Source organism: Physella acuta, unplaced genomic scaffold, assembly GCF_028476545.2.
Source record: "Physella acuta isolate Inbredline_101_S28 unplaced genomic scaffold, ASM2847654v3 ptg001119l, whole genome shotgun sequence".
Taxonomy (NCBI): Eukaryota; Metazoa; Mollusca; class Gastropoda; family Physidae; genus Physella; species Physella acuta.
In genome coordinates this window covers 125572-197660 of record NW_026732636.1, presented here as the reverse complement: position 1 = coordinate 197660, position 72089 = coordinate 125572, and the positions used below count along the sequence as shown (strand labels likewise).

Below are 72089 nucleotides of genomic sequence, written 5' to 3'. Positions count from 1 at the left end.
TTATAGTACACTAACATCTCCGCTATTTAGGCACCTTATAAAATCCAGAGAATGAAAGACGTATTTTAAAATCGTAACTAATGCGAATATGCCTATTCTTTCAAATTAATTTTTTTATCCCAAATTAGCCAGTTCCAAACAAAGATTTTGTATAAATAAATGTTATGAGTTTAGGCCGGAAAAATTGTATTGTATACATTTCATAGTGTACGTAGATCTAAATCAAATTTGAATGAAATAGTTCATTTCTTTTTTTATTCTAAACACAGCAGATGACGTCATTAGTAAGCAATAGTGTCGTCACAGTTTTATGCGTTCTTTTACACATCTATTAATGCTTTTCCGGTTGCATAAATAATACTGTTTCTCTACATTCGAATACGCCTTTATTTTATATTTTTCTTCGTTAAATAAAATTGTGGTTATACATTTAAAACATCTAACATATTATTTTCAACAAAAGTCCGTATAAAGTTCTCCATATATCGCTGCCGTTTCTGACGTGATGTCCGGCGAAAATTTTTTGCGGACAGAGAGAGAGAGAGAGATGTGCGAACGTGGCCCATTATAGATTTAGATTATGGTCATATTATAAAGCTTTTCCCCTTACCAGATGAAGTGATGGAACCTTCCGGCGTTTGACTTTGAGTGGGGGATGTTTTAGCAGACGATTTACACGCAGCAGTGAAGTGATTGACCTTGCCGCATTTGCTGCAAGTTTGACCAAGAGCTGGACATTGTCGACGTTGATGACTGGTGCCACAACAATAGCAAACAGTGCTCCGGATACAGGTTTCACTCTGCGATCTTAAGAGGGGCTGTTCAGTTGTATTTCCTCTGGCAATAGCTAGCAGAATAAAGATGATCGACTTTAATATCGCATGTCGTATTGTATTAAATAAACTATGTTCCTAAACTTTTACATATTTGATTTTTACTAACATAGTACGTATGTTTACAATGTTTTATTAAAACCTAAATACCGTGTAGGCCTACTCATAATTATGCTATTTGTTTTTGCTTATACCCGTGCTTAGCTGCGGTAAAAAAAATTGGCGCAATGCTCTCATTGTAAGCCGTGGTGTGGTGGTAAGCCTCGCATTGGTGTGGGTGTGGAAACTCCACACAATCGGCTTATTAATTTTATAGATTTCAACCAACAACTCAGTCTTTCATAAAACAACTCATGACATTGATTCAGTCATTTAAACGAAGTAAACGTGTTACATTTATTTGAACACATTATAGCAAACTAGATCCACATATAATTAGGTACACATGATTGGGATACTAAATAAATTAACTACTAAACTTTGAAAGAAATTAGTTCGGTAGAATGTACAAAATAGATGGCAGGATTCTACCTACACATACTGGAGGAACAACAAGGAGTCAAGTTTAAAAAAAAGCTTTCAAATGTTTCCTCACCTGATACACTGCCTGATCTCTGAACTGTCACCTCAACTGGGCTACCCCCAGCTGTTGCCAAGGTTACTCTACACACAGATGTCAGGTGGTTCATCTTCCCACAGTTGCCACAAGTTTGACCGTAAGCTGGACAAGACCTCGGCAGATGACACGTGCCACAACAGCGACACTTGGGACGTCGGTTTCCTGGACCTGGTGCTAGGTTTCCTGCCACTTCCGGGGTCAATGACCTGTTAGATGCTAGAGTTTGTTTAAACTCTGTTTCTTCCGCTTCAACGCTCGTGTCTTCATTTGTATTGAAGTTTAGGTCAAACTCGCAACAATAATTTGTCCCGAAAAGATTATCTTTGATGGCATTATTTCTTATTTGAGATGAGCCTAAAAATAGAAGGAGTCCTAGAATAGTTACATCGTAATCAGTGGACCTCTCTGCAAACTGTTATAAAATCTGATTCGTCGTGGACGGTTATATAATGTATTAATCAAAAGAATAAATTTAGAAATTTAGTACTTGTCATTGATTTCTCATAGTTTATAGTAACATAGCATTTAAATTTTTAGTTCAATTGTGTTAATCTAAAAGAATGATGATCAGTATAGATATTATACTGGAAGTTATAACAGACGAGAAAAAATATCGCGAATATAGCCATATAGGCTATTTATATACATATATATTATATTCTATTTAAACATGTGGACGCAAACTCATATTTTTTAAATAAAATTATATAATATTGCGTGTATGTATCTGTGTTTGTGTGTGTATATATATTCTTGTTTGTGTTTGTGTGTGTATTTATTACGAATCGCTTTTTTTTTTCAGAATAAACTCAGTCGTGTACACACAACAATCCCTCTCATTGAATAATATAACACAGTGTCATTTAAATGATAAAGTTAAATTAGCATCCTCTTCGCCGTGTCATGTGTTTGTAACTGAGCAGATTTTCCTAGTTTGGAAATAAGAGAAGAGTTCCAGTAATTATATTTTGCTTTTTATTTTTATATTACAAAGGTGTCTGGTCACAATAAATTAAAATTGTCTTAACATTTATTTGAACCGAAAAACAAATTAATTCAAAATATATTGTAAAGCTTATAGTAAACCATATGATTCAAACTTCAAACGCCTGATATAATCATATATAGCTCTTCTCGAGTTACTGTAGGCAGAGGCGTAGCGAGGGGGGTGGACACATGTCCCCGGGTGCCGACCTTAGGGGGCGCCAAAATCATAGCTTTTGAAACAGATAAAACTCTGTGAATATTGTTTCTGCAATTACCAATAAAGAGGTGTGTGAGCAATACAGTGATCTAACCCAGGAGTGCAACTCGAAAGTTTGAGGGAGGGTTGGAAATCGAAATCTCGAGGGGGGAGGGGCTAATCGAAAGTTTGATTGGGGTGGGGTGCAAATCAAAATCTTGAAGGAGGATGCAAATCGAAAGTTTGTCCCCGGGCGCCGCGAAGGGTCGCTACGCCTCTGACTGTAGGCTGAGTACAAAGTGTGAATGTTGATAACTGATAATATCTTATAGTAAATTTAAGTCAACAATTAACTTTGATGAAAACTATTTGGTAAACTATTTTGGTAAGGACAACTTTTTACAAGTATTATAAGAACATGCACCATAATGTACACAAATATTTCCTTACGTGGTGTAGCATAACAAGCAGCCTGTAGACCTACAGTCCCACCATCGTTTTCTCGATACTGTGAGCAATCCCCAGCTGTTGCCAAGGTTACCCAACACACAGATGTCAGGTGGTTCTTCTTCCCACAGTTCTCACAAGTTTGACCGTAAGCTGGACAAGACCTCGGCAGATGACACGTGTCACAACAGCGACACATTGGAAGTCTGTGTCTTGGACCTGGTGCTAGGTTTCCTGCCACTTCCGGGGTCAACGACCTGTCAGATGCTAGAGTTTGTTTAAACTCGGTTTCTTCCGCTCCAACGCTCGTGTCTTCATTTGTATTAAAGGTTAGGTCAAACTCGCAACGATAATTTGTGCCGAAGAGATCATCGTTGATGGCATTATTTCTTATTTGAGATGAGCCTAAAAAAATAGAAGAAGTCCTAGAATTGTTACATCGTAATCAGTAGACCTCTCTGCAAACTGTTATAAAATCTGATATCGTCGTGGATAGTTATATAATGCATTAATTAAAAGAATATATTTACAAATTTAGAACTTGTCATTGATTTTTCATAGTTTATAGTAACATAGCATTTAAAATGTTAGTTAAATTGTGTTAATCTAAAAGAATGATAATCAGTATAGATATTTTACTGGAAAAATTATAACAGACGAGAAAAAATATCGCGAATATAGGCTATTTATATACACATATATTATATTCTATTTACACATGTGGACGCAAACTCATATTTGTTTAAATAAAATTACATAATATTGCGTGTATGTATGTGTGTTTGTGTGTGTATATATATTCTTGTTTGTGTGTGTATTTATTAGGAGTCACTTTTTTCAGAATAAACTCAGTCGTGTACACACAACAATCCCTTTCATTGAATAATTTAACACATTGTCATTTAAACGATAAAGTTAAATTAGCATCCTCTTCTTCGCCGTGTCACGAGTTTGTAGTTGAGCAGATTTTCCTAGTTTGGAAATAAGAGGGGAATTCCAGTAATTATGTATTTGATTTTTATTTGTATTTCGCAGTTTTTTTTTATCACAATAAATTAAAATTGTCTTAAAAGTTGAAGCGAAAAAAAAACATTATTCAAAATAAATTCAAAATATACTGTAAAACTTATAGTAAAACATTTGATTTAAACTTCCAACGCCTGATGTAATCATATATAGCTCTTCTCGAGTTACTGTAGACTGATTACAAAGTATAAATGTTGATAACTGATATATCTTATAGTAAATTTAAGTCAACAATTAACTTTGATGAAAACTACTTGGTAAACTATTTTGGTAAGGATAAGTCTTTACAAGTATTATAAGAACATGCACCATGATAAATATTTCCTTACGTGGTGTAGCATTACAAGCAGCCTGTAGGATTACAGTCCCACCATCGTTTGCTCGATATTGTGAGCTAGCCCGAGCTGTTGCCAAGGTTACCCAACACACAGATGTCAGGTGGTTCTTCTTCCCACAGTTCTCACAAGTTTGACCGTAAGCTGGACATGACCTCGGCAGATGACACGTGCCACAACAGCGACACATTGGAAGTCTGTGTCCTGGACCTGGTGCTAGGTTTCCTGCCACTTCCGGGGTCAACGACCTGTCAGATGCCACAGTTTGTTTAAACTCTGTTTCTTCTGCCCCAACGCTGTTGTCTTCATTTGTGTTTAAGCTTAGGTCAGCGTGTTGTGCACTAAGCTGGGATAGTATATCTCCTTCGCAAATGGTATTTGGTATGTTCTGTTGACAGTTTACCTTAATAAAACATATAGCACCTATATATATATATATATATATATATATATATATATATATATATATATATATATGTATATATATATATATATATATATATATATATATATATATATATATATATATATATATATATATATATATATACATTTGGTAATATATATATATATATATATATATATATATATATATATATTTGGTAATGTAGCAACTTAACATTTCATGTGATTTACAGTATTGTTAACGGTTTAAATTTATTAGTGATTCTTGCAATATACACAAAAACAATGACAACCGTTTCACACTAGTTAATATAAACATTACAATTTCGCAATGTAAAACGAGATAAATGAATAGACAAAGACATTTTTATCCTGGACGAAAAGTTTACAAACACAAAACATGATTTGCACTTACTGCATGTACCATCCTGCCCACCGGATTGGTTTGTCCTACATTTGTAGCTTCAACAGATAAATCCGTAGACGAGGGGCTATGATAAGTTTTTAGAACTCTAATGATGTTGTCATATTTGAGTTTTGAAGCTAACTTCTCTGCCGTGTAGCCTTGATTGTTTACTGCATTAATATCAGCTCCACTTTCAACTAACATCTGAACGGTTGCTACATGTCCAGATTTAGCCGCCAGCATTAAGGCATTACATCCATCAGCATCAACAGCGTTAACACCACCTCCACATTGTATCAAAAGTTGTACAGTTGCTGCATGTCCGTAATTAGAAGCTAGCATAAGGGCATTCCATCCATTATTTTTGACAACATTCACATCAATCCCACATTGAACTAAAACTTCTACCGTATCGTCATGTCCATTTTTAGAAGCAAGCATTAATGCATTGCTTCCATTATTGTTAATGGTTGTTGCATCAGCACCACTTAAAATTAAAAGTTCTACCACTTCCCTATGTCCATTTTCAGAGGCTAACATTAGTGCATTATTTCCAGATGTATTCAACGTGTTAACATCAGCCCCATTATTAATTAAAAGTTCTACCGTTCTTGTATGTCCGTTATTAGATGCAAACATTAAAGCGTTCCACCCTTCAATGTTAACTGTATGAAGTTCAGTTTTATTTTGAATTAAAATATCGGCAGTCGTTTCAAATCCCCTTTCAGCAGCTAGCATTAATGCACTGCAGCCATTGTTTTTAACAGCGTTCACATCACAACCACATTGGATTAAATGTTCCACAGATTCATCACGTCCATATTTTGAGGCTATCATTAATGCATCCCATCCTTTGTTATTTTTAACATTAACATCTATACCACTTTTAATTAAAAGCTGTATAATTTGTAAATGCCCATTTTTAGATGCCAACATTAACGCATTGGATCCATTACTTTTAACAGCGTGAATATGACACCCATCATTAATTAAATGTTCTAATTTTGTACAGTCACCAGTTTTAGCTGCTAGAAGAAATTCTTTTGTTTTGGCCCCTCTCACTTCACACTGAGCAAAGTGGCCCAGAGAAAGATCGTGTTGGTTTAAAGAAGCCATTTGTTAATCTCATCCACAACTCTCAGATGCTAATATCATCTTGGCGTCCAACCGAATTTACAATATATTTTCCACATTTTCAAGTCAATATTACAAAAATAATTGCTTTTATAAAGTACTTTTGTATCATTTTGGACTTCTCCTAAAAGATATTTCCCATTATACGTGTATTGGTTCACTTTTCGTGTAAGGCTATTAGAGGTTAGGTTACTCGTACTTGCAGCTTTTCAATACGACATCTTTCTCATTATAAATTAGCTAATTTTATCAATATCTTTTGCCATGTATTACTTTAAATTTTATCATTAAAAATTAATAAATCACATCAAGATTGCTTAGTGCTTAGTGAGAATAGCATCCAACATTTTTGCTACTACTGTGTCAATTCTCCATCTTCTTATTTAGTCAGATTAGCTTGCCTATATTTATTTAAAAAACCATCAGCTATCCATAACAAGTCATTCACTTTAATGACGACATTAATTTCTCTGCTCACCTGTGTTTTATAAAACAATATATTAAATAACCTAATGGCGGATAAAGAAATAGTTGACGAATTTAAACCAAGTAACTCTACGAACTATTTTAGCTCTGCGTGTAGATATTATTTGAACAAAACCAATCAATTTCAGCTGTGTATGTAGATATTATTTGAACAAAAACAAACTATTTCAGCTCTGTATGTAGATATTATTTGAACAAAAACAAACTATTTTAGCTCTGTATGTAGATATTATTTGAACAAAACCAAATTATTTCAGCTCTGTGTGTAGATATTATTTGAACAAAACCAATCAATTTCAGCTCTGTATGTAGATATTATTTGAACAAAAACAAATTATTTCAGCTCTGTATGTAAATATTAGTTGAACAAAACCAATCAATTTCAGCCCTGTATGTAGATATTATTTGAACAAAAACAAACTATTTCAGCTCTGTGTGTAGATATTATTTGAACAAAACTAAACTATTTTAGCTCTGTGTGTAGATATTATTTGAACAAAACCAAACTATTTCAGCTGTGTATGTAGATATTATTTGAACAAAACAAACTATTTCAGCTCAGTGTGTAGATATTATTTGAACAAAAACAATTGCAGCTGTGTATGTAGATATTATTTGAACAAAAACAAACTATTTCAGCTGTGTGTGTAGATATTATTTGAACAAAAACAATTTCAGCTCTGTATGTAGATATTATTTGAACAAAACCAAACTATTTCAGCTGTGTATGTAGATATTATTTGAACAAAACAAACTATTTCAGCTCTGTGTGTAGATATTATTTGAACAAAAACAATTTCAGCTCTGTATGTAGATATTATTTGAACAAAAACAAACTATTTCAGCTGTGTGTGTAGATATTATTTGAACAAAAACAAACTATTTCAGCTCAGTGTGTAGATATTATTTGAACAAAACCAAACTATTTCAGCTGTGTATGTAGATATTATTTGAACAAAAACAAACTATTTCAGCTATGTATGTAGATATCATTTGAACAAAAACAAACTATTTCAGCTCTGTATGTAGATATCATTTGAACAAAAACAAACTATTTCAGCTCTGTATGTAGATATTATTTGAACAAAAACAAATTATTTCAGCTCTGTGTGTAGATATTATTTGAACAAAACCAATCAATTTCAGCTCTGTATGTAGATATTATTTGAACAAAAACAAATTATTTCAGCTCTGTATGTAAATATTAGTTGAACAAAACCAATCAATTTCAGCCCTGTATGTAGATATTATTTGAACAAAAACAAACTATTTCAGCTCTGTGTGTAGATATTATTTGAACAAAACTAAACTATTTCAGCTGTGTATGTAGATATTATTTGAACAAAAACAAACTATTTCAGCTGTGTGTGTAGATATTATTTGAACAAAAACAATTTCAGCTCTGTATGTAGATATTATTTGAACAAAACCAAACTATTTCAGCTGTGTATGTAGATATTATTTGAACAAAACAAACTATTTCAGCTCTGTGTGTAGATATTATTTGAACAAAAACAATTTCAGCTCTGTATGTAGATATTATTTGAACAAAAACAAACTATTTCAGCTGTGTGTGTAGATATTATTTGAACAAAAACAAACTATTTCAGCTCAGTGTGTAGATATTATTTGAACAAAACCAAACTATTTCAGCTGTGTATGTAGATATTATTTGAACAAAAACAAACTATTTCAGCTCTGTATGTAGATATCATTTGAACAAAAACAAACTATTTCAGCTCTATATGTAGATATCATTTGAACAAAACAAACTATTTCAGCTCAGTGTGTAGATATTATTTGAACAAAACCAAACTATTTCAGCTGTGTATGTAGATATTATTTGAACAAAAACAAACTATTTCAGCTGTGTGTGTAGATATTATTTGAACAAAAACAATTTCAGCTCTGTATGTAGATATTATTTGAACAAAACCAAACTATTTCAGCTGTGTATGTAGATATTATTTGAACAAAACAAACTATTTCAGCTCTGTGTGTAGATATTATTTGAACAAAAACAATTTCAGCTCTGTATGTAGATATTATTTGAACAAAAACAAACTATTTCAGCTGTGTGTGTAGATATTATTTGAACAAAAACAAACTATTTCAGCTCAGTGTGTAGATATTATTTGAACAAAACCAAACTATTTCAGCTGTGTATGTAGATATTATTTGAACAAAAACAAACTATTTCAGCTCTGTATGTAGATATCATTTGAACAAAAACAAACTATTTCAGCTCTGTATGTAGATATCATTTGAACAAAAACAAACTATTTCAGCTCTGTATGTAGATATTATTTGAACAAAAACAAACTATCGACACTGGGTTTAATGAATAACTCCTGGTGCATCCGTATTTCTGTATACATAGTAGTCAGATAATCAATATATCTGTAGTTTTGTAAACAGTTACGTAGCTTATTAAGAAAATTAAAACTATTTTGGAAATCTACTCAAAAAAGAAAACCTGGGCTTTAAAATTTGTATTAGTACTATTGATTTCCTTTACTATTTGTAATCCCTTGTAGTTTAAATCCTAATCTTAGTTGTTCGTTTTAGCACAAATGTATCATAAAACATTATAGAATACGGTTTCAATGTAACCTTTCTGTAAATTTTTGTATAACAAGAACAAGAAAGAGAATAAAAAACACATTTAGGTCGCTTAAAAAAATAGGCTTGCCTGGCAACTAAAGGTGCCCCATTACACACACGGAATAACATTCTAAAATATGTCAGCCTCTAGCTGGTGTGTTCATGTATTGTAATCTAACACGGCAGTGTGTACAAGAAACTAATGTTTGTATAACTATTTGTTCAATCAATTAACTGATTATAACACACCATTTCTCAATGTTTGAGGCTATAAAAACATCAGTATATGCCACAAAATGTCGGAAATAAATAAATAATCCTATCCGAGTGGAATTCCCGTGTTTCGTTTTCGATAACATTCAACGCTGACTAGGTCAAACGTGTGCAACAAAATAGCTTGTAACGTTAGCACATTCTATTCATTGATTTAATCCAAGGGTTCTAAATGTGTACAAGATTAAATTCGTTTCTTTAATCCAAGGGTTCTAAATGTGTACAAGATTAAATTCGTTTCTTTAATCCAAGGGTTCTAAATGCGTACAAGATTAAATTCGTTTCTTTAATCCAAGGCTACTAAATGTGTACAAGATTCTATCCGTTGCTTTAATCCAGGGCTTCTAAATGTGTAAAAAAATAAGAGCCAAACTAGCTGTTTATATTTTCAACACATGTCCGATCTACTATTTTTAAGTTAGTCGACTTGACCATTTGGATCTGTTTCAAGCTGGAAATTAGGCTTAGCACAATACAACAGGGTAGCTGCATTTCGTTAACTTTCGACATTTGCTTCATATAAAGTCGGATAAAACTAAAATTCTCTCACAAGAGAATAAACTAAATATGGTACATATTACAAAATATAAATTAAGCACCGTTTAGCCATTTCGTTGTGCTTGAAAGAAAAGATGTACGTGTATGTACGTGTATTTTCTTGATTTATCAGTCACGTGATAGGAACCGGTGTTGTGTGTTGACTCTGTAGAGCAAGCCTTTATCAAGGTGACACGTGACCGTGTGTCACGCCTGAGTGGTTTTGACAGGTAAACCAGGTGTCGTGTTAAAGTCCTAGTCACACGTTAGTCAATGATTGGCACTTGAGCTTAGGGTCCTGGAACTGATCAGCCGACACACATGTTTGATGTTCGGAATATACTGGGTAGGTATTGTGTGTTAAGTATCAGGGAGGTATAGTGGATCCGACTGATTGAATAAATTACATCAACATTGATGGGACCATTAAAATCTCCTACACACTTCACTCCCCCTTCTTGTTGGTGTCATTCGTGAATTGAGAGGTGTTTACTTGATAAGTGGTGGTTGGTGTGTGGTGGCGAGGGTGGCTATGTGTTACGGTCTGTGACTATGTGTGACGGTTTGTGTCTTTGTTATGACGGTCTGTGGCTATGTGTGACGACATGTGGCTATGTGTGACTTTGTTTGACAATGTGTGACTGTCTTGATTTATGTGTGAACGGGTACAACCAGTAGCGTAGCGAGGGGGGGGGGGTGACATATGTCCCCGGGCGCCGACCTTAGGGGGCGCCAAAATGGGTTGGAAAAATAAATTGAAAGGTTGAGGGGGGTGCAAATCGAAAGTTTGAGGGGGGTGCAAATCGAAATCTCGAGGGGGGTGCAAATCGAAAGTTTGAGGGGGGTGCAAATCGAAATCTAGAGGGGGGGTGCAAATCGAAAGTTTGAGGGGGGGGGGGTGCAAATCGAAATCTCGAGCGGGGGGGTGCAAATCGAAAAGTTTGTCCCAGGGCGCCGGGAAGGGTCGCTACGCCTCTGGGTACAATTAAGTGTGACTCTTTAGTTCCGTATTACCCGAACTGGGTGGTGTTTCTTTCACAATTTTTTCTCCGGAGGGGGTGGGACGTTTGATAATTTTCGACAGGGTGGACATAGGTAAAAGAATATATTTTCTATATAAATTCTATATATAATTTTTTATTTCAACTGGGGAGATGGACGGTGCTGGACGTTGGGGTACGAGTTTACCCTGTGTTCAGTGGGGTGGAAGATAAGCCTGGTGAGAGCCAAAGGACAAAAGGGACTGATACACGGTAATCAAATATAAATGGTAATCAGGTAATCCAACCGAAATCCCTTGCTAATGAGATACACTTCCTGGTGTCCAGAAAGAAAGAAAATACAAATAAAACAATTTAAATTATTTAAAAACACGATTCAAAAAAAAGTAGTATACACATTTTAATATTCTTTCTGAGACAAATATAACAACATATATTACTACAAATTTTACTTAAAATTCAACAAAATAATACGATGTTTAAAGCTAGCTAAGGATAATTATTGGTATTTTACTTTTATTTTTTATACTGGTAAGTTTTAATTAATGAAATAGTAATCAAATAGGCCTATGTATCAGAGTTATAAAGATGTTCCGAACATTGTGTATACGAACGAAATCGTAATTTTCATTTTAATATAACTTTCAAACACTAATATAGGCATTTTTACTTTCTCGTAAATACGATACGGAAAAACATAATTTTGCAATCTTGTCCGTATGTCTGTGTGTCTGTGTGTGTGTGTGTGTGTGTCTGTCTGTCTGTGTGTAAACACGATAACTTGAGTACCGTTACAGCTAGGTTGATGAAATTTCATATATAAGTATTTTATCAAAATCGTAAATCCGTATCAACTTTTGAGCGATTTCCGATAACCGGAAGAGGTACTTTTTCTACTTTGAATTTTTCAAAAGCCTATAACTTGAGTATTATTTCAGAAAGAAAAATGAAATTTCACATGTAAGTAAAAGATCTAATTCTCTACCTTCTGTCAAATTTTGAGTAATTTCCGTTTGACAGGAAGTACTAATTTACGCTATTTCCGATTTCTCAAAAAAACGCATGTAAATTTATAAAGTACTAATAATATTGCGCACTATTATGCACATTTTGTTTTGGCGTTTGCTTGGTGCGCAATTCTTTTTTCTATGAGATTCTATTCTATCTTTAAAAGTTCAAGTAATTAAAAATCATGTCCATATTCCAAGTTATATAAGAATATTCGAAAAAAATTTTGGGAAGATCACTCCCGGTTTATTTATTTAGAAGAAGGTAATTTTCAAAAATAAATTTTAAATTCCTATTTTGTGTGTGCCTGTTTATTCTTATATAACACTCAATTAGACCACCAAATATAACTACTCAAGGTCCTAGGACCTTTGACCACAGGTGCTTTGACCATAGGGGGTTTGACCATAGGGGGTTTGACCACAGCGGAGCTTTGACCATAGGAGCTTTGACCATAGGGCGTTTGACCACAGCGGGCCTTTGACCATAGCGGTGCTTTGACCATAGGGGGTTTGATCATAGGGGGTTTGACCATAGGGGGTTTGACCACAGGTGTTTTCTCAGCAGAGGTTCTTTGATCACAGGTGGTCTATTAACTGGTCCGGCTTTGATCATAGGTGTTTTGTCCACATAGGGTCTTTGATCTCAGGTGGTTTGTCCAATGCTGTCCATATATGGTAAGGATTTATTTTAAAAGTTGCTAAATTATATTTTAAATTTCGACATGCAAGCTACCCAGCTGAGAAGCGATACAAGACGCTGCACGAAAAAGTACAACGTACTGTCCAGACATATGGTCAAACAGATGTACTGACATATTTGCGTGTTATAGCACATCTGTCGTTTAGTTAACCATTTTATGTATTACATCTTTGACCATATTGTTGGCAAGTTTTGTATCATGTTTTATCCTTTTATCCTTTATATATGCTATGTATTTTCAAGTACATCTACATTATTTATTTGTGAAACGTGTTATATGTCGCATTATTTGTGTTTCATTTATACTTAAAATAAATCTATGAGGCCTAGCACCAGCCTTTATGAGAAGACTAAAATATAGTTCTTGGCTTTTTTTTAAATACATGTTAATTTCTATTAACGTACTTTCAGGAAACATGTATAAAATCGTGTTAATTGTATCACACCAATGATCAAAGCCGGACACAGCGCTTGTGATCAAACACCAGTTAATAGACCACCTGTGATCAAAGACCCTCTGCTAAGAAAACACATGTGGTCAAACCCCCTATGGTCAAACCCCCTATGATCAAACCCCCTATGGTCAAAGCACCGCTATGGTCAAAGGCCCGCTGTGGTCAAACGCCCTATGGTCAAAGCCCCTATGGTCAAAGCTCCGCTGTGGTCAAACCCCCTATGGTCAAACCCCCTATGGTCAAAGCACCTGTGGTCAAAGGTCCGCGCACCCTACTCAACCATTTTAAAAGTTAACTTTCCAGATGTATTTAACCTACAACTAAAGTTAACAACAATAACATTTGCTTTATTGGTCGCCGTGTTACCGTGAAGTATTATTAAACAGTATTATATTAAAATATTTGATCAGAAATATTTATCACATGATATTTTATTTTATTTTAAAATTTAGAAACTTTTAAAGAAACCTAAAGTTTTCACGATTCGATGTAAAATTTCTTTTGTTTTTATCACAAGAACATGCCTAATCTTGATGCCATCTGTGGATAATCTTTTTCAAGAGCTGTCACAAATTCAGGGAACGCCCTGTAAGGTCCAGACGTTAGGATCACGTCCAGAAGAGCCCGGGTTCTCTCCCCTGATGTGTGTTTGGAGGAGATAATCTGCTTATCGTTGAAGTCGATAATACATTTGGAAAATAGATAATCTGTTAGGTATTTAGCATCTATGTCTCGAATTAGCTGCTCGTATTCTTTTTGGATGACGGTGTAATGACGCTCCTGTAGCCTGCCCCTTAAAACTTTGTCTTGGTCTTGATGAACTGACAAAAAATTAAAAATTTTGAACGGGTTAACAAATGTGTTGTACTATATAACATTAATGTATTTTTCTAAAAGGCTAGTAACTTTTTATTTGGTGATTCTTTTCGTTCTATAAATCTTTTAGTTTTCTCAACAAATTTTCGAAATAGTTAAATTAACACACTTAATTTCCAATCTCCCTCACTCATTCTCTCTCTATTACAAATATATATATATATATATATATATATATATATATATATATATATATTTATTTATTTATTTATATATATATATATATATATATATATATATATATATATATATATATATATATATATATATATATATATATATATATATATATATATATATATATATATATATATATATATATATATATATATATATATATATATATATATATATATATATATATATAGGCCATATATATATATATATATATATATATATATATATATATATATATATATCATATATATATATATATATATATCGGGTGGGTATCTCCTACTCTCTCAGAGCCAATAAGCCCAGATACCAGGACACATACATTAGTTTAGAGCCGATATGACCAAATACCAGGACACATTAGAGCCAAGAAACCCCGATACCTGGGTGCATTATTTTAGAGCCGACAACCTCCCCGTAATCTCTAATAGCATGTACAGATTTAACTGACCAAAGAAAAAAAATCTTACATGATCGAACTGCTGTGCTGTCTTCCTTCTGACCACGACCAAATCTGCCAGGCACTTTCCAGCAGACTTGCAAGAAGTGGTTGGCCTTCCCACAGTAGCCACACTGATAGCCGTAAGCTGGACACAGCTTTGGTGGATGGTGCTGACCACAGTTACGGCACATAAAAGACGAGTTGCGGGTACTGTACCGCTCTGCTCGTGTATCTCCATTGGTCAAGTCAGGCTCACTGCGAAATCTTGTCACGGCACATTCATTTTTTATGCCATTCGTATTCCCTGTTTTTAGACAAGAATAATTTATATATATATATATATATATATATATATATATATATATATATATATATATAATAGGTTTTAAATTGCAATGAGTTTTACTGAAATAAACTATAGAGACTTTTAAAGAAGATTTTAAATTTTAAAACAACTGTCTATTATTTACCACATTACAATTTAAAATTAATAATCACTTAGAGTGTTAATTTATTATCATACTTTGCCCTTATTAAATAAATATAGAAGGAATGCATCTAATCTATGGATTAACGAATCATACATGTAACAATGTTACAACGTGTTAAAAAATGTTCCCATACTCCAGTAAGTGCCAGCTTGCTCTCTCCTATCCGTGGTGTATCTAGCTTGGTTCGCCTTACACTGAGAGGCAAAGTGGTTAATCTTGCCGCAGTTCTTGCATGACTTACGAAAGGCTGGACACTCTTTGTAAGGATGACGTCTCCCACACCGAGAGCAGGCGTTTCCTTTGTAACCACTGGGTAACGGATCTTGGGCTTCTGGCACCTGGTGTCCGCAGTTCGGGGCGTCTGGTTCCTTGCTTACTTCCCCTTCTTTCTTCAAAGTGAAGTCCGAATCACGGTCAAATATTGGTCTGGCATTTCCAATGTTTATATTATCATCAGGTGCTCGGGATGCTGAAAACCATATGTGTAAAGAATAAGTATAACTAGAAAATTGTTAATAATTCACTTTGTAAATGATAGGCGGTTTCATATTTTGCCATAACACAATATTACGTCAACGTAATACCTTTCCACTAACTTAAATATTTTATTCACAATCGTTAAACACATTCCCGCAATATATATATATATATATATATATATATATATATATATATATATATATATATATATATATGTATATTCTTTCGTTTTTAATGGATAATTGCTATAGTATAAATAAATATTCGAATTAAAATAGCAATGCAATACTTTGAACTGTATTTCTTCAATACACGTGGGTTCGTTTGGATTCTAAAGATAGTCTTCACCTTTTGTAAAAAGTCTCCCACAAAAATATTGTTTGCCTAGGTTTATTTTTCCTTAACTGCGTTTGTTTACAATTTTTAAAGACACACAGACATACCGTCGTCATGGTAATGATGGCTGCCGAAAACGACGATACAAATCTTGACGTTTTACACCTCACGGAAAAACATAATTTTGCAATCTTGTCCGTATGTCTGTGTGTGTGTGTGTTTGTGTGTGTGTGTGTGTGTGTGTGTGTGTGTGTAAACACGATAACTTGAGTACCGTTACAGCTAGGTTGATGAAATTTCATATATAAGTATTTTATCGATATCGTAGATCCGTATCAACTTTTGGGCGATTCCCGATAACCGGAAGTGGTACTTTTCCTACTTTGAATTTTTCAAAAGCTTGAGTACTACTTCAGATAGATAAATGAAATTTGACATGTGAGTAAATGATCTAATTCTCTGTCTTCTGTCAAATTTTGAGTAATTTCCGTTGAACGGAAGTACTAATTTACGCTATTTCCGATTTCTCAAAAAACGCATGTGAATTTATAAAGTACAAATAATATTCCGCACTATTATACACATCTTTATTCGGCGTTCGCTTGGTGCGCAATTCTTTTTCTTATGAGATTCTATTCTATTTTTAAAAGTTTAATTATTTAAAATGAATTAAAAATCATCTCTATATCCCGAGTTCCAATCCCCTGTTGTTTTATATAAGAATATTCAAGAAAGTTTAGGTGAGATCACTCCCGGTTTATTTTTTTTTTTTAAATAATTACAATATATATCATTTACCTACGATTTTCGTTGAATAAATGAAATCATTATATTTAGATTCCTTTAATTCATTTGTTGGTTCTTTTACTTGACAAGGTAGACTTGCTTTAGTCTCTGTCTTCATAAACGTCTTGTTTTCCATTGCCTGCAAATAACAGTTATATTTAGTCTAAATGAAATATACTCAGCACTTGGTCAAACATTTTTAACAGATTTTTGAAATCTGCCTACCTGCAGGCTAATCCCCTGGTCAACTTGTTTTGACGTGTTGACTTGCTGGTCATCTTGTCTTGTGTTGTTGACTTGCTGGTCATCTTGTCTTGTCGTGTTGAGTTGCTGGTCAACTTGTCTTATATTCACTCGCTGGTCATCTTGTCTTGTGTTGTTGACTTGCTGATCATTTTGTCTTGTGTTGACTTGCTGGTCATCTTGTCTTGTCGAGTTGACTTGCTGGTCATCTTGTCTTCTCGTGTTGTTACCTCGCTGGTCATCTTGTCTTGTCTTGTTGACTTGCTGGTCATCTTGTCTTGTCGAGTTGACTTGCTGGTCAACTTGTCTTGTGTTGTTCACTCGCTGATCATTTTGTCTTGTGTTGTTGACTTGCTGATCATTTTGTCTTGTGTTGTTGACTTGCTGGTCATCTTGTCTTGTCGAGTTAACTCGCTGATCATTTTGTCTTGTTTTGTTGACTTGCTGATCATTTTGTCTTGTGTTGTTGACTTGCTGGTCATCTTGTCTTGTCGAGTTAACTCGCTGATCATTTTGTCTTGTGTTGTTGACTTGCTGGTCAGCTTGTCTTGTCGAGTTAACTCGCTGATCATTTTGTCTTGTGTTGTTGACTTGCTGATCATTTTGTCTTGTGTTGTTGACTTGCTGGTCATCTTGTCTTATATTCACTCGCTGGTCATCTTGTCTTGTCGAGTTGACTCGCTGGTCATCTTGTCTTGTCGAGTTGACTTGCTGGTCATCTTGTCTTATATTCACTCGCTGGTCATCTTGTCTTGTCGAGTTGACTCGCTGGTCATCTTGTCTTGTCGAGTTGACTTGCTGGTCATCTTGTCTTATATTCACTCGCTGGTCATCTTGTCTTGTCGAGTTGACTCGCTGGTCATCTTGTCTTGTCGAGTTGAACCCGCCACAATTGTCCTCCAGAATAACTTTTGTCAGAAGTTCAGAACTCTCAAACTGTGTTCCTGAGTCTGCCAGTCTCCTCTCCAGCGCTTGCTTGATCAAGTGCTCTGGTATGTCAAGTTCCAACACTTGCTTCACTATTGCATCTTTCATCATAACCTCCAGTTTCAACGGCGTGGTTACTATCTGTCAATCGTAATCAACTACATTATATTGATTTTTTTATACGTGACGTCAAAAGCTAATGCTCTTTGGAAAATAAAGTAGGACACTGCGTTTGGATGGTGGGAAGATGGGTTCTGAATTTGATGTGGGGGTTTAAGTTTTAAGGAGAGAGAAACCGAACGGGATGGGAGGGGGGGGGGTAGATTTGTAGGTGCACTACTGTTGACTTACGTTTGGAAAATAAAGTTTGTAGGACTGGCTTATGGCGAGTAAAATAACATCAGACTAAAGTCATACGTACCGAGTTCTCACTTTGGTCTAGCGGGGATTCGTCTCGGCCACTTTGAGGTGCAACACTAGGCTCAGGTACAGAGTTTCTTCTGCCAGCTAATTGTTCAACAATGTTCACATTTCTGCACTGGGTGGCTATCTGAAGTGCGGTCTGTCCTTCTTTATTCCTGGCGTTGACGTCAATCCCAAAGTTAATTAAAATCTCTACAACTTTTCTATGCCCACCTTCGGCAGCAGTTGATTGTGCGTTGGATTCATTATATTCTGACGCTTTAAAATCGCTGGCACATAAAAGAAAATCTCTCTTCTCATGACTGCCTAAAGCGGCATACATTAACGCATTCCACCCATCAATGTCAACATTGTTTACACTACAGCCCGATTTTAATAAAAGGTCTAGTATATTATCATGTCCGTATTTAGCAGCCAGCATCAACGCATTGCATTTATCAACATCAACAGCTTTAACATCAGAGCCTCCGGTAAGCAAAAGTTGCACTATGTTGACGTGCCCATTTTTTGAGGCTAGCATCAGCGCGTTGACTCCCCTAACACTGCAGGTGTTAACGTCGCCCACACGCGCACATAGAAGCTTCACTGTCTGCTCATGTCCCTTGGCAGCGGCCAGCATGAGGGCATTCCACCCGTTATGTCGCACAGCCAGGACATTGCTCCCACTCTTAAGCAAGAGCTCGACGATTTTGTCGTGCCCGTGTTTTGCTGCCAGCATCAGAGCGTTGTCACCTCCCCGCTGATAGGCGTTCACGTCACATCCTCTTTTAATTAAACACGCCACTGTATTTACATGAGCATTAAGACTGGCCATCATCAATGCATTCCATCCCCTATTATTAGTCCATTCAACATTCGCACCACTGCTAATTAAAAAATTGACAATTTTGTCATGCCCATTCGCAGAAGCTAGCGTCAAGGCATTATCACCACCCTTTGCAACAACATCAACCTTACATCCGTGCTTAAGTAGTAGCTCCACTGTTTTCTCACGCCCATCTCTGGCAGCTAGCATCAGCGCATTCATTCCTTCATGGTTGACCGCTTTCACATCCACCCCACTTCTAATTAGGATAATTACAGTATTGTCATGTCCATTTTTAGAGGCTAGTATTAACGCATTATCACCACCTTTATTTACTGCATTAACGTCACTTCTTTCAACTAGAAGTTCTACAATTTTCTCTTGACCATTTGCAGCTGCCATCATTAATGCTGTCCAACCATTACAGTTTGCTGCATTCACATAGCTTCCACTTTTGATCAGAAGATCTACGCTTTGTTCATGTCCATGTTTAGAGGCCAACATAAGCGCGGTGCCACCGCCTTTGCTAACAGCGTTCACGTCAAGTCCACACTTTATTAGAAGCTCAACCGTTTTTACATGTCCAGCAGAAGAAGCCAGCATTAAAGCATTTTGTCCATCGGTTTTAACTAGCTTTGCATCACACCCATTCTTAATAAATACGTCAACCGTTTGTTCGTGTCCATATCTAGCCGCTAGCATGAAAGCATTATAACCATTTTTATCAACGGTTTTAAAATCACACCCACTTTTGAGCAAAAATTCGACTGTTTTGTCTCGTCCATTTTTCGAGGCTAGCATTAAAGCATTCCGCCCATTATGATCCACGGCGTTAATATCACTGCCACTTTGTATTAAAACTTCGACAGTTTTTTCATGGCCATTTCGAGAGGCTAACATTAAAGCATTGTATCCATTATTATCAATAGTTTTTATATCGCTTCCACTTTTAATTAGAAGTTCTACAACTTTATCATGCCCATTGGCAGCGGCTGTCATTAAAGCATCATACCCACTTTGATCAACATTCTTTAAATCCCGTCCATGTTTAATAGATACCTTTGCAAGTTTTTCAAATCCATTTTTGGACGCTACCAACAATGAATTGAATTCTTGCTTTTTATGCGGTTTGCCGTCTGATTTATCAAAAGTTTTCTCAGTGTGTTTGTATTCGTGTCTTGAGACGCTGCAAAATTCTTGTTTTTCCTCCATAGTACCACCTTCAAACGGATAGTCTACAGAATTTTAAATCTAATAATAGGGTACAGTTTTATCAGTTGTTCTATGTACCTGCTATATCAATTCGGTCACCCTTATCTCTGTGGAATTAATAAACTTTATTAATACAATTATTTATCCAGTACTTGAATTAAGTTTTACATGTTTTATCTATTTTTGGAATGCTATATTTCTAATTATTTGAACTTATTTTTTTTTTTAGGACTGTTGAAAACCGCTGTGAAAATTATTATTAAGTATCAATTCATTAGCTTCTTAAAGTAATGAAACTGATGTGGTAATTACCTTCTCTGTTTGTTCTAATTATTCATTAAATTTTAGCCATCTAGAACCAGTAGTAGAGCCTGTAGAGGCGTATCATTAGTTATGGCTAACACATTGCAGGCCTAAAAAGAGCCAGGTAAAACTAAATCAATCAGGTAATCGATTCCCTCGGACTTTTGTAGCGATAATCGATAGCGCAATACTCTGACCTTGACCGTGAGGTAAAAAATATAAACGTAGTGGATGAAAATTATGACGGCTGCTAAATAAAGCCTATATTTCTTCCTTGACATTTATCAACATAATTGCGGGTCAACCTTTATTCTAGACTATTCCAGAATGCAAAACTAAAATTACCTGTTTTAAGACAAAATGTGTTACTTTTAAGTCGAAATATTGATTGATTGAAATAGTCAAGCTTTGAATCGACCCACGAGAAATTCGTTGTAAAATCTTAAATGTATTTTTTCTACTTGTTTATTTAAGCTACCAATCAATGTATTACCTTATGAAATAAACTCGAGATCAAGCCCTTATAAACTCGAGTACTTACATATTGATATAGAATGTTTCAGTCCATCTTGAAACAACATTTACTATGTGCTACTTGAGCAGTTCAAGGTTCATTAATTATGCGAACATGCACTGATTTGATTGGTTGTCTGGCTAATCGATAGATGCTGCCCCAGCAAACGTGCACGAAGTGTGAAATCGTTACTTTCATCACTAACTCATCATAAAACGTGAATATAATAAACGTAATTTGAAGGTTACATGACAATAATATTTTCGTTGTTCAACTCCATTTGAATTTTAATATATAAAATACAACAGTTTTACTACAATTGTACGCGTTTCATTATATAAACTGTACATAGTTTAATTTTAAGTATTGTACACATTGCTACACGTAATGTCAGGAGAGAGATTTCACAAAAATATTTTGAAGCCAAATTGTGAGTGTAATGTCAAGGGGGATTAGACCAAAACATTTTGTAGGCCGAATTGTGAGTGTACGGAGTTGTCTTTGTATATCGGAGCCCGTTGTTCGATTATAAAATGTTTTATATTCAATTGTATATATTGTCTCAAGTTTAACAGGTAAAATACATATGCCAATGTAAAGTTGTATCTTATTTTTCAAGGAAATAAAATGAACCGGGAGTGATCTCCCCTAAACTTTCTCGAATATTCTCATATAAAACAACAGGGGATTGCAACTCGAGATATAGACATGATTTTTAATCCATTTTTAATTACTTAAACTTTTTAAAATAAAATAAAATCTCGTAGAAAAAAAGAATTTCGCTAGACCACTCCGTCCCATAGCGGTTGAGAGCTAGACTGCTAAACGGGTTCAAGTCAGTAGAATGTTCCTGAGCCCACCCAGCTCAGATGGGAACCTAACTCACGTTAGGGAGAACAACTGCGGCTGGGCATAGTGTTGACCACGTTATCACATCTAAAGCAGATGACCTCTACTTCACCTGCCCCAATGTGTCTTGGGCATGAACTGGAAAAAATGATGATGATTTAGTCAAGATTATGTCACCGTTATTTAAAACATAATATTTAAGTAAGTCTATGTCATTGTTGTCCACTAGTCACACCCTACTCCAAACCTGAACTTTCAAAACTTTGAGAAAAATGTGCAACAGGTTTTGATGTGACTTATAGGCATTAAAAAGATGAAGTTTTTAATTACATAAATATACAAAATTACCCTTTCGAAACTGGTGGTCCTTGTAAAGTTATGTTATAAAATGGGAATGATTTGACCAACCTGCACTATTAGACAAAATTTTCTAGGCTTAATCAGCATTTACTTGTTTCCCTTCAGCTTCTAAGTTCTCTCCATTTTATCCTTTTGTTAGTTCACAAAATCCAAAACAACAAACATGGGTGTTGTTCAAATTTTAATTTCGTGTAGAAGTAGTAGTGGTAGTTCCCTTTTCAAACCTGCCGGTCCATGGGGCAAGTGAAGTAGAGCTCACCTGTTTCTGTGACCTCGGCATTAGAAGGGATATTGTGGTCAGCACTATGCCCAGCCGCCTTTAACTTCCCTAACGTAAGTCAGAGCTGGGGGGGGACGTTCTACTGACTTGAACCTGGATTGGAACTCGAGACTATCCGGTTAGCAGGCTAGCTCTCTACCGCTAGGCCATGTAGTGCCATAATTCAACATAGGCTACTGGTATATTGAAGCTTATGTTACATATAGTGTAAGCAAATGTAAACAAGCCAGTACAACACGCATAGTTATCAGTGTCTGTAATTCCTAAACAAGTTAAATATGTGAGACTTTTGTTAAAATTGTAATGAAATGTACTTGTATGATCAACATTATGTGATCTACGTCACATGTATTCTATTTGATGAAAATCAGCTATATTCTATACATGCTTAAAAACAAGTTAATAGTTGTATTATAAGATAGTGTAAGCTTTGAGATCGATTGATATTTCAATAGATTTTGTTCGATTCGGGCTTTTATTATTTTTTCTACTTTTCCCTACCTTTTGACTAAATTATGTACATTTAATTTTTCCTGTGAGAAGTTACACAGAATCAAAATAATAAAACGTGTACACATTTTGTTTTCTTTCATGATTTTCTTATTCATCTTCGTTCTTAATTGTTGGAAGGGATTTCATACAATAAAAATATGTATTACAAATCAGTCTGTTATTCACCGTTTGGTCCGTCGACTCAGATTTCACTCTGCTTTTCTTTCTGGATTAGCTTCCATTGTCTTTGTCCGTCCAGGAACAAACTTTAAGACAACAGTTGTTTGATTTTTTTAGTTGTCTCTCCTAGATGGGTTGCTGAACCCACTGCCCCCAGCTATCGAGCAGCATTTGTTTGGGTGTTCAGACTCTGAACTTTTCGGTTGCAGCCACGAGCTTTACCTGCACGACAACGCCAACCCCAGCTTTTATGATTTCAACCCTTCGTTTTTATATAACCATAGTCATCGCCAATATATATATATATATATATATATATATATATATATATATATATATATATATATATATATATATATATATATATATATATATATATATATATATATATATATATATATATATATATATTATTTTATTTCTAGTTCAGCAAATTGCAAAGTGTTAGCAAAACGTATGTCTTACATTATACATAGCTAAAACAAATAAAGATTATGAATGACATTTCTACGTGCAACTACACAAATGAAGTTGCACTAAGAATTAGCACACGATATGTACAAACACACATGGAAGTACCATACGAACAGCAATCTTACTTAAATAAAATCACAAATTGGTTATTTCTTAAAGCAATATTTATTAAAATTCATTTACTGCACTTGTTAACTTATTTTAAAACTATTGTTTTAAAAACAAAACTGTTTGGAGTAACATTTAATTACTCAATGATCGATCACAAATCACCAGCAAAATGTATTGCAAATGTTGATTAGCGAACTGTTTAGAGACATAGTTTAATTTTCCTTCTAAATATCCGAGCACCAATCACGGCTAGAGGCTCACATAGACCATCCAAAACACAGTTAGATACCAGGCTTACAATGATTTTTTTATATTCTTGTATCATGGAGATAGATGAACTGTGAGTGTAGAAGGTCTCGGTCGTGTCCTTCGGGTTTCTCAAGGCTTTTATTTTGCGTTTGTTCTCTCCCATCTGAAATACACACACACCAACATCAATTCACAAACAAATCAAGCCCTTAACAGCTAAATTCCACCAATTCTAAAATTTTGATAATGTTTAATTACAACAATAAAGATCTGTTGCATAAAAGCGAGCACAGAAGTGTAAATGTATGAAATACTTGATGTTTACAGGATAACAGCATTTTGTTTTGATAACCTACAAGCATACTGTATGTAGGAAAGTACAGCGTGGACCCCCCCCCCCCCCCCCCACACACACACACTGGGTTGGAACAGTCTATAACCGACTCAATTATGGAAGTCATAGAAAGATGACCCTTAAATTAAAACATACTATTTCTTATGATAGATATTTTATAATAAAAATAAGGCCTGCTGAACAAGAGATGCATACGTTGCATTACTTAAGAGTGTTGGATAAGCTAACTTCAAAGAAAATTGATGAAGGGATCCCACTGGCAGGCGTCATATTCAATGAGACTGTTTTGCCAAGGAAAATTGGTCTCTACGGTCCTATTGTCGTGAGCCAAATTGACAGGAGCCTATTTTTTGTGAGCAAAAATGACGGGAACTTATTTCTCGGGAATCGTAATGACTTTTGACGGGGTTGTTTTGACGGGGCCGTTTTGTCATTGGCCGTTTAGACGCCGCACGGAAGGAAACTTAGGACATTAGTCGCAATGTAAGATTTTTAGAGGAATAGCTTGACTGTAATCTGTCAGTAGAATCACCAGTTTCTAATGTAAACATCGTGAGTAGAACTCACCAGTTTCTAATGTAAACATCGTGAGTAGAACTCACCAGTTTCTAATGTAAACATCGTGAGTAGAACTCACCAGTTTCTAATGTAAACATCGTGAGTAGAACTCATCAGTTTCTAATGTAAACATCGTGAGTAGAACTCACCAGTTTCTAATGCAAACATCGTGAGTAGAACTCACCAGTTTCTAGTGTAAACATCGTGAGTAGAACTCACCAATTTCTAATGTAAACATCGTGAGTAGAACTCACCAGTTTCTAGTGTAAACATCGTGAGTAGAACTCACCAGTTTCTAGTGCAAACATCGTGAGTAGAACTCACCAGTTTCTAATGTAAACATCGTGAGTAGAACTCACCAGTTTCTAATGTAAACATCGTGAGTAGAACTCACCAGTTTCTAGTGTAAACATCGTGAGTAGAACTCACCAGTTTCTAATGTAAACATCGTGAGTAGAACTCACCAGTTTCTAATGTAAACATCGTGAGTAGAACTCACCAGTTTCTAATGTAAACATCGTGAGTAGAACTCACCAGTTTCTAGTGTAAACATCGTGAGTAGAACTCACCAGTTTCTAATGTAAACATCGTGAGTAGAACTCACCAGTTTCTAGTGCAAACATCGTGAGTAGAACTCACCAGTTTCTAATGTAAACATCGTGAGTAGAACTCACCAGTTTTGGGATAGCCAAGCAGCATGATGTCTTCAAGTTCCACGACCTTGCCATTGCTCTCACTTTTCTTTACTACAGATAGCTCCAGTTTGCCGTCCAGAAAAAGCTGCCTGAGTTTCAGTAAGACGTCATCGGCAGACATTCTCATGTTGCTGCTGAGGTAGATCGTGCCAGTGTTCTCTACTTCCATCTGTTCCAACAAAAACAGATATCGGAACTTTCAACAATTGTTGCAGATCCACTAGCTTTACGTAAATTACACAACATAACAGGTATCTTCAATCAAATACGTTACTCAAAGTGTAAGGATACATTTTTATTGCTAACAAAATTGTACCATAAATATAGAATTAACACAAACTTAAATTAATAAGAGTCAAAACCCTTAGTAATAAAAATAAATGTATACATTTTAATGTGTTAGTTGTTCAGCTGTATTGAAAATTTATTTTTTCGACTATAGGCCTACAACACATCTAACAATGAACTTACCAGTATGTTTTTTATATCAATTATCTGCAATACTACACATCCAACAACGAAATTACCAGTATGTTTTTTTATATCAATTATCTGCAATACTACACATCAAACAACGAACTTAGCAGTGTGTTTTTGATATTAATTCTCTGCAATACTACACATCCAACAACGAACTTACCAGTATGTTTTTGATACTGACGAACTGGTTAGCCGAGTTACTGAGAATGACATCCAAATCCTATAACAAGGGGAGATAATGGTAGTAGCGTTAGTTACTAGAGTAGATGCACATATTGGGGTGAAATATTTTTCAACGTCTTTTACAAATTTAAAAATTTAAGGCCTACCATTGAAACAGTGAATACACATAACAAATACTATATATATATAGTGTGTACATATATATATATAAACAATACGTCATGGGTTTTAAGTTCGACACGAATTTTATAGGTTTGATATACACAACAATCTTTTAGCCTATTAGCATTAGGTTTAGTAGGTTTATTTATCTTTGAAAAGATTTTATATCTTGTAAATATTCCGTATAAGATTTAGTAGGTTTGTATATCTTTGCATAAAATTTAGTATGTTAGTAGATCTATTAAAAGTTCCGTATAAAGTTTACATTTGATAAGGATTATTTATTAAGGGGACGGAGTATTCTAGCGGTAGAGAGCTGGACTGCTAACCCGTAAGTCTCGAGTTCGAATCCCTGAGTCCACCCAACTCTTCTGAGTACCTAACTCATGTTAGGGAAAGTAAAGGCGGCTGGGCATAGTGATGACCACACGATCCCTTCATATACCTTCATATCCCGACGTCACAGAAACAAATGAAATCTACTTCACTTGCGCCATAGACCGTCAGGTTTGAAAGGGAACTTTAAGGGTTATTTATAGTTTCTGATAATTGCTATCCCGACTTACGGCATTGCTCATGGCGGCTGCGAGCTGTGCCATCATTCTTGCACTGCAGATCTCTTGACACTGTTTATACTGTTCATACTGTTCTTCAAGCTGTCCACGCAACAATGGCAGAATCTCTTGTTTACACCATATGCTGGTAAATAGAGAAATATAATTGAATAGACAACTCTCTAGTAAATATACAAAGATAGTATTTGTAGACAGACAGTTCTTTTTCCTTCTTTATTCTAATGTTGGAAGAGATTCCTTCCAACCCAATTAGGAACTCCTTGTCAATCGCTTGCTCCGATTTCAGCCTGCTTTTCTTTTTGGATATCCTTCCAAAGCCAATGTCCATCCAAGAACAAACTAGATGGCAGCAGTTGTTTTTTGTGAGATTAGTCCACTCATCTACCAGGGGTTTCGAACTCGGGACTTTTCGTTTAAGCAACCACGAGTTTAACTGACGCGACCACGCCAACCTCCCATGACATAGTCAAAATTATATTTATAAATGGTTTCCATAAAAAGATGATGTGTATAGATGGCTCGGAAGATATTATTCTTAGACGGCTGATATTCTTAATGGATGATATTTTAAGACGTAAGGTAGTTAAAGAAGTTGCTTTGTATTTCACTACATAAACAATGAATCTATATGGATAACGTGTCTATGGTTTAATGAAACTAAAACATTATTTATTTTCTTGTTACACCTATATATATATATATATCCTACCCACCCCAACGCACGCCGTGTGGAGATGATGACAAGAGCATGTAAACACAAAGATGAATAACTCACCCAATCAGGATGGGCAAGACGATGCTAATGTAGCGCACTGTGAAAGAATTATGTTTTTTGATCCTGCCAAACAGCCCCATCATTCCGGGAGTACTTTTAGCTAGAGAGAAAATAAATATGTCATATGATGTTAAAGCCCTAGAACATAGGCTTTGTGCTTTTATTTATTTAAAACTATTTGTTAGGAGTCTAGGACATTACCCCATGTCAAACACCGCCCCGAGCATCCCCACCCGGAGTCCTTACCCCTTCCCCCCCATCCTGAAGAACCCTGACTCTGACTCTAACCTTAACAGCCAAAGCTAGCAAACCATAACTCCAACATCAATCCTAGCACCATCTCTAAATTTACATCTAACCCTAGCACTAGCCTAACCCTATCCCTAACTGGGCGGGGTTTAAGTGACAGGGGATGCGGGTATTGTTCAAGGGGGGGGGTAATGTCAGAGGAGAAATTCCGGGGGGGGGGGGGGTAATTGACGGGGTGATGGTGTTTTGTCCTGCTCTCATTGGTTAATATGAGCACACAATATTTTTGAAACTTTTAAACATTTAACACATGTATTAAATAAAACAAAGAACTAAAGTTCCCATTTTCGACCTAACGGTTCATAGGGCAGATGAAATACAGTCAGCGTGTTTCTTAACAACGTCTATGAAAGAATAGTGCGGTAAAGCCACTTTTATTTTTCATGACGTGAGTTTTGGTACCTTTTGGAGCTAGGGGGGGGGATCAAGGACGTCGTACAGACGCGAGATCCGAACTCAAGACTTTCGGGTTGGTAGACGTAGCCTCTGGCGCCCGGCAGCGCTTTTTTACGAGTACATCTAGCAAAGAGGTCGTCCATAAATGACTTCACACTCGTAGGGAGGGAGAGGGGGGGGTCCGTAATTTTGTGACGGTGTGTGATGAGGGGGAGGTGCGGGGGTGGGTTTAGATGTTGGGACGTCACACTTTTTCATTATGAAAAAGAAATGTTAGAAAACGATTTTTAGCAGTTATTTCGCGTTTTACAAAACGGTTTTAAATAAGAAAAATTCAACAGCCTTTTTTAAGGGGGTTTGTAGACTGAGGTGTGACGTAATTTTAGGGGGGGGGTGGCTTTTTTGTGGCCATGTGTGACGGAGGGGAAGGGGGGGGAGGTAAAAATCGTAAAAAAAAAGCATGACGTCATTTATGGACCCCAAACCACTGTACCTGTTTCAGCGACATATAAAGGGATAGCTGGTGAGCAGTCTGCTCAGCCGCTTTTACTTTCCTTGGCAGGAGTCAGGCGCTCTTCAGAGCTGGGTGGTCTTAGGAACATTCTACTAATAAGCGATTTAAACTCAATACTTTCGGGTTAGCATTCGTAAGCTCTACCAATTTACCAAGCATTACTAATAACTGATACCAAGCATTACTAATAACTAATAACTGATAGACAATAGGTCCAATTCCTCAGTTTTACAAGTTACCTTCTAAATCTAATGCAGGACGATCCACAAGATCAGACTGAACCTTGGCTTTAGGGCTTGAGACACGACCGTCAGGCTCAGGTCCAGTGTACCAGAAACAACGTTTTAAGCTCCCCATACGTCTAGGTTTGTAAGCTAAAATAAATACCCGTTCAGCTTACTGAAGTATTATTCTATTCAGATCTGGACAAAAATATGTCAAAACCATGAACACACGTGCTGTTAAAGTTGTAATGGCGGAAGGAGCCGTCTCAAATGATGCGTACTACGTCACATTCTTAAAACCAGAAAACATTGTGGTTTGAGATTTTTATTTCCTTTTATATTTATAATGACGTCATCAAATTACGCTGTGACTGATCTCAATATAATATGCTTTCTATTATATATATATGTATATATATATATATATATATATATATATATATATATATATATATATATATATATATATATATATATATAACAGATTAAATAAATTAACATGTATTTTTAAACGATTACATCCAATGAACGCGAGCGAGTTGACGAGAATCCTTCCATAATGTTGTTAACATGGAATAAAAAGGTGCTTTTTAGATTTAGACCGTAAAAATAATTTAAAAAATAAAAACTTAAGCCTTTAATTAATTTAAAGTTTTTATATTTTTAGAATAAATGCTATAAAAGTTGCAAATCCAGAGAACGTGAAAATAATTTGTTGAGTTTAAGGCTACATTTCTATTTATTTTCATCAAGCCTTAGTTATAACCGGATGTTTCACTTTCGTAAGACAGATGTTGATTGGCTGTACATGAACTCCGTGATCGATAATTATTTGTTTAAAAAACTTTGCAGATCAAGTTTTTAAATAACAATGCAAATTTAAACCCCATGACTTAGTTTTTTTTCTTTTTTTAGCTTACAATCTATATATATATATATATATATATATATATATATATATATATATATATATATATATATATATATATATATATATATAATTCTCTTCTTGGAGACGATAGAAAACTTAGGGGAGGTAATTAAGAGGAGGCTGCTTTCACGGGGGGGGGGGGGGGGGGGGGGAGGGGGGTGGTAGGGTAGGGGTTGAGGGAAAGGAGCGGGGGGGGGGTTATCGTCCTTAACGACCTACTCTTAGTGTTTTAAAACAAATATTTTCAGTGGCAGAATTGGTACTGTCGAATTCACAAATTATGAATTACTGAAAAGTAGAAAATAAATCAACTAAATAGCTAGCGGCGTATGATACGCCGCGGGTCGGCTCGTGTGTACAATAAAATTTATGGCAGCCTATTGAATAGCGGGATGCTATTGTTTATGTCGCCATTACACGTGAAAACCAAATTGATTTGCTTTTTTTTTAAATTTTGATTTAGTTACCGAAAATATTTAAAACATCAAATACATCCAATCTTTAGTAAAGTCCGAAAAAAATCAGATAGACAGGATTTTATAACCATAGTAATTGTAGCTACGCCGTGCATGATTTTTAAATTAATTAATGGACTTCTCAAATTCCTTTGAGACTTTTTTTTCTCGCGTCCATTGACTTTAAAAGTGTTTTTGAATTGTGGACAAACTTAAAATAGTTTAGAAGCTATGTTTTATACAGAGTTTTTTTTTTTATTAAGTAAAGAATTCGGTAGTTTGCAAAGTTAGCTGCAAAATATTATAAGTTTTGCAAGGGGCATAATCGGCTATTGTTTGTCGGCTAAAAATAATCCACAACGTTGTTGCTCTTGTTTAAGTACAATTCTTATTATTATTGAATTCTTATAACTTAACAAGACAAACCAGCTTCCCATTGCAAACGGTTTGTTCTGCCACTGCGAATCATTAGCTTTATATAAATACTACTCAGTACACTTAGCTAAATAAATTAAAATACAAATTGATATTTCCACATGCAACTATAGTAGTATAGCTGCACTAAAAAATAGCACAAGGTATGTACAATAGACAATACTACACTAACAGCAATCTTACTTAAATAAAATCACAAAAATTGTGTTTCGTAAGGAATATTTAATAAAATTCATTTACTGCACTATTCAACATATAGGCTCATAACAAATTTTGTTTGAAACGGAACATTTGATAACTCATTGACCGAGCACTCATCACAAAGAGAGGTTCACATGGATCATCCAAAACACAGCTAGATTCCAGGCTAGGAACGGCTCTCTACATCCTTGTATCATGGAGGGAGATCAAGTGTGATTCGTGATAGAGAGGGCCGTCTGCTTCAAGTTTCTGAAGACTAGAGTCATTTGGGCTTGCTCCTATCATCTCTGAAATACACACGCATATAAATATATATATATATATATATATATATATATATATATATATATATATATATATATATATATATATATATATATATATATATATATATATATATATATATATATATATATATATATATATATATATATATATATATATATATATATCGATCTGCAGATGGAAACATACATCTTTATAAAACACTTAACACCGTATTAAAGTAGACCTTAAAAGTAGTCTAAACAACCACACGTTTAAACACAACTCATTTTATGCCAGGGGCAAAGAATCCAATTTGGCTCTATTATTTCAATAATGACTTAAAACATAGCATTTAATAATGTTCTTGCTTTGAATAAATAGACGATATTGTTGTGGGCGTTGAGAACCCATTCTCGATAAAGGGACGTAACAATACCGATTGTTGTAATCGAACTAATTAAAACTTAGCGCTTCTTCAATAGTGAAGGAAATTTAGTACTAGATCTAGTTGCATTGCAAGGCTTACATAGGAATAACAGCAGTTCTGTAGACAAAACTCACCAGCTTTAGTATCATCTTCGTAGGGAGAACTCACCAGTTTCTAATGTAAGCATCGTGAGAAGAACTCACCAGTTTCTAATGTAAACATCGTGAGTAGAACTCACCAGTCAGTATCTAATGTAAACATCGTGGTAAAACTCATCAGTATTGATGTAAACATCATGATAGAACTAACCGGTTTTTAATTAGTAGAACTCACCAGTTTTAATGCAAACAACGTGGTAGAACTCACCAGTTTTAATGCAAACAACGTGGTAGAACTCACCAGTTTTAATGCAAACAACGTGGTAGAACTCCCTAGTTTTAATGCAAACAAAGTGGTAGAACTCACCAGTTTTAATGCAAACAACGTGGTAGAATTCACCAGTTTTGATGCAAACAACGTGGTAGAACTCACCAGTTTTGATGCAAACAACGTGGTAGAATTCACCAGTTTTGATGAAAACAACGTGGTAGAACTCACCAGTTTTAATGCAAACAACATGGTAGAACTCACCAGTTTTGGGATATCCAAGCAGCATGACATCACCGTTTTCACGTATCTGGTCCATGACATGGCTCACCATTTGCTTTAGGACACTTGTCTTCAGTCTGCCGTCCAGTTCAAGCTGCGTGAGTTTCTTCAAGACGTCCTCGCAAGTCACGCTCATGTTGTTGCTGCGGACATGCTGTTCCATGATCGCCAGTTCCTTCTGTTTAAACAATAACAGTAATCAGAGCATAAAATAATATGATGCACATTTACTTGCTTCATGTAAAGTACACAACATAAAAGATATCTTCAACACAGACAAATTACTCAAAATAAGAAAAATACATTTTATTTACCAAACATGGAATGTATTATAATTTTTTAAGAACTAAAGCATTTGTTAAATATATTTCATTTTTGCGTCAATTTTATATACATATAAATATATGTATATATACATATATATATATATATATATATATATATATATATATATATATATATATATATATATATAATTGACTCAAAGTTAAAATGACATGCTTCATACAGCTCTTGTAATAAGAAACAAAAAATGTAATATACACTTTAATGTGTTGTTCCTCAATTGTAAAAAATAATATCCCTTCTCAATCATACTATACCTCAGTCAATAAACTCACCCTAATAATGTTCAGATCACTCAACTCGTCAGGCGAGCACACATTTTTCATTTTCACATCCTAAATCAAGAGAGGTAATACAAGTGGCAGTAACTTTCAAATATAGGTGCCAGTATTTAATGAAGTACTATAACATCTGGTACATGGTATTTTCTTTTTAAACTTAAAACAATAAGTGTTAATTGGTACCAGTCTTGTATTCTAAATTATAAGTTTAGTAGATTGGGTAAGTTAGTATAAGTTTAAGTAGGTTGTAAACCTTTTAGTTTTAAGGTTACGCAGGTTTGTATATGTTTTTAAAGGTTCATATAAGGCTGAAATTATTTGAGTTCCCAGAAAACTGCGTAACGGAAAACTGCAAATAGAAAAATGCGCAAATACAAACTAATTATGCTAATACACTTCAATTTTGCCTTATTTTGTTGAAAGACGTTTAATTATGCTACAATGTAGATGTAGTCACTGTTTGTTACTGTCTACAAATGCTCGATTTAAGAAAAAAAAATTCGCAGTTTTCCGTTGCACATCTTTCCGATGACCTAATATTCGCTATCCCAACTCACAGACATCTGAATGCACATCAATAACAGGACCAGGCTGGCGAGGCTTATGCTGGGGGAAAAGTATATATTTATAGACAACATACTGGGGGAAAAGTATATATTTATAGAGAACATACTGGGGGAAAAGTATATATTTATAGACAACATACCTGGGGGAAAAGTATATATTTATAGACAACATGCTGGGGGAAAAGTATATATTTATAGACAACATGCCTGGGGGAAAAGTATATATTTATAGACAACAGACTGGGGGAAAAGTATATATTTATAGACAACAGACTGGGGGAAAAGTATATATTTATAGACAACAGACTGGGGGAAAAGTATATATTTATAGACAACATGCCTGGGGGAAAAGTATATATTTATAGACAACATGCTGGGGGAAAAGTATATATTTATAGACAACATGCCTGGGGAAAAAGTATATATTTATAGACAACATGCTGGGGGAAAAGTATATATTTATAGACAACATGCTGGGGGAAAAGTATATATTTATAGACAACATGCTGGGGGAAAAGTATATATTTATAGACAACAGACTGGGGGAAAAGTATATATTTATAGACAACATGCCTGGGGGAAAAGTATATATTTATAGACAACATGCTGGGGGAAAAGTATATATTTATAGACAACAGACTGGGGGAAAAGTATATATTTATAGACAACATGCCTGGGGGAAAAGTATATATTTATAGACAACATGCTGGGGGAAAAGTATATATTTATAGACAACATGCCTGGGGGAAAAGTATATATTTATAGACAACATGCCTGGGGGAAAAGTATATATTTATAGACAACATGCTGGGGGAAAAGTATATATTTATAGACAACATGCTGGGGGAAAAGTATATATTTATAGACAACATGCTGGGGGAAAAGTATATATTTATAGACAACAGACTGGGGGAAAAGTATATATTTATAGACAACATGCCTGGGGGAAAAGTATATATTTATAGACAACATGCTGGGGGAAAAGTATATATTTATAGACAACATGCTGGGGGAAAAGTATATATTTATAGACAACATGCTGGGGGAAAAGTATATATTTATAGACAACATGCCTGGGGGAAAAGTATATATTTATAGACAACAGACTGGGGGAAAAGTATATATTTATAGACAACATGCTGGGGGAAAAGTATATATTTATAGACAACATGCTGGGGGAAAAGTATATATTTATAGACAACATACTGGGGGAAAAGTATATATTTATAGACAACATGCTGGGGGAAAAGTATATATTTATAGACAACATGCCTGGGGGAAAAGTATATATTTATAGACAACATGCTGGGGGAAAAGTATATATTTATAGACAACAGACTGGGGGAAAAGTATATATTTATAGACAACATGCTGGGGGAAAAGTATATATTTATAGACAACATGCTGGGGGAAAAGTATATATTTATAGACAACAGACTGGGGGAAAAGTATATATTTATAGACAACATGCCTGGGGGAAAAGTATATATTTATAGACAACATGCTGGGGGAAAAGTATATATTTATAGACAACATGCCTGGGGGAAAAGTATATATTTATAGACAACATGCTGGGGGAAAAGTATATATTTATAGACAACATGCCTGGGGGAAAAGTATATATTTATAGACAACATGCTGGGGGAAAAGTATATATTTATAGACAACATGCCTGGGGGAAAAGTATATATTTATAGACAACATGCTGGGGAAAAAGTATATATATGTATAGACAACATGCTGGGGGAAAAGTATATATTTATAGACAACATGCTGGGGGAAAAGTATATATTTATAGACAACATGCTAGGGGAAAAGTATATATTTATAGACAACATGCCTGGGGGAAAAGTATATATTTATAGACAACATACTGGGGGAAAAGTATATATTTATTGACAACATACTGGGGGAAAAGTATATATTTATAGACAACATGCTGGGGGAAAAGTATATATTTTTAGACAACATGCTGGGGGAAAAGTATATATTTATAGACAACATACTGGGGGAAAAGTATATATTTATAGACAACATGCCTGGGGGAAAAGTATATATTTATATACAACAGACTGGGGGAAAAGTATATATTTATAGACAACAGACTGGGGGAAAAGTATATATTTATAGACAACATGCTGGGGGAAAAGTATATATTTATAGACAATATACTGGGGGAAAAGTATATATTTATAGACAACATGCCTGGGGGAAAAGTATATATTTATAGACAACATACTGGGGGAAAAGTATATATTTATAGACAACATGCTGGGGGAAAAGTATATATTTATAGACAACATGCTGGGGGAAAAGTATATATTTATAGACAACATCCTGGGGGAAAAGTATATATTTATAGACAACATGCCTGGGGGAAAAGTATATATTTATAGACAACAGACTGGAGAAAAGTATATATTTATAGACAACATGCTGGGGGAAAAGTATATATTTATAGACAACATGCTGGGGGAAAAGTATATATTTATAGACAACAGACTGGGGGAAAAGTATATATTTATAGACAACATGCCTGGGGGAAAAGTATATATTTATAGACAACATGCTGGGGGAAAAGTATATATTTATAGACAACATGCCTGGGGGAAAAGTATATATTTATAGACAACATGCTGGGGGAAAAGTATATATTTATAGACAACATGCCTGGGGGAAAAGTATATATTTATAGACAACATGCTGGGGGAAAAGTATATATTTATAGACAACATGCCTGGGGGAAAAGTATATATTTATAGACAACATGCTGGGGAAAAAGTATATATATGTATAGACAACATGCTGGGGGAAAAGTATATATTTATAGACAACATGCTGGGGGAAAAGTATATATTTATAGACAACATGCTAGGGGAAAAGTATATATTTATAGACAACATGCCTGGGGGAAAAGTATATATTTATAGACAACATACTGGGGGAAAAGTATATATTTATAGACAACATACTGGGGGAAAAGTATATATTTATAGACAACATACTGGGGGAAAAGTATATATTTATAGACAACATGCCTGGGGGAAAAGTATTTATTTCTAGACAACATGCTGCGGGAAAAGTATATATTTATAGAGAACATACTGGGGGGAAAAGATGATATTTATTTATAACATTCTTACAAAAAAGACGATAATTCTTTTAGACAATATAATGCCAAAAAGATTAAATTTATAGACAGCATGTTGGCAAAAAGATTATATTTATAAAGAACTTTTTGGCAAAAAAAGATCATATTTATAGACAGCATACTGAAGATAGACAAAGATGATTTAACAGAAACCGTGTTAGCAAACATACAGTGTAATATTTACAGAAAAATTGCTGGAAATTAAAGAAATGTGATATTTGTATAAATCGTTACATCAAATAGACAAAGGTCTATAGAGGTCGTTTTCCCTAATGGAGACAGATTATATTTGCAGACAGCTATTATAAGATGATATTTATTGAGAATAAGCTGATTAGTGAAAATTATATTTATAGGTGGTTTCCAGATGAATTTGATATTTTAAAACGTCTTCCAGAGAAAGATTATATTTATATTTGGCTTCCTTGAAAGATTATATTTATATTTGGCTTCCTTGAAAGATTATATTTACAGACGACTTCCAGAAGAAGAAGATCTTTATAAATGGCAGACTGTCTAAGAATCTGCTTTGTATTCGCTACATAAACACTTAATCTATGTAAATAACGTGTCTATTGTTTCGTTCAACTAAGAAATTTATTTATTTTGGTGTCACCCTTATATATATATATATATATATATATATATATATATATATATATATATATATATATATATATATATAAATATATAATATATATGTATATATTTCCTACCCACCCCCACCCCTAATCACGCACATCGTGTGGAGATGATGACAAGAGCATGCAAACACAAAGATGAATAACTCACCCAATCAGGGTGGGCAAGACGCCATTGTAGTAGTGCTGTAAGAACACGAAGAGCTTCTCGGCCTTCAAGCTTCCAGTCCAACCTGTCCTTCTGGGAGTCTCTGGAGCCAAAGCCCCTCCCTCATCGAAACAGTTGGCCTTACTCCAACTGCACATTTCCAAAGCCCCTTCCTCATCGAAACAGTTGGCCTTACTCCAACTGCACATTTCCAAAGGCCCTTCCTCATCGAAACAGCTGGCCTTACTCCAACTGCAGATTTCAGCTAGAGAAATAAATATCAGGTCACAGCTATAGAACATCGGTTACGGGATGTTATTTTTTTATAGCTATTTATTGATATGTGCACATATTTTTTAAATTTAAAAACATCTAAATTATTTTTTTTTTACATAAAGTTTCAAAATTGAAAGTGAATCAACGAAAAATAAAGTTTTCCTTTTGTACCTAACAGTTCATAGTGCGGATAAAGAAGTATATTTAAACAGCGACTTATGAATGGATACGAAGCAAAATGACATTCACGTTTTAATTAACATTACATGACGTGAGTCAGGTACCTATTAAAGCTGAGTGGGCTCAGTTACGTCCTACAGACTCGAGTCCGAGATCCGAACTCGAGTCTTTCGGGACGCCCGTCAACGCTGTGTTACAAGTAGATTTGGCAAACCCCTATGCTTGGGAGAATGTTGTCAAGTAGTTTAGTGAATCTAGTGAATTCAAACTCTCCCACAATCATGGTTGGGTAGTTTACAGAATCCATAGCATGACATGTAAGTTAAGTACCGTTGTGATTTAGAATTCACAAGTAGATCTAGCAAACTCTTATGCTTGGGAGAATGTTGTCAAGTAGTTTAGTGAATCTAGTGAATTCAAACTCTCCCACAATCATGGTTGTGTAGTTTACAGAATCCATAGCATGACATGTAAGTTAAGTACCGTTGTGATTTAGAATTCACAAGTAGATCTAGCAAACTCTTATGCTTGGGAGAATGTTGTCAAGTAGTTTAGTGAATCTAGTGAATTCAAACTCTCCCACAATCATGGTTGTGTAGTTTACAGAATCCATAGCATGACATGTAAGTTAAGTACCGTTGTGATTTAGAATTCACAAGTAGATCTAGCAAACTCTTATGCTTGGGAGAATGTTGTCAAGTAGTTTAGTGAATCTAGTGAATTCAAACTCTCCCACAATCATGGTTGGGTAGTTTACAGAATCCATAGCATGACATGTAAGTTAAGTACCGTTGTGATTTAGAATTCACAAGTAGATCTAGCAAACTCTTATGCTTGGGAGAATGTTGTCAAGTAGTTTAGTGAATCTAGTGAATTCAAACTCTCCCACAATCATTGTTGGGTAGTTTACAGTATCCATAGCATGACATGTAAGTTATTGTTGTGATTTAGAATTTACTTGTTTCAGTGACCTCGGGATAAGAAGGGATTTTGTGGTCAGAACTATGCCCAGTCGCATTTACTTACTTACCCTAACGTGAGCTAGGTACCCATCAGAGCTGGGTGGACTCAAGAAAGATCTAACTACGCATCAACCTAGGATTCGAACTCCAGACTTTCAGGTTATCAGTCTAGCTAATTACTACTAGATCTAACTCGTGTACAATAGTGTTGACGTTTCCTAAACAGTGTTCATTATCTATATATATAATTCTCTTCTGGGAGACGCTAGAAAACAATCTGTAAGCGCGCCTTGCAGTCCCCTCTCTTCTTCACTAGGCATAAATCAACCTTCCCCACCCCCACATGGTTTGGTGAGCTGTGGTTCAAGCTAAATGTTTACAATCATAGAGCCGGGGTTAGTGACTCCTATTAGGGGCGGATAATTTAGTTTGAAACTATTTTAAACTTAGGGGAGGTAATTAAGAGGAGGCTGCTTTTACGGGGGGGGGGGGGGTATGGGGAAAGAAGGGTGGGGGGGGGGGGTTATCGTCCTTAACGACCAACTGATAGTATTTTAAAGCAAATATTTTCAGTGGCAGCATTGGTACTGTCGAATTCACAAATTATGAATTACTGTTAAGTAGAAAGTAAAACAACTAAATAGCGGCTTATTATACGGGTCGGCTCGTTGATATTAAGGGTTAAATTAGGCCTACCTCCTGATGACTCACAAATCACGTGACCAGATTGAGACTTTATCATTGGACTTGACATAGAGGCGGGGCTACAACCATTGCCAGGCTTGACTTGAACACTTTTGTCATGACCGTTAGGCTCTGGTCTAGGGTCCCCGAGGCGACGTTTGAAACTGTACCTCATACTTATAATGTGTTTGTAAACTAAAATAGCACAACTTAATTTAGTATAGTCTTTCGCTAAGCAGATCTTGACAGAAACATCAACACAATCTACCCACGCTGTTGGTAGACATAGTATAAAGGCGGAAGGTATCAATTGTAAACGTTTTCAAACTATGTGTAGTACGTCACGTTTAAAAGAAGAAAAAAAAATTTGGTTCGAGATTTTTATTTCGGTATATATTTGCAATGACGTCATACAATTAGATGTGGCTGAATATGCTATTATTATCATTGCTTGAATAAATAACATCTTTTCTTAGATCACATAATGAAATTTATTTGGTTTAGTGAGATTTTTGTATTGTGGATGAAATTTCAAATAGTTTTGAAGATGTTTTAATACAAAGTGTTTATTTTTAAGCAATTAAAATTAAATTAGTGTGATCCATGTGCAGTTCTATCCAGTGGCGTAGCGAGGTCGGGTGTCACCCGGTGCGGCACTTAATGGTGTCACCCCCCCAGAGGCATAGAGACCCTTCCCAGGGACAAACTTTCAAATTTTCGATTTGCACCCCCCCCTCAAACATTTCGATTTGCACCCCCCCCCCTCAAGTTTTCGATTTGCACCCCCCTCAAGTTTTCGATTCGCACCCCCCCCCCCCCCTCAAACTTTCGATTTGCACCCCCCCCCCCCTCGAGTTTTTCTCTACATATTTTGCTATTTTTTGCCTTGGTGTCACCCCCTAAATGGTGTCACCCGGTGCGGTCCGCACCCCCCGCCCCCCCCCCCCCCCCCTCGCTACGCCCCTGGTTCTATCCATATTTAGTTGTTCTTTTTTATGCGCATATGCATTGTAATCTTTTGTTGACTATTAAAATCTGTGTTGTTAATTCTGTTTACTGTTTGACCGAGCTAACTAAGCCACGCATTTCTATACTTTCCGTTTGTGAATGAAAAAAGCTGGGCATTAACAGGCGAGTGTTTTATTTAACGAACTGGATTAGGATTCGGGTTAGGGTTAGGAGAAGGTTAGGGTTAGGGTTAGGGTTAGGGTTAGGGTTAGGGTTAGGGTTAGCGTTAGCGTTAGCGTTAGCGTTAGCGTTAGCGTTAGGCTTAGGATTAGCGTTAGGGTTAGGATTAGCGTTAGGGTTAGCGTTAGGGTATGGGATAGGGTTAGTGTAGGGCTAATTTGATAAACAAAATAGCTAAAAAAAATAGACCTTTTAAATTGTTTCGTAAGTTATAATGTGTATCTCTGATTTTTTTGAGAAAAACGTGTCTCGTCCAACTTTTTCATCTTCTCGTCCACAGCCTCGCTTTGGGCGACAGTTAACCAGGTTTTCCAGTCGCCTACTTGCCTTGGAGAAAAGTTTTCAAGATATTAGTCATGAAACGGGTCACTTAAAGGAGAGCTTAAAGCTTCGGGTCGGCGGAGCAGAGCTTAAAGCTGCGGGTCAGTTGAGCAGAGCTTAAAGCTGCGGGTTAATGGAGGAGAGCTTAAATCTACGGGTCAATGGAGGAGAGCTTAAAGCTGCGGGTCAGTTGCGGAGCTTAAAGCTGCGTGTCAGTTGGGCATAGCTTAAAGCTACGGGTCAATGGAGGAGAGCTTAAAGCTTCGGGTCAATAGAGTGGAGCTTTAAGCTGTTGGTCAGTTGGACAGAGCTTAAACTTAAAGCTGCTGGTCAGTGGCGCAGAGCTTAAAGCTGCGGGTCAATGGAGGAGAGCTTTAAGCTACTGGTCAGTTGGACAGAACTTAAACTTAAAGCTGCGGGTCAATGGAGGAGAGCTTAAAGAATGAAGAAGTGACATCCAGCAATACGGGGACCATAAGATAACTAGTCTAAAACTTCACCACTATATAGGTCCGTAGTCCAACAGCTTTTAAATATCCGAAAATTGAATAGTGACAAAGTAACTTTTATTATAAAAACTGTCAAAGTAACGCTATGTCAGTCAATAAAACATTGCTTTTATGATATAAGAATGTATCTATCTACTTCGGTCTATTGTGTAGGCGCTATTGACTTTTATGTATCAGCCCAGTAGGGTAGATGTTGGAAAGGCTATTTTTAGTAATTTAGGTTGTAAATGAAACACTTTTCCGACTTCCCTGTTAAAGAACTACTGTTGTCATTTAAAAATTAATATTATGTTTAGCGTTGTCAAAATGCTTTATAAATGAGGATGGGACGGGGAGGTTAAATGGTAGAGCATACGACTACTGACCCAAGATTCTCGAGTTTGAATCCAGGTTGAAGTACGTAGAATGTCATAGAGTTAACCCAGCTCTGATTGGTACCTGATCACCTCAGGTAAATTAAAGGCGGATGGGCAAAGTACGGTTCACAATATTCCTTCACATGCTGAGATGATAGAAACATGTGAAATCTACTTCACATGCTGAGGTAATAGAAACAGATGAAATCTACTTCACATGCTGAGGTAATAGAAACAGATGAAATCTATTTCACCTGTTCCATTGGCATGGCTGTCTGGTTAAAAATGAAATTAAGAACTAATTTAAGAACTGTTTTAAGAACTAATTAATTAGGTTTGGACTCTGACCTTTACGAAGGAGAGAACGTGAGAAAGTGCCATTGTTTGTGTACGTTTTCTTTCATAGCATCGAATCTTGTGGCCTTGACAATGTCCTGCGCGAGCTGGTCATCAAGGTCAAGGTCGATAAATTTGGACATGTTTTTCATCACTTTGGTCAGGTCCTGTACAACCTGCAAGTTTTACAAATATAGGCCAGGTCTGATGCATGTTGACAGAGGCGTAGCTAGGGGAGGGCGAGTGGGGCGACCTCCCCAGATGCCGGTCTTTAGGGGGCGCCAAAACAAATTACACTGTTTTGTTTGATCAGCCTTACAGAATGACAGAAATTCGAAGTCAATAAAATAGATTATTGTTTTGTTTACATTAATCATTTATCTGTGTTAATAAGCAATTGTAAGTAAATTGGGGAGGGGTCGCTTTTAACTTTCTCGTATATACGAAGTATAGAGAAAGACTTGTAATAGTGCAAAAAAATAAACTTTTAAAAATAGAATAGAATCTCGTAGAAAAAAGAATTGCGCACCACCGAACGTCAAAACAAAATGTGCATAATAGTGCGCAATATTATTAGTACTTCATACATTCACATGCGTTTTTTGAGAAATCGGAAATAGCGTAAATTAGTACTTCCGGTCAACGGTAATTACTCAAAGTTTGACAGAAGGTAGAGAATTAGATCTTTTACTTACATGTGAAATTTCATTTATGTATCTGAAATAATACTCAAGTTATAGGCTTTTAAAAAATTCAAAGTAGAAAAAGTACTACTTCCGGTTATCGGAAATCGCTCAAAAGTTGATACAGATCTACGATTTTGATAAAATACTTATATATGAAACTTTATCAACCTAGCTGTAACGGTACTCAAGTTAACGTGTTTACACACAGACAGACAGACAGACACACACACACACACAGACATACGGACAAGGTTTCAAAATTATGTTTTTCCGTATCAGTGAGGTGTAAAACGTCGAGATTTGTAAAAATCTCGATTTTTTTTTGCACGATTACAAGACTTTCTCTATACTACGTATATACGAGAAAGTAAAAAGGGATGAAATAAAAAAAATAATTTTCCACACATAAATGATTGTCTATATTACCAATAGCATTCTACTGTTCGCTTTCTGCTTTGTGTTGTGTGTTTTCAAATGGCGCTACAAGTATACAATTGACGACCTAATTTAAAATAGAGTAAAATTTATAAAACAAATAAAGTATATTGCTACACAGGAAACATGTTTTAATAAGAAAATGTAAAACTGTGTTCATACATGAAATAGTTTTTGTTCATCTGGTCCCTGTGTAGTCTTCACGGTTTAATGCCGCGTTCAGTTCGCTGTTGAAGTTTTATGCCGCGTTCAGTTCGCTGTTGAAGCCGCTGGAAATGTGTACTAGTTATCGCAGTTCGATCTGACCCTTGTACTCAATCAATATTGAATCGATACACCAGCGAAATATTCCCTGCTCGCGATCTGTTTGGCTGGATGATCCGTGCAACTGTTCTGGCCAATGGTGAGCAATCTGACTCGTGTAGGAACCACTTCTTGCCGACATAACACTCGGTGATAATGTAGGAACCGTGCCGACATAACACTCGGTAATTATGTAACTACGTTTTTCTCTACTTTTAGTATTACATGATTTAATTTATATATATTTTCTGTTTGTCTGTATGCTCGTTTGTCCGGCAGTCGGTGATGTTTTGAAGTGTTTTGTCCTGTTGTCTTGTGGATTATGTTGTTTTTTTATGTGTAGTGTATATTTTCTGCTATAATGTTGCTGTGTCTTTTTTGTGTGAATTGAAGTCAGAACTAAACGATAAAATGTTTTATATTGGAGGCTACTCGTTATATTCCAAACCAGGTTTTCAACGTATTATTTTCGTTATCTGACATTACAACACATATGCATAACACGAGGAGTAGACTATAAAAAAAATATAATTTGATTAGGTGACACTTTTCACCACTACTATACCCCGTAACTAATGCACACGAAAGTGGTTTAGTTCTTGTAAATCCTTATGGGCCGGGCTTAACTTCATGTGAACAAAATCAATATTTCCTAAAGAAAAGCAAATCTCTGTCTGTCTGTCTGTCTGTCTGTCTGTCTGTCTGTCTGTCTGTCTGTCTGTTTGTCTGTCTGTTTGTCTGTTTGTCTGTCTGTCTGTCTGTCTGTCTGTCTGTCTGTCTGTCTGTCTGTCTGTCTGTCTGTCTGTCTGTCTGTCTGTCTGTCTGTCTGTCTGTCTGTCTGTCTGTCTGTCTGTCTGTCTGTCTGTCTGTCTGTCTGTCTGTCTGTCTGTCTGTCTGTCTGTCTGTCTGTCTGTCTGTCTGTCTGTCTGTCTGTCTGTCTGTCTGTCTGTCTGTCTGTCTGTCTGTCTGTCTGTCTGTCTGTCTGTCTGTCTGTCTGTCTGTCTGTCTGTCTGTCTGTCTATCTGTCTGTCTGTCCGTCTGTTCGTCTCTCCGTCTCTCCGTCTCTCCGTCTGTCCTTCTGTCAGCCTCTCTTTGTCTCTCTTTCTCTCTCTATGTATATATATATATATATATATATATATATATATATATATATATATATATATATATGTATATATATGTATATATGTATATATGTATATATGTATATATGTATATATGTATATATGTATATATGTATATATATATATATATATATATATATATATATATATATATATATATATATATATATATATCCCCACATATTTAAAATACTACTTTGTTGTTGACCGTTCATAACTTTATGAACAGAGGAAACATTCATAAAGAAAATTATAAAGTTTACTATGTAACAATTGGCATTTAATAATAAGATTAGCTTACTGTTTTTCTTCCAGACTTTTTTCTCCGGGGAGGGGTGGGGGCTGTTTAGTTGATAACGAAAAAGTTGATGTTGCTAATACAAATAAAGGCTTAGCACCTACGATCAATTGAAAAGATCAATAAAGGAAATCGAAACTAAAATTCTGACGATTCATTACTTATTCTACATAATCAAGGCGTAGCAGCATAAATCGATCAATGATTTTATTTTTTGCCGTGTGTGATAATAAGTGCTAGGTATGGTGGCTTGACTTCTCTTTATGAAAAGCATATACAGTCAAATGTTCTTTTTTTGCAAGGTAAGCTATATAATCGCAACAGGACACTTTCATTTATCAATCAGGCTCATTGAAACAAGATGTTTTAGCTAGCAGTAATATATATTAACTCAGGGTAGCTAGGTGTTAGTTGTTGTTTTTTTCTTGTTTTTATTTCATGAAGACCTATTTAAGATGAGGGGCACAATTACTAGAATTGCAAGTAAAAAGCACCACCGTTTTTGTTTAATGATGTCCTTTTTGGAGTCAGCTTTATCCAACTGGTAGACACAACTTATATCAAGAACTTGAGCTATCAGTTGTACTTAGCTAAACTTCGCTCTTATCTTTGTTTGTGTGCTTGCAGCTATCTCGCGTATTTGCCAACTTGACTAGTTTTAGCGACTGATAAAGAAACTCGTTTCTGGCACAATATTAAACCTAGACTTCATGGAAGAATGGCTTTCACTTTCGGTCCAGCCTGTATAGTCAGTAGTTTTATTTCTATGAAGGAGCGTTAGCTTGTATACTATTGTAAGTGGGCTCAATGGGTGCCACTAGCTCACTAACTTCACAGGTAAGTGAAATTGTTTCGTTTAGTTAAATAGTACGGCGAGGTGAGTTATTTTAATTTTAAAATTCTCAACATTTTTCAGAACCTGTAGTTTGAAAAACAGAATGTATTAATTCACGAAAGTAATTAAAAACAAACAATATGCATCAATGTAACGTTTGTTATGTGGTGTGGGGAAACAGCACAGATTGATTGAAGGTACGTTTTTCTACATCTAAATGTTTGCTTAATTAACAAAATAAAATTGTTGTATATATCCATGTATTCATACATATATATATATATATATATATATATATATATATATATATATATATATATATATATATATATATATTTATGTATAATTGAAATCATTCATGCTTTGTATTTTTAGTCATTGACTAAATGTAAAATCGTTTAATATTCTTACAGATGTTGAACTAATTCACAGATTCTAAGTAAAAGAATAAAAATAAGCTTACAAAAAAACTAGAGTGTAAAAAAAAGATAACGATTTAAATTGAAAATGTCAAACTCAAGTTCAAAAAAGGAAATAAAATATGATCCATTGGAAATATTGGCCTTTGAGAAAGATACAAATGTTGAGAAAATAATTATTAGAGCTACTGACATACATTCTGCTGATAGTAACGGGAGAAATGCCTTGATGTTTGCTTCCCTGAAAGGACAGGCAAGAATGGTTGGACTTCTAATTCAAAGTGGAACTGATGTTAAGGCCACGGATAGTTTTGGGAAGAATGCTCTGATGTATGCCTCACACGGAGGTGACGTAAGCGTTGTCCAGATGTTGATAAGGGGTGGGAGTAATGTCAAGGCTGTTGATAAAATGGGCTGTACAGCGTTGATTATAGCCTCTAAGCATGGCCACGATAAAGTTGTGGAGATTTTAATTAAAAGTGGGAGTGATGTTAATGCTACGGACAACACAGGAAGCAGCGCATTGATATGTGCTTGTAAACTTGGACATGATAAAATTGTTGAGATTTTAACGAAATGTAGAACTGATGTCAATTCTGTTGATAAGTTAAATAGAAATGCCTTAATGTACGCATGTGAAGGCCGCTTTGAAAATATCGTCCAGCTCCTAATTAAAAATGGCAGCGATGTCAATTATGCTGATGACGTAGGCTGGAGTCCGTTAATGATAGCTTCCAAACGTGGAGACTACAGAATTGTAGAGCTGCTAATGAAGGGTGGAGCTGATGTTAGAGCCATCAACAAACACGGTTGGACTGCAATCATGTACGCCTCGAAATACGGCCACACGGCCACAGTCAAGCTGTTATCTCAGCACAAGAAAGTCTTCAACTCTGATCAAATGGACGGTGGTAATAATGAACACGACAAGAACACTGGGCGGCACGCTGAAGTAAGATAGACCTGTTGTCATTCATTTGTTTATATTAAGTTTTATAAGTATCAGTTTTAGCAGTTTAACAATTTAATTTTCACAATTAAACACAATACAAAATTATCAATCCTTTTCAAAGATAAACAACAAAGTAAACTAGAAATGCGTTTTTTAAGGGATATTTTCATTGAAAGACACCTACAATAAATGTAAATTAGAATACCATAGCAATAGTAATTATATTTCAAGTGTATAAAGCCGAAGAATACACAATATACTACAATCTTTTTGTGTATGTTTTCCTTTCCTTATTTTAAAGTACATATATATATATATACATATATATATATATATATATATATATATATATATATATATATATATATATAATTTATTTATTTATTTATTTTTTAGCTATTTATTTAGTTATTTATTTATTTAGCTATTTAGCTTTTTTAGCCATTTATTTAGTTATTGATTTAGCTATTTATTTAGCTATTTATTTAGCTGTTTATTTATTTTCCTATTTTAAGGCCTCTGTGCCTACTGTTGTTACCGTTATTAAATTAATTGAATAAATAACAAATACCTATTCTGTATATTCATATTTTTTCATTATACAAAAATTCGTAGGTTGAAGTTAAGTCATTAACGGTGAAAAGGATGATGAAGGACGTCATCGTCAAGCAAACGTTAGACATGGACATACCAGCTGATCTGGTGAAAAAAGCCCTAGAGAAAAGACTGGCAGAAACGGGGCGACAGTTCGAGAGTGCTGTAGCCTTGACCCAGGCGGTACTGCAGGACAACTGTGGCGGCGCCGACACTTCTAGAACAGGTCAACACGTTGACCCAGATCGTCAGGTGATCTCAGACCATCACGTGGTCCCATATCGCAGCCCAGCGCACAGCGTGGTCCCACATCATCAGGTGATGCTCCATCAACGCTGGGTGCCAGAACATCACGTGGTCCCAGACCATCACGTGGTACCAGACCATCACGTGGTACCCGACCATCACATGGTCCTACAACGTCTCGATTTGTCAGAAAGTCACGTGATCACAGGTCGACCTGAGTACTTGCAACGTTCCACGACGCCTCGTCGGTCAGGGGTTCTAGAACGACTCGGGGTAGCAACTAGTCGCGAGATCTCACAAAGTGCTGTGGTCTCACAAATTCACGACGCCCCACACCGTCATGTGGTCCCGAAAATTTACCCACATCTTCCATCGGTCCTACAGCATCCCGTGGTTCCGCAACGTCATGTGGTCTCAGAATTTCTCGCGTTAACAGAACGCCACGAGATCGCCCAACTTCCAGTCGCCTCACCACGTCCTGTGTACCCACAACGACCACCCGTCCCAGAACGTCCACTGGTACCACAGCGTCTCAGTCTAACAGAACACTCCGGGGTCCCACAGAACACAGAACACTCCGCGGTCCCACAGAACACAGAACCTCCGGCAATCCCCGAGAAGCGTCGATTGGACCCGGCTCATCACATGGTCTCTACCCTAGAGAAAGAGCTGACCATGCTGAAGGAACAACGCCAGTGTAAAATCTGCATGGAACAAGACGCCAACACCACCTTCGTACCCTGTGGCCATCTCTTCTGCTGCGGCGCCTGCGCCAAATCTCTCAACGATTGTCCGGTTTGTCGGAGGAAAATTAAAAATAAAATTGTTACATACTTATCATAATGCCATTAACCGGTTCTAGATTTCTGGAGAGCTCAATGTTAACAATTGATAACATCGGTTTTCAATAAACATTATCCCTAAAAAATTATCCAGTAAGCTATAAACCTGTTTTTACAACAAGTGTACAATAAAAACTCATTCTAGAATCGTCTAGACATTGCATTGAGACATTGAAAAACAGGGACCGAAAGAGAGAATCTCATTTAATATTGATTTCAAATTTTGTATGCTATTTTAAAAGGAAACTAATATATTTCAATTTTGATCTTTCAACTGTCAACATAATCAATTTTATTTATTCAATAATATACACTTGTGCTTGTATGCTCATATCTCAATTAAACAATGAATTTTGTATAATTATCTGTATTGTTAAAGTTTCGTGTAGGTGATGACGCCATGTTAGGCAAGTTTGGAAGTAGGTCAAACAGGAAGGAGAAAATGTACAATAGCAATAGGTGAAGCAGACGAGTTAGGTAGATTAGTTAGGATAGGTAGGATTTAATAAATATCGTTCTAGTTTAACATGTCATAAATATCTTTCGAGTTTTAAGATTTTAAAAATATCTTTGAGTTTAATGATGAAGTAGCGACCAAATGTTTCTAGACCTCGGTATATGAAGGGATGGTATGGTCAGCAATATGTGCCCAGCGCGGCCTTTACTTGTAGAGTTGTGTTGTTTTTGTAAGTCAAAATAGTTTGCTTTCTCCAAATACATGTACTTTATATATGGAACAAACGTATAGGACTAGACTTCTTCTTCCTTCTTAATTGTAATATTAGAAGGGACTTCCTCCTGCACATTACGTGTCAATCGTATAGGCCGTTGTCTCAGTAGCGCAAAACGATTACATAGATCTTTATAATGAAAATTTAAAAATTATAAACTTAAAAAATAATAATCTAGCACTTCCTAGGGCACAAAACATGTATTTCAACAATTTACCCTGAACTAGCTCATTTCAAAAACTTAAAGGCTCTGTCTCATTCCAATCCTACATTCGTGTAACAATACTTGCATCAGCAATCTTGGAAAATATGACTTTTTAATGTTGAAAACGGTTAAGCAATCGGTACACATTCCGATTATCGAAGTCAGTGAAGTAGGCTCACAGCTGAAAAAGGGAGATTTTAACGAGAGGTGAGAAACGAAAGCAGAGTTTCTCTCCCCCCCCCCCCCCCCACTATCCAAAACAAAATGGAATTTTTATGGAAAATATATAATTTTACCAGTGTCCGTCTCCCCCCCCCCCCCAGAAAATGTTGCCCCCCCCCCCCCCCCACCCCCACGAAAACATCTAGTGCCACACTATCGAATTATCCAAGTAATAATTTGTTTCAATCATTTTTTTTTACAAAACCTACATAATCAAGTTTAATTTGTTTTAATAAAACGGCAAATGATGTGATAATATCTATTTCCCCTGTGAGAACTTTCTTTACCCATGAAATTAAATTTTGTTTGCTAATGTTTTATGCATCACCTTTTTTAAATACACACATTTCAACTTCCTTCCTACCATTAAAAAAATATTATAAAGTAGATCTTATATTCAACCTTGACAACTGGCATGATAGCAGCTATGTAAGTCGTAATTTATGTTCATTTATTAAGTGTATTTTGAAAATAGGTCACAAATCTAGGAGCAGATAATCTTAATGAATAAACAACAATAGAAAAAAAAATAGAATAACTCACTACATTTGGAAATTTAAAATTGGCCATGTCTACCGACCGTGGAAGAGAATCTTGTTCTTTTTACCGTCTTTCCATCCATCATACTCATAGAAACCAAAACTCGAACTCTAGGCCCAGTACTTTGTCCTGATTGTATAATAAATTATTGCGGTGTTAATTAAATATGAGTTTTATAGTTTTAATATTGTATTCGTTGAACGTTTTTGAGGGTGTTTGATGGAATTAAAATTAAAGGCCATTAGCCACTGTTGAAACCAAATCAAAACCATTGTTATTTCCCTACTCTATAATTTGACACAGGCTTGTGACAAACTTGGAAACGGGACATTCCAATTTTTTAAAACTTAAACAGAGAGTAAAACATAAATTCGTTCAGATTTGTCAAATTCAAACGTGTATCGAAACCCTTCAAAACTTGTTACGTCTGATTCTTCAGCCTAGATGTGCCTGAAAGATGGGCCCTATTCGACCATTAAAATAAGTCTAATCGGCGCCTATAATACGACATTTAAAGGAGCTTTTACTCCCCCCCCCCCCCTCACCGCCCAGTTTGGCTGACCAATGGTTATTATTAGTGTGTATTTCATCTCGTAGAATCTTTAAAATTGATATCTCAACTCAAATGCTCACTAACGATTCCTGTGCCTATGAATAATGTCTAAACCTGTGCGAATGAACAAGTCAATTCAAGGAGTATAACAAATGTGTATAACAACGAGTATAACAAATGTGGGCTAAAATGTGTATAATAAGGAGTATAACAAATGTGGGCTAAAATTATTCTACTGTCTAGATGTTGAAACTACTGGGTTTTTTTTAATAGTGACCAATCAAGAACCAGAATAAAATGCATTTCGATACAATGATGCTCAGTTTGTTACTTACTATTGCAGGTAAGTTGAATCCTAAAAACAACCAAGTAAAAAAAATGCACTGAAAAAAATATAAGTAAAATAATTTGCTTTATTTAATAAAAGCATTTGTCGCTAAAAAAACTCCTACACATTTTGACGTGAATCGACGAGAAATGCTTCTATTAGAGAAAGCTAGTTTTTCTTTTTTTTTACATTGATTTTAAAACCTCTGTATTATAAAGATTTTTTTATCTTTGTTGTAGTTTCCACTTTTTAGTAATTCGTTCTAATTTGTAGGTGACATCTTATACGCCTAAACATATTTGCTTTAAAACCAGTTCAGTATCTTGCAATCTCTGGAAGACAATTACCTGCCCCTTCGTTGTTCGCGGTCGGCTCTAAGGCAAAAAAAAAACAGCAGTGGAAAAAAGTAGTTATCCGCCTTCGGATGGTGCAATGGCAATATTTAATTTTCGTATCCTTCAATTTTTTTATGAATTTAGTAATCTTTTAAATAAATCTAATGTTTAATCTCTTTAAAATAAAATAATCTTGCTTTTGTCATCGGAGACGAATATATCTGGAATGTTTGAACTAAACTAAATCGATGCCATGAAAACTGGGTCACAAAAAGTCAAAATATTTGTCACAAACCCACAAACATTCAAACAAAGAAACAGACAATGATTATAAAAAGTGATATTTTTGTGCATAAAATACATTATTTTAAAAGTAACTGCAATAATAACCCTAAAAATTGTATTAAATATTCACAAACGGGAAGGCACGTGATGCGATCCATCTGCGTTTTGAAAACAGTCATCCTAGGCACGGCGTCAGAGGGCAGAAAGTGAGGGAGACGGTAGGAAATTACTAAGGGAGGGAATAGAAAACGTCAGGACCACCCAAAAACCATCCAAGTCGGCTATGTGATAGATTAGATTTTTCTTTTTCTACACGGTCACCCCAACGTGTCTTACGTAGAATGCCCAAATGCTACTTATCTAAAGACTAGTGCTCGAATTATCATTTTATCCCTTCTGTGCCATGAAACCTAGGGCCGCTACAGAAAGCTCTTTCTAATTTTCTGGTCCCTTGCAATTTTCTTGGGAGTTCTCCTTTTTCCTTTCCCTGTTTTCTTTCTCCATAAGGCGCCCAGTTTAGTGTTATTCCTTTGATATATTCTGATCTTATCCTTAACAATACTTAAAAATGTATTCTCTCTCCATGACCAAAATCAAGGAAAACCACAAGAAACTGGTCGTCAAATAAATATAATTCTTACATTCGTATTTTTTAAATTTTTAGTGTGATAATTGTCTTTGAAATATCATTAATAAGTCTCGGTCTCATAAGATGTAAGCAGATGCTAGTCCAGCAAAGTGGTTAACTAAAACACATGAATGTTTTCTATTATTTGTGAGGGATAGGAACTGACCAACATAGTTTTTAGTGCAAGGCCTTCCGGCTGTTCAAGATTATTTTATTTCACACCATGGATAAAGACTATCTTAGTATACTGGGTGAAAGGATTTTCTAGATCTACATTGCACAGAGGAATCCAAATAAAGCTTGAATCTTTGATATAGCAGAAATAAATCAATTCATTGGCTTCTAACAGTCATGTCTCTGGTTTCATTGCATAGGAAAAAGTTCTAATAATGGCCAAATATCAGCATTGTAGATATATTCTAATTTTTTTCATATCAACAAGTTTGAGTCATTAAAAACTACTTTGCATTTAAATCAATAACAATTTCAAATTATACTAGATAGAGGTCCTGCTGAGCAAAGTGATGCAGCTTATTGACGTACACAATAAAAAGATGCATGATTACTAAGAAATATGACATAACTGGTAATAGCAATATTGTGAAAAAAAATGTAAATTACTATCTTGTAAATGAATTTCTGATGCTCCAGATTGGGATAAATAAGTGTTTTACTCAAATTAATAATTACTCAATAAATTTTCAATGATAAGTAAAAAATATTTTTTTGTTAATTTTAACAAATTTTTACCCACCGTTGCATAATGTATCAAATCTGATACATACTGTTATTTTGCAAAATAAACATTATTTGATAAAATAATTCAATTTCCTCATTATTTATGCTCTCTACACACCACAGCCCACCTTGTAAGATTTTTTTTCTCAAAAAGCTTTCACAAAATTAATTCATGAAATGAAGGGTTAAAACAAATACAATATTGTTCTAGCATAGCCCTCTGAAATTTATATCAAAATGCGATAGACCTTCTTTGATTCGAATTGTTTCCATCCATCCATCCATCCATCCATCCATCCATCCATCCATCCATCCATCCATCCATCCATCCATCCATCCATCCATCCATCCATCCATCCATCCATCCATCCATCCATCCATCCGTCCATCCATCCATCCATCCATCCATCCAACCATCCATCCATCCATCCATCAAACCATCCATCCATCCATCCAACCATCCATCCAACCATCCATGTGTGCTTGTTTAGGATTACCCCACAAGACTACGTCACTTATTTCACACTACTTACAAGACCAAAACGGCATCATTGCGACCATAGATGGCTACATACCTCGGTGCAAGGGATGTATTGTGTTTGGTAAGGACCCGCTTTTAGTCTACGGCAGCATGCACGTACCACAAGACAAGATGCACCTCATGGACAACGCCTATTTTCTTACCGAGGTTTGCGGCTTTGACATGGATTGTAGCGAATATGAATATCCTTGGATGTCGGTAATTCAAACTATTTATAAATGTTAAAGTTGTAGCTTTTTCGTGCGTTGATATTCACAAGACTTGTAATGGTTAGTGTTGGTCTTGTTTGAAATGTATCGTTTTATTGCATTCAAATTAAAACAGTCTTTGATGTGTTGATGAACCATTTTAATATAAATTACCCCTTTCAAAATTAGCTTTTTGATTCTCCTCGTATTCGTATTATTAATATTAGTATTAGATTTAAACAGAAACGTAAATTTAAAAGCAAACCATAACGCAAAATGGAAACAGAGGACATTTAGAAACGGCTTCAAAACTGTTATTGATCAAAACTATTCATTAGTAAATAGTACATTCAGCGTATAAAATTAAAAAATCTAGTATTTAAAATACATGTGTTTTAACTAGCACTTTCACTTTTAAATCTATGTCTATGTTCGTTTATGTATATATTTGATGTTGGTTGTAGCCGGGGTTCGGTTAAGATTAGATTTAGTGTTATATATATATATTATTTTCGCATACTGGCTTTAACTACAAATTTAATATATTCTCAAAGCCCGGGAAACGCTGAATCTAATCCAGTGGCGGAACTAGAACTCCCCCCCCCCCCCCCACGCCAGAGGCGTAGCGACCCTTCCCGGCGCCCGGGGACAAAATTTTCGATTTGCACCCCCCCTTCAGGATTTTGATTTGCACCCCCCCCCCCTCAAACTTTCGATTTGCACCCCACCCCCACAGGATTTTGATTTGCACCACCCCCCCCCCCTCAAACTTTCAATTTTCACCCCTCAACCTTTCAATTTATTTTTCCAACCCATTTTGGCGCTCCCTGAGGTCGGCGCCCCACCAACCTGCTCATATGAGATGCGCTCAGGATGACACTGTCGCCGGTGGTTTCAAGTAGTAACCTCACCCGCTTATGCAAGATCTTGGGGCACTAAATCACATATTTTCGTTAGGCGTCCCCACTCCAATGTGTAAACAAATGTTAGGCCTATGACATCAACATTTGCGGGGCTGTACTCAACAGCTTCGCAAGTTTTCATGGCGAATGGGTGAATGATGCAGTAATGCATAATAGACAGAAAAATGTTTTTCACATGTACAACTGTATGTGGACAGTTCACGCGTCGGATAACCTTCTGATTAAGGGGGGGGGGGGGAATCCACAAATGATGTCTCATTTTTTAACGACTTACAAAAAGCCAGACCCTTACACACCTCCACCTCAATGACGTCATTTATAAATAGTAATTGACTATTAATAAAGTTCAATTAATTCTAAACGTTCTAATTAATTTCTAAATAACGATATACAAAATAATCTTACCTTCCCTGTTTTGTACATTAGATGTGCCTAATACTATGCAAGTAAATTAATATCTGTTGACTAGTGCTTCTAGTGTCTGACAAAGTGACAAAATGTGCTGTAGTGGTGAATCGTATGATTAGGAAGTAGTTCATAAACGATACATTGATCTACTCGATACTTGCTAGGTTAAGAAAGAGGGATGGGATGGGGGTCGGCTCGGGAAAAAACTTGAAAGAAACAACAAAACGCCTAAGTACGTCAGCATCGCCTATTGTAAAACTTACTCAAGGGAGATAATTCCAATTAAAAAATACAACTATAAATATCTTTTTTTTAAATATATAAAAAATTTGACGACAATTTTTTAGTCCCCATCCCCTGCCCCATCCGACACAGTACACTTTGGAGGATCGGTCAAACAGTTACGTGTCCTCTATTTAGCTATCAAATGGGGGCAACGAGTCAAAGAAGTCATTCAAATTTGAAGAGTTGCCTATATTTTACACTGTAGTTTGTCTAATGGTTTTTATTTTATTTTTTGCGGAAGAGCGTGGTATATTAACTGTAAAATAAAGATAATCTTACCGCAGCTACAGTGTTTTTATCTTAAAAAACAAAATATCAAGGCAAAAATGCACAAAAATTAAATTCACAATTTTTAAAAATATTAATTATGGTCAGCCGGGGGTCCCTAAACGGCCTGCCCCCCCCCCCCCCATCAAATTGCGGGGTCTGGCGGCACTATAGTTCCGCCCCTGACGTAATCCCAAATAAACACATAGGTCACAGTTCTTTATAGTTAGGTTTTTCACTAAAGCCAGTGCAGAGCCTGGCCGGGACAGCTTGTTTGAAATATTACCACGTTAATTCTTCTATTTTAGGTGTGCGTTTTCAATAAGTCGGTTTTTGCCAAAGGCTGCAGCTTCCTCATTCGTGAGTACGAGCATGACTGCTACTGCGATGATGCTGAACCAAAGCGCTGGTATTCTTTTCTGTACGGCGAAGCCTTTGAGAGGACAGACTTCACCGTCAGATTTTTTTTTGAGGCTGACGCAGCGAGAGGATACTGGGAGTACAGACCTCCATTAACTTCGAGCAACTCGACTCTAAAAGTACAGGATCTGATTGGTAAGTCGGATAGTACTAGGGTAAGTGACTAATACGTTAAAACGAAAACTTCGATTATACTTTTGCGTAAGTATACTATTTGTATCACATATATGTTACCAGTAAAGTGTAAAAAAAGAAACGGCATTCTATAGAATACCTAGGAAATGTATACAATGCCTAAAATGGGTAGTCAAAGTACGAAATACATCAATGTTTCATACATTTACTAGTCATTCTATAGAATACCAAATAACAAAGGCAGAGTTTCGAATATTAGCAAAATATTAAGGGTTAGGGTTATCTATTGGGTAAAGATTAGGGTTAAGGTTAGGGTTCAGTTTTAGGTTAAGATTGAGATATAAGGATAGGGATAGGTTAGGGATAGCGATAGAGTTAGGTTTGGGGTTAGGATTACTGCTAGGGTTAGGGTAACGGTAAAAATACATTTAAAAAAAATATATAATTCTAGAAAGTTCCCATAACTCTAATTCTTCACGTCTCGCTCTGTGGTTTTGTGTTTTGTTCGTGTTTGTAAAACTGTTACACATATTCGAATGTAAGGGGTAGATTCCATTTGATTATAGCATTACTGATTATGATATGTATTATATACTAGCGGTACCGGCCAGGCCCTGCACTGGCATTTGAGGTAAAAATTATTTGTAAAAGGACATGAATTATGTGTTGTTCATTAAGCATCGTATATCCTGCGCCGGTTTGAGAATTGATAAATTTTCAATTAAATATTTATATGTAAATATGGACGTTTGTGAAAATATAAAAGCAAATACTACCTTAAAAATAAAAACAAACATAAACTCGAATGTAAACATAAACACAAAAGTAAACGCACACATTATCATAAACTAAAATAAACACTAAAATAAACGCAAACATAAACATTCACGCACACAAACGCAAACATAAGCGCAAACTTAAACGCAGATATAAACACAAACTTAAACGCAAATAATAACGTAAAAAAATATGCAAACATAAACATAAACGCAAAAATAATAACAAACTTAAAATATAGACTAAAACAATAACGCAAACGGAAATATTAAACCAAACAACCCAAACGCAATAATAAACGACAACATAAACACATACTTAAAGGCAAACATTAGCAAACGTAAACTTAAACTCAAAAGCAAACATTAAAGCAAAAAATAACACAAATGGAAATAAGATGGACGTTAACATAGAGGAAATTAAGGAACGTTTTCTAAACTGTTATTGATTAAAAAAATAAACCCGGAGTGATCTCTTTAAACTTTCTCGAATATTCTTATATAACTTGGAATATAGACATGATTTTTAATTACTTAAACTTTTAAAAATATAATAGAATCTCATAAAAAAAAAAGAATTGCGCACCAAGCGAACGCCAAAACAAAATGTGCATAATAGTGCGCAATATTATTAGTACTTTATAAATTTACATGCGTTTTGTGAGAAATCGGAAATAGCGTAAATTAGTACTACCGGTCAAAAGAAATTACTCAAAGTTTCACAGAAGGTAGAGAATTAGATCTTTTACTTACATGTGAAATTTCATTTATCTTTCTGAAATAATACTCAAGTTATAGGCTTTTGAAAAATTCAAAGTAGAAAAAGTACCACTTCCGGTTATCGGAAATAGCTCAAAAGTTGATCAGGATCTACGATTTTGATAAAATACTTATATATGAAATGTCATTAACCTAGCTGTAACGGTACTCAAGTTATCGTGTTTACACACACACACACACACACACACACACAGACACACAGACATACGGACAAGATTGCAAAATTATGTTTTTCCGTATCAGTGAGGTGTAAAACATCGAGATTTGTAAAAATAATATCGATTTTTTTTGTATGTAATAAATAAATGGTAATATTTAAAACACATTTGTTTTACCTTTACATTGTACTATATTAATCCATGCCAATTATATAATTGTTTGTTTTTTCCAACATCAATATAAACTAAAATAAAATGTAATTTTTTTTTCTAATGTATTTTTAAGTCATCTAGCAAGTCATCTACAAACAGATGTAATTTGTATAATTTGTTCATACAAAATTTGAATTATTGTGAAGGGTAATACATTTGTTTTGATTTTGTTATTTGCGCAATACGTCAATTAAAATGATACGTTGTAGAATGAAAATAAGTTTCAAAATTATTAAATTTGAGTTTCTTGGACATCAGTTTAGATTTTAGTACAAACAGTAACAATTTACAAATATCATACAATGGCGATCAAAATGAGTTTTTTTACTACATGCATACCATCCATAAACATACATACCAATAAACCGGGAGTGATCTCCCCTAAACTTTCTCGAATATTCTTATATAAAACAACAGGGGATGGGAACTCGGGCTTAAGACATGATTTTTAATCCATTTTAAATACTTAAAGTTTTAAAAATAGAATAAAATCTCGTAGACAAAAGAATTGCACACCAAGTGAACGCCAAATAAAAAAGTGCATACTAGTGCGCAATATTATTAGTACTTTAAAAATTTACATTAGTTTTTTGAGAAATCGGAAGTAGCGTAAATTACTACTTCCGGTCAACGGAAATTACTCAAAATTTAACAGAAGGTAGAAAATTAGATCTTTTACTCGCATGTGAAACTTCATTTATCTATCTGAAATAGTACTCAAGTTATAGGCTTTTGAAAAATTCAAAGTAGAAAAAGTACCACTTCCGGCTATCGGAAATCGCTCAAACGTTGATACAGATCTACGATTTTGATAAAATACTTATATATGAAATGTCATCAACCTAGCTGTAACGGTACTCAAGTAATCGTGTTTACACACAGACACACACACAGACAGACAAACACACAGACATAAGGACAGAATTGCAAAGCCCCTTTTTTCAGACTGGATTACGCATAAAACCTTTTAATTTTGATAAATGTGGATTGATAATTTTTGCCCGATGAAAATAAGTCCTCTATACTTCGGATGTGAAGAAGGACTGAGGTGTAATACGGTGAAAATTGTTAAAATTTCAAGTGATTTTTGTGCACGATTACAATACTTTCTCTATACTTCGTATATACAAGAAAGTAAAAAACAGAGTGCATCAAGAGCTTTATATATTAGATTACTATGTTGTATATTTACTAGATCGTGGGGACGTTGTTTTCAACCACAAAGTCTCTAGAAGATCAACTAACCGGTCAACTTGCCTGACATCAGGTGAGTAGTTTGAGTCAAATGTCCGTCCTTATTTTTCCGCATGAACCGCAGAGTCATCATGAGAAATGACAGTTGAGTTTAAAATTAGAAATGGAGTATTTTATGATTTGATATTATTATAAATGTCCTTTGTTTGACCCAAGCAAGCTGTTATATTAGTCTACTGTGAATTTTAGTTTCTTGCAGAATGAGTTGAAACTTAACTTCCAAAAGTTTATCAACCACTAGTTTATTATCTCTGCACAGATTTTTCACTTCAGATGACCTCAGTGGCCATAATCTTTGCAATCGTTGGTTTGGTCACGTGATAGGATTAAATACACCTGTTGGCCAGAATTGGATTTGATCCGACGATGAGAAAGAATTACCATGACAACACACTTATTTAGTCAACTTACCCAAGGTTACACTGCTCACACGCGATTTTTTTTTTAGAATTTTAGCCACCATTTTGTTTTCTTACATTTTCTATCAGCTTGTTCGCATTATTTTTAGTAGGATGTAGCATAGCATGTCAGTACATCAATAAAGAAGATTTAAATCCATGCATGTAAGAGATTTAAATACATTTTACGCCAATATTTTGTTACACCAATAACAAAACAATGCATTATATTTCTATAATACTTAGAATGAATTCGAACAAATAAGTACAGAAATAAAGAAAATTGTTGTGTATTGCCCTATACATAAAACTTTTTGTCAAAGTTTATAAAAAGTTTAAAGTACATGTGGTTATATTTTTTTCGCATGATGTATATTGATAAAAGCTGAAAACTGATTTTTATTATTTTAATGCCCATTTAACTTTCTCTTATAAGAAGTATAGAGGACGTATTGTAATTTCACTTGGGGCCTGACGAGTCACAATTGAGTTTATTGATAAGGATAAAGTCATTCAAAACATTTGAAGCGGGACACAAAAGCCCGACCTGTGGTCTGTGGATTGAGTAGTGATCAATATGTCTAATTTGTCTAGCAATTGCCACTTCTCTCGACATATTCCGAGTGACCATCAAACGAGGGTCGAGTCACTGTCCACAGATAGTCAAGTCACTGTCCACAGATAGTCAAGTCACTGTCCAAAGATAGTCAAGTCACTGTCCACAGATAGTCAAGTCACTGTCCACAGATAGTCAAGTCACTGTCCACAGATAGTCAAGTCACTGTCCACAGATAGTCAAGTCACTGTCCACAGATAGTCAAGTCACTGTCCACAGATAGTCAAGTCACTGTCCACAGATAGTCAAGTCACTGTCCACAGATAGGGTCAAGTCACTGTCCACAGATAGTCAAGTCACTGTCCACAGATAGTCAAGTCACTGTCCACAGATAGTCAAGTCACTGTCCACAGATAGGGTCAAGTGACAGTCCGCAGATAGTCAAGTCACTGTCCATAGATAGTCAAGTCACTGTCAGCAGAAAGGGTCGAGTCACTGTCCATAGATAGTCAAGTCACTGTCGACAGATAGTCAAATCACAGTCCGCAGATAGGGTCGAGTCACTGTCCACAGATAGTCATGTCACTGTCCACAGATAGTCAAGTCACTGTCCACAGACAGTCAAGTGACAGTCCGTAGATAGGGTCGATTCACTGTCCGCAGATAGGGTCAAGTCACTGTCCACAGATAGTCAAGTCGCTGTCCACAGATAGTCAAGTCGCTGTCCACAGATAGTCAAGTCACTGTCCACAGATAGTCAAGTCACTGTCCGCAGATAGTCAAGTCACTGTCCACAGATAGTCAAGTCACTGTCCACAGATAGTCAAGTCACTGTCCACAGATAGTCAAGTCACTGTCCACAGATAGTCAAGTCACTGTCCATAGATAGTCAAGTCACTGTACAAAAATAGTCAAATAACAGTCCGTAGATAGGGTCAAGTCACTGTCCACAGATAGTCAAGTCACTGTCCACAGATAGTCAAGTCACTGTCCACAGATAGTCAAGTCACTGTCCACAGATAGTCAAGTCACTGTCCACAGATAGTCAAGTCACTGTCCACAGATAGGGTCAAGTCACTGTCCACAGATAGTCAAGTCACTGTCCACAGATAGGGTCAAGTCACTGTCCACAGATAGTCAAGTCACTGTCCACAGATAGTCAAGTCACTGTCCACAGATAGTCAAGTCACTGTCCACAGATAGTCAAGTCACTGTCCACAGATAGTCAAGTCACTGTCCACAGATAGGGTCAAGTCACTGTCCACAGATAGGGTCAAGTCACTGTCCACAGATAGTCAAGTCACTGTCCACAGATAGTCAAGTCACTGTCCACAGATAGTCAAGTCACTGTCCACAGATAGGGTCAAGTCACTGTCCACAGATAGTCAAGTCACTGTCCACAGATAGTCAAGTCACTGTCCACAGATAGTCAAGTCACTGTCCACAGATAGGGTCAAGTCACTGTCCACAGATAGTCAAGTCACTGTCCACAGATAGTCAAGTCACTGTCCACAGATAGGGTCAAGTCACTGTCCACAGATAGGGTCAAGTCACTATCCGCAGATACACGACCGGTAAGAAACCATTGACATCCGGGTTTGATCTGAGATTTAAATTAAGTGAAAAAAAACTCACTGACAAGATTACAATAGAGCAGGCATTAGAGCCACGGCGGGCGAGTGACGATTTATTGTCAGAGCTCTCATTCAGGTAAGGGGGGCACGACTTCAGGTGTACACTGGGAGGTGTGAAACATGCATTGAGCTGAAGGTAATTTAATGTAATTGTCAGAGGTTTACGATTACACTGGTAAAAGTTTATGGGGTATTGTGTAAATAGAACACAAGCCCATGTGTAGTTTTTCCACACATTCTAGGATTGTATTGTGTTCAGATGTGTTATAATGATTAACCCAGTCTAGGATTATATTGTATGCCGATGTGTTATATGATTAACCAAGTCTAGGATTATATTTTGTGGGATGTGTTATAATGATTAACCCAGTCTAGGATTATATTGTGTACGGACGTGATAATTTTCTTAACCAGTCTGGTATTGCGCTGTTTGAGAATGAATTAGATCAATGCAGGAAAGACATTGTTTTAAAATTAGCAGAGTATTTATAAGCGAGGAAAGAAAGTGCAGATTTGCAAAAAGACAAGTTCAGTGAAAAACCAGTACATTGAAAATTTGCTTTGATTCCGAGAATTAGCTTCAGGCAGCTTTAACCCTGCATAACGTAGGGAACCCAACTCTAAAGCTCACCCCCCCCCCCACACACACACACACTTAAGGTGAGGTCGTTAACCATGTTATATGACGTGAGTGATTAAGAACATCTCTAGATGACAGTTGTAACTAAGTACATTTGGATAAATGCTATTATAATCAGGTACTGATTGGTTAGCCAAGATCAGTTCAACACACAGTTTGACCGAGGTCCACGGAAACCATCAGTCGCCACTGTCTTCTAATTTTTCAATAACTAGACAAAAACCCTGGAGGAATTTAAAAAGGTGAGCACACGTCAGTTTATCTTTCAAATCTTGAAATCAAATTCGTTTAGAAAAATGAGATATCTATCGGCTATTTGAATTATTCAATCTTACATAACTTTATTGCCTCAAAAAATATAGCATAAAAAGGTGAATAGATGAGTCATTTCTATTATGTACAGGTTACACGCTCTTGTAGGTGAATCGTTTCTATTGTGTACACGGCACATGCACATGTGGGTGAGCCCATTTGTTATGGCATGTACTCAATTATATGTCATATGTCCCCGTGTATCTATTGTGTAATGTTCATACAGCCTATGTGAAACCTTGTTTTACGGGTTCAATACATGCCGCCCCAGGTCTTATTCGGTGCGCTCTGTTTGGAGCGTACCGGGGGAGGGGGGGGGGGGGGGCGCTGTCGAGGTGTTGCACTATTGTCTCGATTTCGGTATAAGAAGTAGTAGATCTCAGTTAAGCTGGCACGCGTTATATCGCTAGATTTATAGGGGTTTATGTCCAGCTTTTTTTTTACCGGGAGCCAGGCTAAATAGTATGACACGCACCTATAAATCTAGCGGTATAACGCGTGCCAGCTAAACTGAAGTTGCCACCCAAGAGGTTTATTCAGGTCAGTGTTTACCAAAACAGAAAAAAATATATATTGATAGCAGCGCTTGAATTTCAACTAATGTTAAATTTTTTAATGAGCCCACCATTATAGAGAATTTGCGAGACGTCGCTCACAATCTCTCTTATGAAAGTCATAATAAAACACTGTTTTTTCCTATTGTTTGTTTTTGTTTTAATTATTAATTCTGGTTCTCATCATCTTTGGTTTTTCCTTATATAAACCTCAATTGGGGGGGGGGGGTGTCCAGGGGGTTTATATCACGGGGGGTTTTGTCCAGGGGGTTTATATCGCGGGTTTTTTTTTTTTTGTCCAGGGGGTTTATATCGCGGGGGTTTTTTGTCCAGGGGGTTTATGTTGGGAGGGGGGGGGGTTGTCCAAGGGGTTTTTGTCCAGGGGGTTTATTACCATTTAACATGTAGGGGCGTGTCAGACCTGATGTCGCATGTCATACTTCTAGACCTGTAGCGGCGGTGTTAGCCTGCTAGACCACGCCCTTTTTAATCGTCCAGAAGCTTAAGTTTTCTACTTCATCTAATATTGTCTAACTTGTTGCATTTAACTTTCAGAGTGTCGCAATGTCGAAGATAACATTCATTATTTTAACATCAGCTGTAATTGTCTATTTTGTCAGCGTTGCAGACTGTAGACAGAACACGCCAGAAATGAATACATGTAATACTAAACTCTTTACTTATTTGTTATCATTTTAAACTGTAGCCTGTATTCTTCGAATCTTCCAAGTTTAAGATTATTACTTCACCCAGTCTACAACCCAGGTTATATATGGGTCAAACTGTCGAGACACCGGTTTAAAAAATAATCGATGGGTAACTGTAAATGTTAAAATTATTAGTAGGGTTTCTTTCAGAAATTTTTCTCCAGTTGCCGGTCAGGAAACTTCCAGGGGGCGGGGCGGCGTGCAGGCCGCGTGGGTGGGGGATAACATGGATACCTGTTGTTACAGGGGGTGGGGATAACATCGATACCTGTTGTTACAGGAGGTGGGGGATAACATGGATACCTGTTGTTACAGGGGGTGGGGGATAACATGGATACCTGTTGTTACAGGGGGTGGGGGATAACATGGATACCTGTTGTTACAGGGGGTGGGGGATAACATGGATACCTGTTGTTACAGGGGGTGGGGGATAACATGGATACCTGTTGTTACAGGGGGTGGGGGATAACATGGATACCTGTTGTTACAGGGGGTGGGGGATAACATGGATACCTGTTGTTACAGGGGGTGGGGGATAACATGGATACCTGTTGTTACAGGGGGTGGGGGGATAGCTTGGGTACCTGTTGTTACAGGGGGTGGGGGATAACATGAGTACCTGTTGTTACAGGGGGTGGGGGATAACATGGATACCTGTTGTTACAGGGGGTGGGGGGATAGCTTGGGTACCTGTTGTTACAGGGGGTGGGGGATAACATGAGTACCTGTTGTTACAGAATGACATTGTACATTTTGTTGACATTTATTTTAAATATCGGTAAATAAGATAAATGATAACAAAATTCAGATAAACAACACAATTGCAAACCTGTCATTTTAAAATGAAGTGAAGTATTGTGCCTTAAAACAGGCTATCGGGTATTCGCCTTTATGAGCATTTTTCTTTATTTCAAATATAACCAGAGAACAATGGGCAGTAAAACTTGTGCCTGGAGTGTACTGCTATATCACTCCGCCACATACCTAATAAAAATAGAATAGAATAGAAAACACCACGCAGCTTAGTCACCACCCTCACCCACACCTGTCAGGTGAGCTGTAGTTCACCCCGAATGTTTACAATCGTAGAGCCGTGTTAGTAACGGCTATTAGGGGCAGATAATTTAGTAATAATCGTTTTGAAACGAAGGGGAGGTAACAATTTCTGATTGGTCTTTTCTTTGTAAACGGCTGCTTTCACTGGGCGGGAGGAGGGGGGGGGGGGAGGGGGTAGTGTTGAATTTACAAATTATGAATTGCTGATAAGCACAAAATAAAACAACTAGATGGCGGCGTATACTACGTCGCGGGTCAGCTCGTGTGAAATATTTTCCCAATTTTGAGAAAGTTACTAAAATTATTCTTTAGCCGTAAATACGTCATTCTAAAACTTGATTTTCTTCCAGTTTCAAGGGCCTCCCCAATGAGATTCTGTAAGAATGTTCTGGATGTCCCATTGGCTACTCCAATGTCAAGTAAGTTGTCATGGGTGCAATCTTGACATCTATTTTTGTTTTTATTTTCGATGTATTTAAAAATTACAATGCTGTCTTATGGTGCAAAGTTTTAAATCATTTAATTGTTTTGTTTTGTTTTTTGTTGTATTTTTTTTGTGCTTAAATAATAATGCATTTAACACGGTTATTGTAAAACTTTTATCTATGATTTTTTTATACTCATAAAAAGAAATATTATAGATAGGTTTAGATTAAATATATGATTAACGATCCTATTTAATATGTTCATCAATTGTTGAAGCCGAAATTATAATTTACATTCATGCTGCTGACTTTGATATTAGCATATTTTAACTTAAAAACTAAACTTGGGTGATAGCATAAGTTTATGATTAACTTATTTAAACTCAATAATCATCATCAAGTATTGCATCATATTGTTTAATGTCTTTAATAAACAGTAAAAGTAAAATAATTGCATTTAAAATTTAGCGGATCAATCTTTATTGTCTTGACAGAACAGGGTGACGTCCACTGTACCATTACATTCAATCAAGACGATGATTTTGTCGCTGACTGCATTATTAAAACAGTAAGAAATTTTTGTTTTTGTCATTATTTATCGTTGGTGGATGGAAACAGTTGTGCCGTAGCTGTGGCTAGAAGAAGAATCCCATTTTAAAATCTGTAGACCGGCACTGTGTGAAATCTGTATTCCAACATACAAGAGTAGCTTTCATAAATATATAGCAATCTTATCTGACTTTACCTCGACTATTGACTACAGGTTCCATGATCTCAGGACAAATGATCTTAGGAAAAATGGTCTGAGACAAAATATCTCAGACAAAATATCTCACGGACAAATGATCTCAGGAAAAATGATCTCAGGACAAATGATCTCAGGACAAATGATCTCAGGACAAATGATCTCAGGACAAATGATCTCAGGACAAATGGTCTCAGGACAAATGATCTCAGGACAAATGATCTCAGGACAAATGATCTCAGGACAAATGGTCTCAGGACAAATGATCTCAGGACAAATGATCTCAGGACAAATGGTCTCAGGACAAATGGTCTCAGGACAAATGATCTCAAGGACAAATGATAGATCTATCTCGGATTTAAGATAGATAAACCAGTGATAAAAATTGTATTATCTTGTTTTGTTTTATTTTAAACTCGGAGCCTGGCGTAAATTTATCCTATTATTATTTCTCATCCATTTTTCGTTAGTGCTGATTATTGTGTCCACTACATGGTCTGCTACCTGTCTACTCTTAATTATTGCAAACCCACCTAGTAAAATTACCTACTGTAGTGCTGATTTATGTGCCGTGAACAGTTCCTAAATATAATAAAAGGCTTCTTCGATCTGTTTGATATTTTTTGTAAAAACAATGTCAATTACTTGAATGTTTCTACCCCTAAAATAATGTTAATTTATTATTTATTTAGATTTTAATGAGGCTTTCATCCATGATAAAATTCAACTTAAACAAGACGTCTTTTGTTAGTGTATATTCCGGGTGAGTTGAATAATTACACGTTCAGTTTATTATTGTCAGCGTTTGCTTTTGTTTCGGCAAGTAATTTTGAGGAGGAAATAACTATTGAAGCAGATTCGCCATGTTATGATGTTAAAACTATGTTATCTGCTTGTACTGAAGGTAGATTCGCCATGTTATGATGTTAAATGTGTTATCTGCTTGAACTGAAGGTAGATTCGCCATGTTATGATGTTAAATGCGTTATCTGCTTGAACTGAGAGTAACTGGCAGTAACAATTTTTTTCCCTTTATACAGCTAACATATCCTGAGTTAACATTTGTCTTGAGCAGCGCTTTACAAAGGCAATCCAGCTAATACATCCCGTATACAAGCACAGACAGTAAACATCTTTTATACAAACACAGACTGTAAACATCTTTTATAGCAACACAGACAGTAAACATCCTTTATACAAACACAGACAGTAAACATCTTTTATACAAACACAGACTGTAAACATCTTTTATAGCAACACAGACAGTAAACATCCTTTATACAAACACAGACAGTAAACATCTTTTATACAAACACAGACAGTAAACATCTTTTATACAAACACAGACTGTAAACATCTTTTATAGCAACACAGACAGTAAACATCCTTTATACAAACACAGACAGTAAACATCTTTTATACAAACACAGACAGTAAACATCTTTTATACAAACACAGACTGTAAACATCTTTTATAGCAACACAGACAGTAAACATCCTTTATACAAACACAGACAGTAAACATCTTTTATAGCAACACAGACAGTAAACATCTTTTATAGCAACACAGACAGTAAACATCTTTTATAGCAACACAGACAGTAAACATCCTTTATACAAACACAGACAGTAAATATCTTTTATAGCAACACAGCCAGTAAACATCTTTTACACAAACACAGACTGTAAACATCTTTTATAGCAACACAGACAGTAAACATCCTTTATACAAACACAGACAGTAAATATCTTTTATAGCAACACAGCCAGTAAACATCTTTTACACAAACACAGACTGTAAACATCTTTTATAGAAACAGAGACAGTGACACACAATAAAATATTTAAACAATGGCCGCTGTCGTTTATTGTAAATGTACGTCACACGATCCACGTTTGGTTTTTAATCATGCTGAGATATTTGGCCTGTGACCATATATAGAGCTTATATATATATATATATATATATATATATATATATATATATATATATATATATATATATATATATATATATATAAATTTATATAGGCCTATATATATATATATAGCCTATTTATATATCCTTTACATATAGCATACATATATATATATATATATATATATATATATATATATATATATATATATATATATATATATATATATATATATAAACGCCTATACATGTATATGTAATTATATACATATACGACAACTTAAAAAAAATATATACATATACGTATTATATATATATATATATATATATATATACATATGTATGTATTTTAAAATCAAATCAAATTTCATTGAGATTGTCTTCTATTCAAAGTGACAAAATTGAGTCAATCACATTTACTTTGATGGCAAAGCGCAACAATAATGAAAAATATTTCGAGAATATACTTGGTGGCTTGCTTAAGCATTTTAAAATTTGCCAGAAAGCAAAACGTAAGTTGCATTACTTTTATTTATTAATTTATTTGCTTTTTGCGTTTGCTTGATTTTTTTTTTTTTATTTTTCACCTCGCCGTTATGTATGTTTAACTTAAAAAAAAAGAAATGATTTTAAAAAATAATGAACCTCATACTAATTTATAGGCCCATGTCCCCCTTCAGTTCAAATTGGAGTGCTATAACATACAGTGTCAGGGGGGGGGGAATGTTCTTCTTCTTCGTTCTTAATTTTTAGTATTGGAAGCGAACTCAAGACTTTTTTTTTCGAATTTATCAACCATGAACTTTGCCCACTCGACCACGCCTCCATCACAATTAAGGATTACGTGTCAGCTTGTTATGCGCCATTGAGACTTCCATAGCCTTTGTCCAACCAAGAACAAACTACAAGGCAGCAGTTGTTTGATTTTGGAATTCTCTCTCCTAGAAGAGTGGCTGTCCCCAGCTAACGAGCCTCATCTGCCGTAGGGTTCGAACTCGAGACTTTTCGGTTTAGCAACAATGAGCTTTATCGACTCCTAAGCCGTCCTCAATTTAAAATTCTCATCAATGATAATGTTCTCTTTGTAAAAAGTTTGAAAATATCTTAATGTTTCCATAAAATTCTGGAGGAAATGTTATGACGGTTATTTACATCATTAAAGCTTCTAAAATCGTGGATACGATTTATTTGCGTTAGTTAATCGGGGTTGGAGAATATTAAAAACAAAAAGGGGTATTTGATAATACAAATATGTTCTCAACTTTAATTAATATATATGAATACACAACTAACAACAGACATGCTTTAAGAAACTATTGTATTTACATGTTTAAAATTGTCTTCTTTATTTATCTACCTACATGTTTTAAATTACCTTGAATTGAATTTATTCGCAGTGTTAATAGATTCATATGCTATAAAATGTATTTCAATCCCCTACAACCTTCGACTTAAATCGTTCGTACTGGTGTTTAGGCATGTTTTGCTGCATCCTACTTAAAATAATGCGAACAAGCTGATAGAAAATGTAAGAAAACAAAATGGTGGCTAAAATTCTAAAAATAAATCGCGTGTGAGCAGTGTAACCTTGGGTAAGTTGACTAAAGGTGTGTTGTCGTGGTATTTCTTTCTCATCGTCGGATCAAATCCAATTCTGGCCAACAGGTGTATTTAATCCTATCACGTGACCAAACCAACGATTGCTAAGATTATGGCCACTGAGGTCATCTGAAGTGAAAAATCTGTACAGAGATGATAAATTAGTGGTTGATCAAGTTTTGGAAGTTAAGTGGTCAACTCATTCTGCAAGAAACTAAAATTCATAGTGAAATAATAACCTGCCTGCTTTAAACAATTGACAATAGAATTGTTTTGAACAATAATAATATCAAATCATAAAATACTCCATTTCTAATTTTAAACTCAACTGTCATTTCTCATGATGGCTCTGCGGTTCATGCGGAAAAATAAGGATGGACATTTGACTCAAACTACTCACCTGATGTCCGGCAAGTAGACCGGTTAGTTGATCTTCTAGCATCAGAAACTTTGCGGTCGAACACAATGTGTCCACGATCTGTAAAAATACAGTATTTTTCCATTATATCATTTCATGTAGTTTCCATGAAACTTTATCTCTCGGAACTTACACATAACATGTAATAAATCATTTATATATATATATATATATATATATATATATATATATATATATATATATATATATATATATATATATATACAGGGGCGTAGCGAGGGGGGGCGGGGGGTGCGGACCGCACCGGGTGACACCATTTAGGGGGGTGACACCAAGGCAAAAAAATAGCAACATATATAGAGAAAAACTTGAGGGGGGGGGGTTCAAATCGAAAGTTTGAGGGGGGGGGGTGCAAATCGAAAACTTGAGGGGGGAAGGGGGTGCAAATCGAAAATTTGTCCCCGGGAAGGGTCGCTACGCCTCTGGGGGGTGACACCATTAAGTGCCGCACCGGGTGACAC

At 35.6% G+C, this 72089-nt stretch overlaps 6 protein-coding genes across 7 annotated transcripts in view; 2 read left to right on the top strand and 4 right to left on the bottom strand.

Annotated features, from left to right (window-relative positions):
• The window catches only part of LOC131955974 (uncharacterized), an 11249-nt gene extending 1397 nt beyond the window's left edge, over window positions 1-9852 (bottom strand). The window contains exons 1-6 of the mRNA XM_059320309.1: window positions 9728-9852; window positions 5264-6512; window positions 4438-4846; window positions 3086-3487; window positions 1429-1806; window positions 611-847 (exon numbers count right to left, since the gene is read on the bottom strand). Coding sequence (XP_059176292.1) covers window positions 611-847; window positions 1429-1806; window positions 3086-3487; window positions 4438-4846; window positions 5264-6370 — 2533 coding nt within the window. The 5' untranslated portion in view covers window positions 6371-6512; window positions 9728-9852. The remainder of the gene's footprint in view (window positions 1-610; window positions 848-1428; window positions 1807-3085; window positions 3488-4437; window positions 4847-5263; window positions 6513-9727) is intronic.
• A 14413-nt stretch (window positions 9853-24265) lies between these two features.
• LOC131955964 (uncharacterized) lies at window positions 24266-29973 on the bottom strand. The gene is made up of 6 exons (XM_059320295.1): window positions 29706-29973; window positions 28248-28347; window positions 27464-27596; window positions 26713-26772; window positions 26052-26241; window positions 24266-24627 (listed from the first exon to the last, which is right to left on the bottom strand). Exons 1-6 carry the CDS (start codon window positions 29821-29823, stop codon window positions 24524-24526), a joined length of 705 nt encoding a protein of 234 aa, XP_059176278.1. The 5' UTR covers window positions 29824-29973; the 3' UTR covers window positions 24266-24523.
• Window positions 29974-31713: 1740 nt separating this feature from the next.
• On the bottom strand, window positions 31714-40625 carry LOC131955957 (uncharacterized). The gene is made up of 6 exons (XM_059320287.1): window positions 40301-40625; window positions 38190-38451; window positions 34238-34286; window positions 33675-33734; window positions 33037-33232; window positions 31714-31999 (listed from the first exon to the last, which is right to left on the bottom strand). The coding sequence occupies exons 1-6, from the start codon at window positions 40461-40463 to the stop codon at window positions 31893-31895; spliced, it is 837 nt and encodes a 278-aa protein (XP_059176270.1). The 5' UTR covers window positions 40464-40625; the 3' UTR covers window positions 31714-31892.
• A 6141-nt stretch (window positions 40626-46766) lies between these two features.
• On the top strand, window positions 46767-49733 carry LOC131955963 (ankyrin repeat domain-containing protein 50-like). Its single transcript, XM_059320294.1, has 3 exons — window positions 46767-46876; window positions 47093-48050; window positions 48666-49733. Exons 2-3 carry the CDS (start codon window positions 47187-47189, stop codon window positions 49731-49733), a joined length of 1932 nt encoding a protein of 643 aa, XP_059176277.1. The 5' UTR covers window positions 46767-46876; window positions 47093-47186.
• Window positions 49734-51248: 1515 nt separating this feature from the next.
• On the top strand, window positions 51249-61299 carry LOC131955971 (uncharacterized). Of its 2 annotated transcripts, XM_059320306.1 has the most exons (6): window positions 51249-51319; window positions 52257-52326; window positions 54789-55036; window positions 57218-57464; window positions 60587-60658; window positions 60905-61299. In XM_059320306.1, the coding sequence occupies exons 2-6, from the start codon at window positions 52281-52283 to the stop codon at window positions 60964-60966; spliced, it is 675 nt and encodes a 224-aa protein (XP_059176289.1). In that variant the 5' UTR covers window positions 51249-51319; window positions 52257-52280; the 3' UTR covers window positions 60967-61299. The 2 variants fall into 2 exon arrangements, with proteins under 2 accessions (XP_059176289.1, XP_059176290.1); XM_059320307.1 differs by lacking the exon at window positions 52257-52326.
• A 9553-nt stretch (window positions 61300-70852) lies between these two features.
• Window positions 70853-72089, bottom strand: part of LOC131955970 (uncharacterized) — a 5313-nt gene continuing 4076 nt past the window's right edge. Inside the window, exons 5-6 of the mRNA XM_059320305.1 lie at window positions 71590-71667; window positions 70853-71332 (exon numbers count right to left, since the gene is read on the bottom strand). Coding sequence (XP_059176288.1) covers window positions 71271-71332; window positions 71590-71667 — 140 coding nt within the window. The 3' untranslated portion in view covers window positions 70853-71270. The remainder of the gene's footprint in view (window positions 71333-71589; window positions 71668-72089) is intronic.

Excerpts from the sequence above, each read along its gene's own strand:
- LOC131955964 (XM_059320295.1), bottom strand. The coding sequence starts at position 29,823 with ATGGGGAGCTTAAAACGTTGTTTCTGGTACACTGGACCTGAGCCTGAC. Across the intron at positions 27,597-28,247 it reads GTCTTGCCCATCCTGATTGG|CATATGGTGTAAACAAGAGA; the intron begins GTGAGTTATTCA and ends TCTATTTACCAG. Across the intron at positions 26,242-26,712 it reads TCAGTATCAAAAACATACTG|ATGGAAGTAGAGAACACTGG; the intron begins GTAAGTTCGTTG and ends TTGTTGGAACAG.
- LOC131955957 (XM_059320287.1), bottom strand. The coding sequence starts at position 40,463 with ATGAGGTACAGTTTCAAACGTCGCCTCGGGGACCCTAGACCAGAGCCT. Across the intron at positions 38,452-40,300 it reads GATTTGTGAGTCATCAGGAG|CTGAAATCTGCAGTTGGAGT; the intron begins GTAGGCCTAATT and ends TTATTTCTCTAG. Across the intron at positions 33,735-34,237 it reads TGATGTGCATTCAGATGTCT|GATGTGAAAATGAAAAATGT; the intron begins GTGAGTTGGGAT and ends CTCTTGATTTAG.
- LOC131955963 (XM_059320294.1), top strand. The coding sequence starts at position 47,187 with ATGTCAAACTCAAGTTCAAAAAAGGAAATAAAATATGATCCATTGGAA. Across the intron at positions 48,051-48,665 it reads ACACTGGGCGGCACGCTGAA|GTTGAAGTTAAGTCATTAAC; the intron begins GTAAGATAGACC and ends AAAAATTCGTAG.
- LOC131955971 (XM_059320306.1), top strand. The coding sequence starts at position 52,281 with ATGCATTTCGATACAATGATGCTCAGTTTGTTACTTACTATTGCAG. Across the intron at positions 52,327-54,788 it reads TTTGTTACTTACTATTGCAG|GATTACCCCACAAGACTACG; the intron begins GTAAGTTGAATC and ends GTGCTTGTTTAG. Across the intron at positions 55,037-57,217 it reads ATGAATATCCTTGGATGTCG|GTGTGCGTTTTCAATAAGTC; the intron begins GTAATTCAAACT and ends CTTCTATTTTAG.